Source organism: Arachis hypogaea, chromosome 11 (assembly GCF_003086295.3).
Source record: "Arachis hypogaea cultivar Tifrunner chromosome 11, arahy.Tifrunner.gnm2.J5K5, whole genome shotgun sequence".
In the NCBI taxonomy this organism is placed as follows: domain Eukaryota; kingdom Viridiplantae; phylum Streptophyta; class Magnoliopsida; order Fabales; family Fabaceae; genus Arachis; species Arachis hypogaea.
Genome location: NC_092046.1, coordinates 143,721,060 through 143,793,148, shown reverse-complemented (window position 1 = coordinate 143,793,148; position 72,089 = coordinate 143,721,060). Strand labels below are relative to the sequence as shown.

Here is a 72,089-nt window from a genome sequence, read left to right as displayed (position 1 = left end):
TTTGCCACCTGAAGTAGCTGCAGATCTGGATTCTTTGAGAAGTGTACCAACCTCATCCAATGCAAGATGATGTGCTGGCACTAATAATCTGAATGATAAATTTTGGAATCTAAATACTTTTTAACTGTTCACTGTCCTAATGACTTTTGAGATATTTAGTTGTAGTTTACAGACATCGATGCACTGAATTCAAATTACTATTATAATGATTCACTTTTGCATATATATTTTTGTTCTGTTTTGTGTGTTTTAGTTTGATTGACTGTTGGTTGTTTTAATAAATTAAAGCAACTTAGTGGAAGAACGTATAAGGAATAAAAGAATTGGCATATATTATTATAAATTCGGATTTAAAAAAAAAAGTATAACTCTACATTTGGCAATGGTTACAAATCTGCCGCTATATATTAACAGAATTTCTCAACAGATGCCATTTTGCAGCGGTTAACAACCGCTGCCATATCCAAGCAGTCCTATTTACGATTTTGTAGCGGATAGAACTGCCGCAAAACTATGCCGCTGCAAAATACCATTTAGCAGCGGTTATACCAGCGGTTACTATTAACCACTGCTAAAGGTTTAGCCGCACGCTATCTTCCAGCGGGTTATCAACCGCTGCCATCTGTTTGGAAACCGTTGCTAATCGACTGCATAACCGCTACTATTTGCCGAATGTGGTGTAGTGAATCAAGATGAATTTCGACATCTAATATCTATGATAAGTAGTTGTTTTTAGATATATTAAGAGCATTAAATTCGAGATGCGAGAGCTTTGACATAATGAAAATTTATTACATGAGTCTTTCTAAAATTTTTTGTTCTGTTTTGTGTGTTTTAGTTTGATTGACTGTTGGTTGTTTTAATAAATTGAAGCAACTTAGTGGAAGAACGTATAAGGAATAAAAGAATTGGCATATATTATTATAAATTCGGATTTAAAAAAAAAAAGTATAACTCTACATTTGGCAATGGTTACAAATCTGCCGCTATATATTAACAGAATTTCTCAACAGATGCCATTTTGCAGCGGTTAACAACCGCTGCCATATCCAAGCAGTCCTATTTACGATTTTGTAGCGGATAGAACTGCCGCAAAACTATGCCGCTGCAAAATACCATTTAGCAGCGGTTATACCAGCGGTTACTATTAACCACTGCTAAAGGTTTAGCCGCACGCTATCTTCCAGCAGGTTATCAACCGCTGCCATCTGTTTGGAAACCGTTGCTAATCGACTGCATAACCGCTACTATTTGCCGAATGTGGTGTAGTGAATCAAGATGAATTTCGACATCTAATATCTATGATAAGTAGTTGTTTTTAGATATATTAAGAGCATTAAATTCGAGATGCGAGAGCTTTGACATAATGAAAATTTATTACATGAGTCTTTCTAAAATTTTATCAGAGTCTCATGCTGATAACGTTTTGTAAAATAAATAAATACATAAGAAAGAAAAAATAAATATAAAATAAAGAAATATAAATAGAAGACTACAATACTAATATTAACCAATATAATAATCTCAATATAATGGAAGTAATTGATGTATATTTACTAATATATGTAGTAACATATATATAAAGAAGAGAGAAAGAGTGTTTTATATATTGATAGTGTAAATATAAAAGAGAGACAAAAAATTATTATTATTGATTGTGTGTGTACGTATGTAAAATTATGCTTCACCATTTATAAAGGTAAAATATTATCTTTTTCAACTCTTTTTAATATAATTTAATTTTGAGAATGTGAGCCGACAGAACTGCTCATAATAAATGGGCATTCACATCATCTTCTTTATCACAATAACCTGAATTTAATCAAGTTTATCATCTTAATTAACTAGAATCATAGAATATGAAAATCAAATAAAAAAATTAGAACAATGTAATTTTACACAACCTAATCAATTTGAAAATCATATGACCATCACTAATAAAACTAGCTTTAAGTGATGTTTTGGAACCAGATCTGCAACACATGTAATTTCCTCAATTAAGCAACTCAAGCTAGTTCTTTCCAAAAACATGAAGCAAAGCATAGGCAAAGGTGAATACTTCACAAAAGCTTCCACTAGAATTAACAAATGCCTCTTAACTCTTTTGTGTGTGTTTGAATTGTCATTTATTAAACTAGAATTTAAATAAAAATAATTTTGTAAGATTGATTTTGGATTAAAATAAATTTGTGTCAACATGATTTATGTTCGATAATTTTATACTAAACTTAATTTTGATAAAATGAATATTGTTTGGATAATATATTAATTAAAATTATTTTTAAATAGATAATAAGTTAATTACTAAAAAATATTATATTAAATTATAATGTTATTCTTTTAAATATATTTAATCTTTTTTTATACTTCTTTTAGTATATTTTCTATATAATATTTTTTATAGTACTTTATTTTAGTATGTTATAATTTTTTACTATTATAATAAAATTTAATATTTATTTATTAAATTAAAAATAACATATAAAATAACATATTTTAGTACTTTTTTTAAGTACTCTCAATAATCTTATTTTTGTTACTATTTTGAGTTCTAACTTTTTACCAGTAATGTTTTTATGATTATTTATAATTAATTTTTTATTTAATTTATCGTTTCTAATAAGAATAATAATACATATTATAAAAAATTAGAATAATAAACAGTACACTAAAATTACAATGATAAATTTTACAATATTAAATAAAAAAAATTCTATAATTTTTTTAGTACTCTTATTGTTCTTTAATTTAGTATTATTTTAGACCGTAAAACTTTATTACTTATGACTCTATTGTTATGTATAATCAATTTTTTATTTACTTTGTTCTTTTAAATAAGATCAATAATTTATATTATAATAAAATTATAATAAAAAAATAAAAAATCAAAATATAAAAAAATACTAAAAATAATAAAAAAAATTAAAATATTTGAAATGACTTGAAATAAGTATAAAAATTCTTATGAAGAAAACTATTAAAACTAATAATGACCAGCCAACATAAATGCACGTTAAGTGAATGTAGAAACTATAACTTCTTATTTTAAAATGCAAAATCATATTCTCAAAGAATTATGACTCAAATAACATCGTCTCTTCGTATTCATATAAGAAGTCACGAATAGATCAATGATAATTAATTATAATAAAAATACATAATAAGTACGTTAACTATAAATATCCTCCATTATTTTATAATAATCTCGAAAATTACCTCTAATTCATTAACTTTCTTGAACTTAGCAAAAGCATCAAGTGCAGCTTCACACGCATTCAATTACCAGGAAAGTAGATTCTGTGTACATAATTTACATTATCCAACATGGGGTGGCAACAAATATATGGCAAAAGAAGGATTTCTTTATTATACAAAAATTAGTGTCTAATATTATTAATTATATTCTCAATTAGGGTTGAAAGTGAGTCGAGTTGAGTTGAGTTAGACTAAGCTCAAATTTGGCTCACAAAAATTGAGTTTGGCTCATGACTCGATTCATTAACAATCGAGCCTATTTCTTAAGCTCAAACTCGACTCACCGAAAGCTCACGAGCTGATTCGAACTCACGAGTTGGTTCAAATAATAGAAATATAAATACATAATCTATAATTCTATATCAATATATTATAACTTATATTTTTTAAAAAATATTTAAAAATATCAACTTTATATATTATTATTTATCAATAAATTATAAATTTTTTATTTATGTCCTACATCAAAATTATATATAAAAAATAAATATATATATAATCGAGTCAGCTCACGAGCTAATGAGCTGAGCTTATCTAAGCTCAAACTTGGCTCATTTAATTTATGAGCTCAATTCCAAGTTCAAGCTTGGCTCACTAGCTCACGAGCTTAACTTATCGAGCTATTAACAAGTCGAGCTCGAGCTAGCTCATGAGCTGGCTTGACTCACTTCCATCCCTATTCTCAATACTAAAATTAATTAACACATTTTTTTATGTTTTTTTTTCTAAAATTTTACCTGATTTTCTATAAAAAAATATTAAATAAAATGTTAATAATATCAAAATATTATTATAGAACAAGATATTATTAACAATATTTAGGAATGGGAGATTTAATTTTTTTCCTTTGCTAACTACTTAAGAATCAATCGTCTATAAAAAAAATAGAATTAACTCTTTAAAACTAATCACAGTAATAATTTTTTAATAAACAATAAATATACAATAAAATAATACATTAAACTTACCTATAATATATATATAGGTATAGTCAAATTAATTTATTAAGGATAAAGATTACAAATATAGATAAAAAATAAGAATTAAAAGAATAACAATTTAATAAAAATAGATTTATAAAATTATAAATAAAAATAAAAATTACACAAGTTAAAAAATTATAAATAACAATATTCATCTTCAAATTTACCATCAAAAGCAAACCCTACACAAACCCTCTTCTCTCGATGAATGTTACCAGGTTTCTTCACAGCCGCTGGTTATCGGGTGGAAGTGAGGATAACCACCGTTAACATGGCGGCATTTTTGGTGAACAAGTTGTCTCTATATATTTTTTTCTTACATTTAATCCTAATGTATTTTGGTATTAGGTTGAATTTGTTTCGGTGAATACTGATATAGAGACAATAAAATAGAAACAATGAGAATTATTTGTTGTGTATTATATTTAGATATAATGTATAAGACACTAATGTAATATTCTATATTATATTTGGATATAAACATAGAAAAGACTAAAATAAGTATACTAAATGACTAAAATAGCTATATAATTTTAAATTTGGTGTATTAAATATAAACTAATTTAATAAAAAATTGAGAATACCTGAAAGTACATGAAATTACAAGAAGAATTAGTCTATAAATTAACAAAATAAAAATAAAATTAAAGTAATAAAAGTAAGAATAAATAACATAACCGTAAGTATGTACAAAAGGTTTAATCATCTCAAAATATTTATGATATAATTTATATCAATTTATAAAATAAAAATATAATTATTATTATTTAAATCAAATTAGATTAATTTATCAAAAAAATTTATATATAATAAAATTTAATAGTAAATTAGTATAACATGAGAAAAAAATTATCATTAGAGGAGTGTTAGGAAGTCAATAAAATTTATGATTTGTAATTATCAATTAGCCATCATTATTATTATTAAAAGTGTGAAATTTCATCAAATAGTATAAGCTTATTCACTTTTCTTTTTTGATAATTAAGTATTGATCAAATTTTAATAAAAGTGTTGACCTCTTAAATTTTTTTTTATTATAACTGTGCATTCATTTGGTTTTTATCTTTTTCACACTGTATTAATGATAATTAATTATAGTAGAGTACATAAAGAGTATATTAGCCACAACATTATTTTCAGTTTTCTATTTTTCATTTATTTAAAATTTTTAAAATGAAAATAATAATTTTTTTTTAAAAATATTTTATGGTTAATTTTATATACTTCTACTATAATTAATTTTATGTACTCTATGATAGGAGTGATCAAAACTGAACCAGACCAAACAAAATCAATAAACTGAACCAAAAAATCAAAAATTAAAAAATTAAATATTGTTTTTTCTTCGGTTCGGTTTTTGGTTCTAACATAAAAAAACTTGAACCAAACCGAACCGAACTGTTACTTTAATTTAAAGCCAAAAATATCTTAAATAAAACCTAACCCTAATAACGCAATGCCCTCACATTCTCACTCACACTCTCCTTCACTTCTGCGCCACATAGTTCCTGGACTAGAGTTGCTCTCCACTCTCCTCCTCACATAATCAGGCGGCCTCTCAACCATTGCAGTCACAGCCCATCTATTTTTTTCCTTTCATAGTTTATACTCGCCCTTTCCCTCTCTCGCAGTCGCAGCCTCCCCTTTCCTTCTTTCGCGGTTGAAGTTGCCGCTGTTCGTCGCACGTCGCTTGTCGCCCGTTCTCCTAGACCTCAGGTTTGTTTTTTTGTGTATTATATTTAGATATAATGTATAAAACATTAATGTAATATCCTGTATTATATATGAATAGACATAGAAAAGACTAAAATAATTATGTTAAATGGCTAAAATAGTTATATGATTCTAAATTTTGTGCATTAAATATAAACTAATTTAATAGAAAATGAGAGTACGTGAGAGAGTACATAGAATTATAAGAAGAATTAGTCTATAAACTAACAAAATAAAAATAACACTAAAGTAATAAAAGTAAGAATAAATAACATAACGTAACGTAAGTATTTACAAAAGGTTTAATCCTCTCAAAATATTTATGATATAATTTATATCGATTTAAAAACTAAAAATATAATTATTATTATTTAAATTAAATTAGATTAATTTATGAAAAAAATTTAGATATAATAAAATTTAAATTAAAAAATAAAATTTAATAGTAAATTAGTATTACATCAGAAAAAAATTATTATTAGAGGAGTGTTAGGAGGTCAATAAAATTTATGATTTATAATTATCAATTAGTTATCAATAGTATTTTTAATAATGTGAAATTTCATCAAATAGTGTAAGATTATCCATTTTTCTTTTACTAATTAAGTATTGATCAAATTTTAATAAAAGTCTTGACCTCCTAATTTTTTTCTCTTATAACTGTGCATTCATTTGGTTTTTATCTCTTTCACACTGTATTGATATAATTAATTATAGTAGAGTACATAAAGAGTACATTAGCCACAAAACATTATTTTCAATTTTCAATTTTTTATTTATTTAAAATTTTTAAAATAAAAAGAATTAATTTAAAAAATATATTTTATGGTTAATTTTATATACTCATGCTATAATTAATTTTATGTACTCAATGATAGGAGTGATCAAAATCGAATCAGACCAAACAAAACTGATGAACCGAACTAAAAAAATCAAAAACCAAAAAATTAAATGTTTGCTGTTTTTTCTTCGGTTCGGTTCGATTCTCTTAACATAATTTATATTATCCAATTTGGCATTAATTATATTCTCAATACTAAAATCAATTAACACATTTTTTTATGTTTTTGCTCTAAAATTTCACCTAATCTTCTATAAAAAATATTAAATAAAATATTAATAATATCAAAATATTATAATAGAACAAAATATTATTAAAAATATTTAAGAATGGAAAGATTTAATTTTTTCTTTTGGTAACTACTTAAGAATCAATCATCTATAAAAAAAATAGAATTAATTCTTTAAAACTAATCACAGTAATAATTTTTTAATAAACAATAAATATACAATAAAATAATACATTAAACTTATTACATATAATATATATAGGTATAGTCAAATTCATTTATTAAAGATAAAGATTAAAAATTATAGATAAAAAATAAGAATTAAAAGAATCACAATTTAATAAAAATAAATTTACAAAATTAAAAATAAAAAATAAAATTAAAAAATACACAAGTTACGAAATTATAAATAATAATATTCATCTTTAAAGTTACAATCAAAAGCTAATCTTACGCAAACCCTCTTCTCTCGATGAATGTTAGTAGGTTTCTTTATGTCACAGCCGCTGATGGTTATCGCGTGGAAGTGAGGATAACCAACGGATGTACTGTGCTGGATGTGAGGATACTGATAGCCTCTTTGAGGAAGATACCGCCGTTAACATGGCGGCATTTTTGGTGAACTAGTTACTTCCATATGTTTTTTCCTTATATTTAATCTTTATGTATTTTTGTATTAGGTTGCATTTGTTTTAATGAATATCGAGATAGAGACAATAGAATAGAAACACTGAGAATTATTCTTTGTGTATTATATTTAGATATAATGTATAAGAGATTAATGTAGTATCTTGTATTATATTTGGATAAATATAAAAAAGACCAAAATAATTATGCGAAATGACTAAAATAGTTATATGATTCTAAATTTTGTATATTAAATATAAATTAATTTAATAGAAAAAGAATGTAAGTGGGAGTACATAAAGTTACAAGAAAAATTAATTTATAAACTAATAAAGTAAAAATAGTATTAAAGTAACAAAATTAAGAATAAATATAGTAAATTAAGTATCTACAAAAGGTTTAATCCTCTCAAAATATTTATGATATAATTTAGATCGATTTATAAAATAAAATTATAATAATTATTATTTAAATCAAATTAGATTAATTTATCAAAAAAAGTTTAGATATAATAAAATTTAAATTAAAAAATAAAATTAATAGTAGATTAGTATAACATGAGAGAGAAAAATTATCAATAACTACTCTTATAATTGTGCATTCATATGGTTTTTATCTCTTTCACACTATATTATATTTTTCATATTTATACTGGTGATTTTTTTAACAACATTAAATAATGCTAATTGAAATACTAATTTTAGTTAAAAAAAATTATGTACGCTTTTGAGTACTATTTAAATTAAAATAATAATACCAATAGATAAATAAGGATTTAATTACTTTGTTGGTCTCTATAGTCTCACTAAATTAAAAATTAGGTCCTTATATTTTTTTTTATTTTAATTGGGTCCCTTCACTGTTTTAATTTTTTAATTAAGTCTTTCCTAGTGTAAAAAATATTAGAATGAACCGAATATTTTTTCGCAAATTAAAGATATTTATAATTAAAAACTTAATTAAATCTTTGACCGCATGTATTTTGATAAAAATATTATGTTAATTTTAACATTTTTAACATAAAAAGGACGTAATTACAAAATTAAAAGTAGTGTAGAGACCTAATTAAAAAAAATACAAATCTAATTAAAAATTTAATGAAACAACCAACAAAATAATTAAACCATAAATAAAATATCTTTCAATATATATTAATAAATAAAATATTTAATATATTTATATAAAAAAAATTAGCTCATGACTTTAACAACAAACCAATAGATCCCAAACATTCTGTCTAAATTAAATTAATTTGTGCCTTAAAATTAAAAAGAAAAATAGATAAACATAACATCTTAAATTAAAAAATCAATCCAAAAATTAGAATTGATCGTAAGAATATTTTTCATTGTACTGTAGAATTCTCTCAGATAAAAAACCCTTTTAAAAAATAAGCGTATGTAGCTTAAATTGACAAGCACACCGTATTATTTAGTAAAAGGCAAAAGAAAAGTTTGCTACGTGCTTAACATACGACTCCTTGTTTTTTTTGTTTTTTTATGTTTTTTTTTAAAGATATATCTTTTATTGCATAAATAAAATTTATCTAATATTTATCTAATGGGTAAAGGAGAGAAAGAAAACAATTAAGAGAGAAAGTTCCAAAGCGCTAGTAACTGCTGTTCATAGAGAATGTGGTTTGAGGAAATGATGTCGCCGGTATTCCTCCTCCAACAATATCGCCTGAAACAGAATTTTCCCAGGTTCCTGGCGTTGGTCCTCAAAGACTAAAGCGTTCCGCGCCAACCAAATCTGCCATAGAAGGTAAGCCACCTGAGTACTTCTAATTCTGAAATTGGGTTTGGATTTCTCAACTTCCATGAATTGACTCCACCAGTCCCAAGCTTTTAGGTTAGGGTCGCGGGGAATAGTGCTAGCTACTTGGTGAGCTGTTCCAAATTTGAAGAACTTTTGGGCAGAAGACAATGGCATGCATCGGTGTCTCCGTCGCCGATTGATAGCGGGGACAAAGGCTGCTAACTTGTAGTAATTTCTCGTTCAATTTTGCTTTAACTGCAATGCCTTCATGGGCTAATCTCCAAGCAAATAATTTGACCTTTGGTGTTACTCTCATTTTCCATAATGTTTTCCACATTTCTAAGTCTGCATATCGGAGATGGAGTGAATTCACTGGAGGGTGAAAGAATTGGTATGCTATACTATACCCAGATTTTACTGAATACTCCCCTGAGTTGTTATTGCACCATATAATCGAGTCTTCCTCTTCTGTGATAGGAATTTGTTGAATTTGCTGAGCTGTGTCTAGTGGGAAGGCTTCCATAAGGAGTTGGTGATTCCATTCTCCCTCGGCTGTGATTAGCTGTCTAACCCAGGCAAGTGATTCATCTCTGCATTCATTAACTGCAATGCGAAATGGTGGTTGGTCCCCAAACTATGGGTCTTCTCTGATTCTGACAGATCCCTGAATTAAAACTTTTCACTTAACTCCTTTCTCCAATATTTTCCTTCCTTCCAAAAGACTCTGCCAAGCCCAGGATGGTCGATTTTCTTGTTTGGCTTTTAGATAGGAACTGTATTTGAAGTACTCATTCTTGAAGATTTTGTAGAAAAGAGAATGTGGTTTAGTCATCAGCCTCCATCCTTGTTTAGCTAACATGGCTAGGTTAAATGCCTTTAGGTCTTTAAACTCCATACCCCGGAAATTCTTTTCTCTGGTCATAATGTCCCAACTGATCCATTACATCTTCTTTTCATTCTGTTTCTGTCCCCACCAAAATTGCATCATCATTCGGTGTAGTTCATCCAAGAGGGTATCTGGGAGTTTGAAAAAGCCCAGAGTATAAATTGGTATAGCTGAACCCACTGCTTTAATCAACACCTCCCTTCCACTAGCAGATAGAAATGATTTCTTCCAATGCGAGAGCTTCTTCGCCACCTTCTCTTTTATAAAAGCAAATGTTTCTTTTTTGGATCTGTGTACTATGGAGGGTAGCCCCAAATATTTATCCTGCGTCCCAATATTTGGGACTTCCAAAGATGCCGCTAGTTCAGTTCTGATGGGTAAAGGGGTGTTTTTGCTGAAAAACACAGCAGACTTGGAGAAATTAATTTGTTGTCCACTTAGTCTGCCATATAGTTGGAGAATTTGGGATAGATTAGAGTAGTTGTATTGGGTAGCTTTACAAAATAAGAGTGAATCGTCGGCAAATAGGAGATGATGAATAGTTGGACATCTACTGTTCAATCGCAGTCCTTGAAAGAGATTATTCTGTTCTCCTTTGTGGAGCAGATAGGATAGACCCTCTGCGCAGAAAAGAAATAAATATGGTGAGAGGGGGTCTCCTTGTCTGAGACCCCTACTTGGTTTGAAAAAATTAGTTGGTGTACCATCCACAATAACAGAATAGGATATAGTAGAGACACAAGCCTTCATCCATTCAATCCACTTTGAGCAAAAACCCAACTTCTTCATAATAAACCACACAAAACTCCATTCCACCCTGTTATATGCCTTACTCATATCAACCTTTATCGCCGTGTCGTTTCCCCCATGGGTTTTATTCTTTAGAAAATGCATGCATTCATGAGCCACAAGAATGTTGTCACTAATGAGTCTTCCCCGAATAAAAGCACTCTGATTGTCGCTTATTAACATACTCATAAAAGGTTGAAGTCGATGAACTAGAACTTTCGAGATAATTTTGTAGAAGACTGTGCTGAGACTGATTGGTCGAATTTGATTCATAGAAGTAGCTTGAGTCACTTTAGGTATCAAACAAATTTGGGTGTGGTTAAATCCCTTTAGAATGCTGCTGCCACTAAAAAAACTTCTCACAGCCTTGCATACATCCCCTTTAATCCTGCCCCAATAGAACTGATAAAATTTTGCGGTGAATCCGTCGTCTCTTGGGGCGGCTTCTACATTAATGGAAAATGTAGCCCTTTTAATTTCATCATCTGAGACTGGTTTAGTTAGACTCCTATTCATTTCAAAAGAAACTTTGACTCTAAGTTCGGTGAAAAATTGAGAGGGATCTTCTAGATTATTGCTTTCAAATAAATCAACAAAAAACCTCTGTGTCCTGTTGCCAATTGCCTCGGATGTGGTGCACCAATTCCCCTCTTCATCCTCTAATTTCCATATCTTGTTTCTTCTGTTTCTGGATTAGTTTTTTGAATGAAAAAACTTGGTATTTTGATCTCCCCATTTTAGCCAGCTCACTCTTGATTTTTCTTTTCAGTAGCATTCCTCACTATGTGGGCGGCAGCTAGTTCATCTTCTAATAATAGAATCTGTTCTTTGTCTGCTGTTGTTGGGTCTGTCTTGGCCACTGATAATAGTGCTTCAGCTCGTCTATCTTCTTTTTAGAGTTACTTGTTCCAGCTGATTGCCATTTAACCAGTTCATGTCTGTACTTCTTTAATTTTTGAAACAGTTGGTACATTGATGAACCTGGAAAAGAAGTCAGCCATGCCTCAGATACAATTTTATCAACCTCTGCCATTCCACACCATCTCTCTTGAAATCTGAAGTGCCTCTTGCCCTTATGTGTTGTCTGGTTAGTGCACACCAGGAGCGGTCTGTGGTCTGATCCTGTGTCTTCTAAGTGAGTAACATTGGCCCAAGGATACTCCTCTCTTAGTTTAGGAGATAGGAGTCATCGGTCTAGTCTTTCTCGAATAGCACTATCTTGGCAACTTCGGTTCCACCAGGTAAACTTATCACCATTAAAACTCATATCTATCAATTGTCCTCTGTTGATAAAGTCTTGGAAAGATTGGATTGATTGAGCTGATTTCTCCCTTCCTCCCTGTTTTTCTTGATTAGACAAAATTGCATTGAAATCACCAATTATTAAGTGCCGTTCTCCCTTATTCTTCATAAGATTTAGCAGCACCTCATATTGGTTATTGCGAATGTGATCAGAGCTGTGTAAATGTATTGCAAAGACTTCCCAAATCAGCTGTCTTTCTTGATCCTCTATGGAAAAAAGGATGAAAAACTCCTCAACTTTTACCACTTCCACCTTTACACCCTCTTTCCATGCAAGCGCTAGTCCACCAGCTGTTCCATTAGGATTCACAGTGAAGATTTCCTAATAACCACAATTTCTCAACTGCCTTTCAACATAAGAGGGTTGTTGTTTAGTTTCACACAAAAACAACATCTCTGGGGAATGAAAATTCTTAATCCCTTTAATGTTGTGAACTGTCAGGGGTTTCCCCAAACCCCGACAATTTCATATGAGCATCTTCATGGTCCTTGGGGTGCCGCTTTTGGGATGGCACCCTGTAGCCCTTCAGAAACCTCAATTGCATAACCAGTTCCTTCATGGTCTGTCTCTTTTTCTCTTTGCTCAGAGCTCCTTTTTGCTCCAATGATTGGTTCAATAGAATCCCTCACCTCCGTCCTTCTTGCTAGCTATTTGATTTTCTGTTTCTTCTTGCACCTTTCTAAATTATCATCATTGGTTCCCAGTTGAAAGCCTCATATTCCTCCTATTTTCAGCTCTCCCCCAATTCCTCCTAGGATCTGGTTAGCTTCAGTACCAGATAGTAGTGGTAGATTTTTCATGTTATGATTCTGCTTTGTGGTGTTATAGGAATTGTGTATGGATGGTGGATTTGTGTGTTCTTTTGGGGCTATGTTATTGTGAGAGAAATGAGTATATTTTGGGTTGGATAGTGATAGTTGAGAAAAACTCTTCAATAGGCTCACTGGTGTAGGCTTACTATCTAGGTGAATTGACCTGACTTCCTTTCTTCTATGATTAGGGTAGGCATTCTCCTTAGTTTCATCAATTCTCCAGCCAAGTTGATCTGCCCTTAACTCCTTATTCCATTTTTCTTCCACTTCTTGGTTTTTTCTGAAATCTCCAAATAATTAGCACAATTTCTAGTTTCATGTCCAATGTGTCCACAGAAGTCACAGTAAATCCCAATTTTCTCGTACTTCAGCATGATTTCAAACACATTTTTGTAAGGGCTTGATACCTTAATTGACTGTCGAAGAGTTCTGGTTACATCTAAGTTGACTCTCACTTTCATAATCCTATCCTCCTTCCCTCTCATCAAAAAGGAATCCACCTCCACTACCTCCCCCAATCTCTGCCCTATCCTCATAACTGCTGTTCTGGTTTTGTAAAATTCTGGCATTCCCCATATTTGAATCTATACTGGAATTCTTGTATAGTCCTCTTCTTCCATCTTCATATTAGGACTCCACCGTTTTAAATGTATCATAAATTGTCTGAACAACCATAGAGACCCCCTTTCCACCTGGATAACATCAGCTTCTTTATTAAAGAAAAATTGAAAAATATTCTCTCCGTGTGATTTAACTCGGAATCCCTCTGGATAATTCCAAATTGCAGTAAAAGCATCCTCCATTGTACCACTACTAAATCGCTTATCCGCTATTAATCTCCCTATCAAACTTTTTGCACAAGTTTCAATCCCTTCCCTCACATCTTCCACTTCAAGGTTCACGATCTCTTCCACTTCTTCTCCTAGAGAATTAGGATTTTGAGTTCCACGTACCTCCCTTGCTGCCATGTAGAATTTGTATAGAAGAAGATAGAAAAGTCAAAGGAAAGAAGATCCTCACAATGATTTGAGCTTATAACTTACTGATTGAAGAAAAATTTAAGAATCACAAAAAACCTTAGCAGAGTCACAAAACCCTACCAAAGCACAAAAAACCCTAGTAGAGCATTTTTAAAGAGTACATACTCTCAACTAAAAGAATTTTTTGTGTGTATAAGTTGAATCAGTTAAATACGACTCCATGTTTTATAATGTTAATAGCTGCTTCATTTTATAGTGCTTGGACTTACTTTCTCGTTGCTCGTAAAAATGTAGGCTCTGGCTAGTACTAAGTAAAGTACTGACATTTCGCTTTGGCACTAAAATACACATCTTAATGCGATACTTCTTCATTATCCTCGATACCCTTCCCATTTATTAGGGCTGCACATGGATCGGATAATATCCGCATATTCGCGGTAATTATCCGCATTTGATCCGATTTTTGTGGATATTATCCGATCCGCACTATGGTAGGATCGGATTGCGGATTTAGCAGTGATATCCGCATGTCCGATCCGCAAATCCGCATATCCGCACGTCTCATATAAATAGCATAGTTTAAGAAAGTAAACCCTAATGTGATATGAATTTTAGTGTGTTGTTTTATGAATTTTATGATATCTTGTTTTTAATTTTTTATGTTGTACTTCAACTTAGATAAATTAAACTTAAATCTTGTGTTATTATTTTTTTTTGTTATTCAAGAGAACTTTTATAGATAATATTTTAGGCGTAAATAGGCTCAAACAGGTGAAAAATGAATTTTATAGATATTTTTTTGTAAAATTAGCCAAATAGAATCTTAAAATAAATTTTTTAATTATGCGGATATACCTGATATCCGATCCGATCCGATCCGCAAGTATGCGGATCGGATCGGATCGGATCTGGCCTGGAAAAATGCGGATATCGTATCCGATCCGATTCGATGAGTACAGTGCGGATCGGATAGAATTTTAGGCTATATTCGATCCGATCTGATCCGTATACAACTCTACCATTTATAATGGCTTCTCTCACACCCTCAAATCCAGGTTTTAGATTTTTTACTTTTTAGTTAAGCTCCCAACCACAACATACATGGAACAAGATATCAATAACAACGATTAGTATACGTTGATACTTGAATTTAAAATAGCAGTGCCTATTCATTCATACGTAATAATAATATAACAACACTTTAGAATTGGCATATTATTCTTGACTGATAGGACTTTGAATCAGTTAAATAGAACAAATTGTAAAACAAGATATGTCAAGTATGTAATTTCTCACATATCGAGTACATTTATTGTATGTGTTTAAAATTTGTGTTTTATCTTATTTATAATATAAATAAAATATATTCGTAATTAAATTATTTATACTGTAAACGATATAAGTAAGAAGACAAAAAAAAATAAATTGAGTCTAAATTACCTACATTCATAAATAAAATATTTATTTAAAAATAAATCCTTATTAATGTTTAGTACACATAAATAAATAAAAGGAATAATATACATTATTTTTATCTATACTTTTTTCTTCTAATATCAAAATATATTAAATTATTAGAAAGTTAATATGTGAAAAATTTTGTTTAAGTGAAAAATAATAAGAGTAATAATTGAAAGTTTAAATTTATCATTTTATTTTCTTTCTAATACTTAAATAAGTAAAAAATTTAAATATATCTATTATTCTTTGAAAGCATCAAAAGATAAAATAATTAAATATTTTTATTTAAAAATGAGTAAAATGATAATTAGGTTCTTGAAGGTTTTAAATTTAGATTAATTAACTCCTAAAAAAATTAATTAAATCATTCACAAAATTAAACCGTGAACATATATTATGTCTTTTTTTATTGATATATTTTTTTAAGAGAATTATTAGTGTAAAATCAAAATTCTCATAAACTAATTAGTTAGGACTCCTAATCATTGTTTAAATAATAATAATAGCATGAAATTATTATGATAAAACTTTTAATAGCCCTCATTTTTAAAATTTCAAAAACTATATTAATTAGTAAAAAAAATAAAATCAAATTAAAAAAATACTAAATAATGATCAGAATTTATTATTTTTAGTCATCAATTAATTATCAATATTTAAAAAATAGAGTTTCTTTTGAGAGAGAAGATTGTTATTTTGTTACAAACTTGGCACGATCAGAGGAGGAGAAGAGGAACTGAGAACCTGCGTTTCATTTTTTTTTTGGGTCAAAATCAGTCCCAACAACCAATAAAGCCCAATGCCTGAAGTTGGACGAATGGAATCCATCCCGTTCGTTGTTTACATAATTGACTCGGCTCAGAGATCCTGTCTATGAGAGAAATGGATCCTCTTAATTTTTTTTAACACTTGAAAGAATAAAATATGATCTTTCACCTTTAATTCTATAAGTGAGACTAAAATTAAATAAGAGAGAGAGCAATGAAAAATGAAATTTTACACTGAACACCATCCAGTTTTTTTTCTAGTGGAGAGGATCCACTTTCCTCCATGAACGCCCACAAACTATTGACTTCCTGCATCAGCAGGATATAATATCTGTATGATAATTGATCTGTATCAAAGAGAGTCTCTTTTTGTATTGTAGTACGCCTCTTTTATTGAGTTTGTCTTTAGTAAGTTCAACTCTTTTGAACTTTTTTAATGTGCACACTAAATTATTCATAAAGAATTTGAATTTTTTAAAGTTTGAATTTTAATTTAGAAAGTAAAGTGTGATCTCTTTTTTTTTTTACCAAAAATAGAAAACTCGAACCCGCAACCTCTTAATTGAGTATGGAGAGACTATGCCATTTGAGCTATAACTCATTGGCGTAAAATGTGATCTCTTACTTTTGAATAATTTTTCTTTCATATTTATTTTTTGTCCCACCTATAAAATAAATGGTGAGAGATCACAATTTACTCTCTAAAATAAAATTCAAACTTTAGAGGATCCAAATCCATTTATAAATATGATCTATATGAGATTTTTTTGGTGACTAATCCATATGGGATTTAATAATAATAATAAGGGTAAAGTACTAAATTGGTCCCCTATATTTGGGCGTAATTCTGTTTTAGTCCTTAAGGTTTAAAGTGTTCTATTTGAATCCAAAAAAGTTTCATTTAGTATCAATTTAATCCCACAGTGAGGTCAAAGTTAAATAATTAACGGAATGTCCCACATAACAACAGTACAAGAACAAAATCGATAATTTGGAGAACAAGTACAAGCTCCAGAGGCACAAAATCAATCATTGATGCATCAATACATTTATTTATCATTCTCTTTAGCTTTATAGAAAATATTTTATTTATATTGTAAGAAAAATAATAAATAAATATATTGATGTATCCATGGTTGATTTTGTGCCTCTGGAGTCTGTATTGTTCTCCAAATTATCGATTTTGTTCTTGTACTGTTGTTATGTAGGACATTCCGTTAATTATTTAACTTTGACCTCATTGTGGGACTAAATTGATGCTAAATGAAACTTTTTTGGATTCAAATAGAACACTTTAAACCTTAAAAACCAAAACAGAATTACGCCCAAACATAAAGGATCAATTTAGTACTTTACCCTAATAATAATTATTTTATATTTATCCCATATATTTTTTAAATTGACGAGGGATCGGAGAACCCTAATTCCTTTATCTGTAATCTCATTGCCTCTCTATCCACTAAACCACCACAACCTACTCCGCACTTCTCTGGTCTCTGTCGTCGCCGTGCATTCCAGCACTTGCTGCCGGTCTTAGTCCCTCTCCCGGCGTCGTTCTCATCCTCTTTCTCTTTTCTCATCCTAGCACCTCGTTGTCTTATTCATTCTCAGTATCTCTCTTTTCTCTTCGCGTCGTTCGTTTCAGTCTCAGAGTGGTGGTGTGGGTCTCAGCGAGTTAGCATCGTCGTCAACGTCGTGGTGCTCCGTCTCCCCCTTCACCGCTCTACTTTCAGAGTTCTAATGGAGCCTCAGTCTGAGGTATGTTTTTGTATTATTTATGTATTTGTTCAGCTTTTTTTTTGTATGAATTTGCTTCATTGATTTCATTTAATTATTTTTTTATTCTGTTTATGTGTTTGTTTGAATCTTTTTTGGTTCTGTTTATGAGTGTTAAAATATTTTGAATTCTATTTTCATGGTTCTGTTTTCAAATTCTGTGTTTATGATTTTGTTTGTGATTTTCAAATTTTGTTTTTGTTCTGTTTTGTTTTGCTACTGCAGTTTGATTTTTTTTCTACTGTTTGTAAATTCAGTAGTTAGTATTATGATTCTGTTTGCAAATTCAATGGTCACTACTAATTTGTTGGTTAGTTTTGATTATTTGATTATGAATTCTAATTAAAGGATGCTAAATATGTTTGCAAAGGCCAGAGATTTGAAGGAGCACTCAGTAGCTACAGCGCACACTGAAGGCAAGAATAAAACCTTTTTGCTGCTAGAGTTTTTATTTTGGCATGTTGAACATAGTTTGAGAGGCAAGAAAAGATCCTTTATTGGTTGGTATAGCATAAGCCTATCACAAGCTGGAACCATTCAGAAGACTATAGAATAATGTGGATGCATGGCTATGATGTTTGATTTTTTTTTTAATCTTATGATGGTTTCTATTTGAATGCAGGTACGTGCCGGATGTGAATGTTGAGAGAGCCACGGATGTTCTTATGCACAAGAGATTGTTGCATTTGGCTTACGATCCTGTTAATAGGCTTGCAATTGAATTTATGCTTTGGTGGTGTTATTTAGTTTAGAATAAGGCATTGATATGAAACAGTTTGGCATATAGTCATTGTTTGACTATGCTATCTTCTTTTATAAGATTTGATGCTAGTATAGTTTGGATGAAGTATGATGTATCATTGATATTTTCTTTTTCGAATTATTTTTAAGTAGTTTTTTCATACATTAAGTTGTTACCATTGAATGAATCATTTATTTTAGACTTTTAGGTAATTATATTGCAAGTCTTCAACATTGCTTTATATTGAATCCTTCATGGAGCCTAACTGATTAAAAATTGATGAACAAACCTAACCATTCTTTTTATACTTACAATATACAATTTTGTATGATTTTTTTTTAATCTTACAATTTACACCATATCAAGAAAATTTTGGTTAATATTTTACCTATAATTCAGCCACCGAAACTTTATGCCCTGCTAAATCACCATTCAAATCAGTTATGCAATAATCAAAAGCTTTTCACATACAATTTCATGACAAGAAAGTTTTGTGTTTGTCAAAGATACGTCTAAATCATGACAAGAAAGTTTCATGTCTGTCAAAGATACGTCTAAACCAAAGCTATTAACCGCATGAAAACCTGAAGAATATAGCTCAAAGATTTGGAAGATGTCATTAATATATATGCATGCAAGTAATAATTCTTCATATATCAATCTCAAAGTTGCAAGAAATCCAATATGATTTTGACAAGGGAAAAGAGTAAGTTTCTTGGCCAAAGAAAAGAAAGGCATCCAAATTTATTGAATTCAACGTTACACATAATATCATAAACAACCAATTCAACATAATAAAAAATGAAAAATGGAACGGAAAAATCATCTAGGTTCACTAATAACAAAACTGAACTCTTTAACTCAAATAAAATGAAATTATTCAATAAAATAACAATGGAAACATTCTTTCATCCATTTTCTTAGTACATCAAAAGACTAGCAACCACCAATCTACACCAAGCTTCCACTTTGCAACTGGCTAGCTAATTGAATTTAGTTACAATTAAAATAAGTTACACAAACAACATACATAATCAATCCTCTAACTCGGTTAATGAAAGGAACAATCAATCCACCTCTGATAGGTATTAAATTAAATTTTTATTTATGAAAAAAAATAGTGACAACTACATTTCTTTTCAAGAATGACACAAGGATTATGTTCCCATTTATACATTATCATGTATGGCGGGTTCATCACTCCCTCGATTGGATTTTCCGTGATCAGATCCAAAAGTAGTTTGCCTGCTCAAGTTGGCTCGCTGCACTTACCGTATTAAGGCTTGAATTTGACATTAGGCTGTGTTTATTTTCAGAGACAAGATAGAACATGACACTGAGACAGAGACAATAGGACGGAGACACTAAAAATTATTGTTTGTGTATTGTGTTTGGATACGATGTACAAGACACTAATGTAATGTCCAGTATTATGTTTGGATACACTAGGACAAGACTAAAATATTATATGAAATGACTAAAATAACCATATGATTTCAAATTTTCTACATCAAGTACAAACTAATTTAATAGAGAATGAGAGTACGTAGGAGTACAAACGAAACTTGAAAAATATTTGAAAATAAAAAAATATATAATAGTATTTATATTAAAATAAAAATTACAAATATATTTATTTTATTTTTAAATTTATTATTAATATGTAGGAATACATATGGTTAAAATTAATAAAAAATAGATTTGAGTTTGATTAATAAAAAAATTTGTTTAGGTTAATAAATTAAATTATTTTAATTAAAAAATCAATTTTAAAAAAGAATCCGTTTTTACATGAAAAAAAATTAGTTTTTGCACATAAAAATTTATTTTTATTTAGAAAACCAATTTTTTTTATCTAAAAACTGATTTTTCTTTAAATTATATAAAATCAATTACAACTTATAAATTATTTTTTAGTATTTTAAAAGATCAATTTTACATTTAATAATATTTATCTTTTAAAAATTTCAAGACTAATTATAGGAAAAACAAAAAGGGATAATAGTGGAATAATAAAAAATATCTATGAACAAAAAGGAAAACAAAATTTATAAAAAAGTCCGTGTCCACTCTTTCAAATTATGTGTCTATCATTGTCCTTAGTAAAAGAGTGGACACAAAAATATAAAAAATTATCTCGAAGACAATGTGTTCGGTGTCCATGTTTCTGCTTCCAAACACATTTTAAATATGTACTGTCCATGTCTTTGTGTCCTATCTCCGAAAACAAACGCTACCTAGTGGTCGGAATTCAGGCTCCAGCTGTGCCAAAAGCTTATTAGTAGAATGAAACAAAAATATGCCAAAAGGTTTCATGACCATCTGCTCCCAATCTCCATTGGTGAATGAAAGTTCACTCTTGATTATGATGCCTCTATTGTCATCAGGACTTAACTTAGACTCACCAAGTTAGAAGTTTAATAGACCTAAACCATAAAAGTAAAAGCAAGCCAATAAGTCAAAATGAGAGAATCCTGAACTAAGCTTAATGCTCATGCATTTAGTTATTTTTCCTAGTTCTCTGAATAGTAAGAAGCATTTGGGACAAAATGGTAGATTGATATATTAAATGGTAAGAGGGGACATATTTCAAGAGTAGTGGACTTTCAAATTTCCATGGCAAGGCTCTAAGGAGTTGACCAAAATAGTTTTGCTGTCATATATTTTTGTTCCGATTTAACTATTGAAACAAGGCAGGTAGATAACCATAAAAATTTATAATTTATTCTAGCACAAAAGAAAAAAAATTATAAACTAAAGAGAGGAATGAAGAAGCTTATCTCGTTAATTTTTCAGCAAAACAATGAACCAAAAGACCTCCACATGATGGACTTTGGCTTCCTCAGTGGAGTCAAATTAAAACATCGATTGAAGTATTGATTTAAGTTAACATCATGTTAGTTAGCAACTACCTCCAGTTTTCGCTAAAATAATTATATATTTTAGTATGATGCTATATTGGAAGGACTATAATTTTGTTCATTAAGAAGTTTGAGCAAAATCACAATAAAGTAATTAACGTCTTCTACAAACAATAGAATCATAAAGAAAAAAACAACAAAATTGCAATCCATGAAGCCCCTTTAATATCCAAATAATCAGAAATTGAATGCAAGTACTATGTAAATTCTTATTTTAAACATTCTTCCAGTAATATAGCATGAAATTTTTAGAATTAAATCTTTGCACATACACAAAAAATTGTTATCGTACAATCTGCAATTGTGATTTTGTTGAATTTGCTTTTCATATTATAGTCATTACAGTCTTGAGTGTAGTTCTACTTAGATCTGACAAGTGATTTCTCAAAAATTGGCATTGTAAAAATTCTTACGAAATTCGAGGAGAAGCTCAGAACCACCAGCGGGGCGTCAATGACCATAGTAACACATGGTTATCCCCATCCGTGTCTTCTTGTCACCTAAACCATGTAATCTTGCTCTTTTCCTTCACCATTGTCCTCGACAACATCGATGTCATGGCCTTCTTGGCGCTAACCTTGGTAACGCCAGCATTCGGGATGATGTCGCTGACATTCGTCTAAGGAAGCATTTCTCAGATGAGCACATAGAGATAGAGTAGGGTTTCATTTTAGTCTGTCTTACCTAGATTAGCACACAAGAGGGTTTCGTTTTATTCTAAAGAAAAGGAGTGGTCTTTTTAGAATTTTGAAACATATCATATTTTTTTATTTAATTTTTAAAAATTTTAAATTAATATCATATCAACCGTTGAATTTTTTTAACATAATCCAATGATCTTAATTACACGGTGCATCAGATCAGATGTGCCCAAAATACCTAGGCTGATTTTAGACTGACCCCCATTTATTTAACATCTTTTCTCTTCGTTTCTTTGTTTTTTTCCAGAGAGTTCTCTTTCATTTGACGAGAGAATCACTCTGCTGCACTCCACTAACACACCAACCAAAATGCAAAGTGGGAAACACTCCCCCTTCCACCAACAATGCATTTACCTAGCTTCGCCCCTGGATCTACGACTAACGACTTTGTGCCAGTGCAGGGTTTGAAAACTGGATCCCAAACCAAAACCCTACGTCTAATTCGATTTTATCCATCTTCACTATTCTGCATTGCAACCATCCAATTTCAGATCCATAGAGCACAACCGACCAGCCAACCATGTCTCTCAATCTCCGCCAGAAGCAAACCGGTAATAATTTCAAATGAATGATTGCTCCATTTTCAATTCAATGCATTGTGTTTGATTGTTGGTTCATTGAATCGGCTTCAGAATGCATCGCGAGGATGCTGAACCTGAACCAGCCAATAAACGCGTCATCGACGACGGCGAACGAGGAGGTTTACAAGATCCTGATCTACGACAGGTTCTGCCAGAACATCCTCTCTCCATTGATCCACGTCAAGGACCTCCGCAAGCACGGCGTCACCCTCTACTTCCTCATCGACAAAGACCGCAACCCCGTCCACGACGTCCCCGCCGTCTATTTCGTCCAACCAACTCCAAACAACATCAACCGCATCCTCTCCGACGCATCCCGCTCCCTCTACCACTCCTTCCACCTCAATTTCTCAACCTCCATCCCCCGCCCCCTCCTTGAAAACCTCGCATCCGGCACCCTTGCCTCCGACTCCATCCAGCGGATCTCCAAGGTCCACGATCAGTACTTGGAATTCATCACTCTTGAGGACAATTTGTTTTCCTTGGCGGATAAGTCTTGTTTTGTTCAGCTTAATGATCCTTCTGCTGGGGACAGGGAGATTGAGGGGATTGTGGAGAAGGTTGTTAATGGGCTTTTCTGTGTTCTCGCCACTTTGGCTGTTGTGCCAATTATTAGGTGCCCTAGGGGTGGACCAGCTGAGATGGTTGCATCTGCATTGGATCAGAGGCTAAGGGATCATTTGTTGTCCAAGAACAATTTGTTTAGTGAGGCTGGGAATTTTGTTAACTCGTTTCAGAGGCCAGTGTTGTGTATCTTTGATAGGAACTTTGAGTTGGCGGTGGCGATTCAGCATGATTTTAGGTACCGGCCACTGGTTCATGATGTGCTTGGGTTGAGGTTGAATAGATTGAATGTCCAGGGGGAGAAGGGTGGGATGAGGTCTTATGAGTTGGATAGTTCTGACCCCTTTTGGGCTGCAAATGGGTCACTGGAGTTTCCAGCTGTTGCGGAGGAGATTGAGACTCAGCTGAATAAGTATAAGAAGGACGTGGATGAGGTGAACAAGAGGACTGGTGGGACACATGGTGCCGAGTTCGATGGGACAGACTTGATTGGTAACACAAAGCATTTGATGAACGCAGTGAACTCGCTGCCTGAGCTGACAGAGAGGAAGCAGGTTATTGATAAGCATACCAACATTGCCACCACATTGTTGAGTGAGATTAAACAGAGAGCGCTCAATAATTATGTGAAGACAGAGAATGCAATGATGAGAGGGACCCTTGAATGGAAAGACCTTCTTGGCGTGCTTAAGGGACCGGGCACCCAGATGGATAAGCTTCGTTTTGCCATCCTGTATCTTATTTCCTCTGAAACCATTAATCAATCAGAAGTGGACACTGTGGAGGCAGCACTACGAGAGTCAGAGGTTGATACTGCTGCTTTTCAGTATGTGAAAAAGATCAAGGCATTAAACGCTTCCTTTGCATCGGCAAACTCTGCCAGCAGAAGTAACATTGTTGACTGGGCCGAGAAGCTATATGGACAGTCAATTAGTGCAGTCACAGCTGGTGTTAAAAATCTGTTATCTGGTGACAAGCAGCTTGCATTGGCAAGGGCAGTTGAAGCCTTGATTGAAGGAAGGCCAAATCCCGAAATAGATTCATATCTTATATTTGATCCACGTGCTCCAAAGTCTGGTTCAGGAACAAGTAGCAGCCATTTGAAGGGACCCTTTAAGGAAGCAATTGTATTCATGATCGGTGGAGGTAATTATGTTGAATATTGCAGTTTGCAAGAGCTTTCACAACAACAGCAGCCTCCTAAGCACATTATATACGGGGCAACAGAACTCCTGACTGGAGTGGACTTTGTAGAGCAGCTTACAGTGTTGGGACAAAAGATGGGTTTGGGTAACGTTGCTTCTACCTCCTCAGCCCAGTAGTTCAGACATGGCCGTATTCACATTTCGGTTTGCCCATTTATTCTTTGGTACATAAACATTGTAGTAAGATAGGGAAATTCAATATGCTTTTGATGATCAATGTCTAGAAAGGATAAAGAGTTTTGTGCCTATATATTGCCTCTTAGATTATAAATCAAGGGAGCTGCTGATCTCTTATAGTTTCCTGTAGTGCAGCCATTTAAGCTTTTGTTCATTGTATTAAAAGCTTTTCATTTAAAAGCATGATGTCTTGCCTATAACATAATCCTCAATGCTTTCATTTCTCTGGTCATTGAATATTATTGATGTACGACTATTATGGGTTTTTGCAATTTGAATCCCATCATTCTTTTCTTATTGGTTTTTATTTGAAGCATGCACACACACAAACATGCCCCCCCCCCCCCCCCAAAAAAAAAAAAAAAAACAACTGCGAATCAACATGGAGGAAAGTGTTCTAATATTGAGCAGGGTTGGCCAAGACGTAACCCTCAATAGCCTTGAAGAGAGCTTCACCCTTGGCCTTACCCTTCTTCATGTCTTCCTCCTCTGGCTTAGCATCTCCTTTCGAGTGGAACTTCACACTCAGCTTCCCAATGGATCCTCCGTTGGGTCCTTCAACCAGCTTTGTCTCAAATGTTATCTTCTCCGCCGTGGGAGGCAGCGCCACTCCTCCAACCACGCTGTAGTTGTATGCATAATTAGCCTCATCTATTGCCTCCACTTTGTGCAAGATAAACTTGGTTTCTCCATCTGCATATATATCATTATTATTACAATTCACAACACATAATTATTATCACATATATAGTATGTCTACTGAATTCGGTAGTTACTGACCCTCAACAATGGTGAGTTTCTTGATGGTTCCAGGACCACCGTTTCCCTCGACGATTTCAACACTCTTGACGTCATCAATAATCTTAGGGGTGAGGGAGTCAGCATCCTTCATAGCATTGTAAAGCTTGGCAGGGGGCAGGGTGGAGGTGATTTCATCCTCGAATGTGAAGACGGCCATGATTGTGAATTAAGAAGCTAAGGGAAGGAATGAGAAGTAAATGGTAATAAGTGAGGTTAGCTTTGTAGTATGTGGTTGATGAAGAGAGGAGTGGCTTGTATTTATAGACATATAATGGGATCATGGGGAATGAGGACGGGATGGTGTATATGTGAAGGTGCTGACTCATTGCTACGACCGCCATGTTGGGTCGTCTTTTATTTTCATTTTTCTATCCTCTTTTAATTTTCTGCTAATTATTATTCTTGGAGACTAATTTAAAGAAGCATTGAAATTCAAAGAAGGCGTTCTGTTCCGTTAATATTGAATGTTTACGCATACTTGATGAAATAAATTATAGTGAAGATGCAGAATGCAGTTGCATGTGAAGTCGATCAAAATTTATAGACGCCACGCCCTTCTAGAACGGAACTCCATTTTTCATATTGTGTATCATTTTCTTCTACGCATCACACGCACTTTCTTTTTGAAGTTTAAAGCATGCCCATGAGTACTTTTTCGTTTTTATATTAGATTAACAATAGTGTTTTTTTGAACTTTAGACGGCATAAATAATAGATATGAACGATTTATGGCTTTCGTTATAATCATTTGTTCCTAAATAATTAATGAAATTCTTTTTCCTAGTCATAGGCAGGCTAAAATTTTTTATTATAAACAAATTTTTTGTGCAATTCAATAATATTAGTTTTGTATGTTTTTTTTAGGAGAATAAGTAATTGGACCTTTCCATTACTTTGCATGGAATTTTAAAAAAATTTTAAATATAAAACTAGAGGATCTGATTTTTTTTGTTATAATTTTATTTTAATTTTTAAAATCTACAGTTTACAAATTGAATTTTTCGATTTATATACTTCCAATTTTTTTTTACTTTTAAATACAAAGCAGAAGATTCGAGTATAAAAATGAGAGGATTCAATTTTTGTACTGAAAAATTGAATGGTCTAATCTCTGTATTTTTCAAAAATCAAATGATCTAATTTTTATTTTTTAAATTAAATCATCTCACATTTTAAAAAAATATTACGGAAGGGGGGCTGCTATGGTGCGGAAGGATAGATTCCTCAGCAGGTACTTATAGTGCGTGTCCCAATGTGGTGGAAACATGCGTCCACCTAAAATATTTATTGCTTCAACGTCTGTTGCGATTGCAGGTAGCCATTACAGATGTGGATCCCACCACTCAGAATAGCAGGTCAAAATTGAAGTGGTTAACAGGTAAGTTAAGCAAGATTAATAACTTAAGGAAGTGGAAAATAAATATAATGTAATATAATAATTTTTTTGGTTTTTATATCCAGGTTTTAGTTTGCTGGAAAAATTGAGTGGGCCTGGGGCGTGCAGATACAAAGGAGCAAAAGGCTCCAGGTTTTTGAAACCCAAAAAAACAAAAAGGAGAACATAACCTGTCCAACACCCCTCAACACCCGTCATCTGTGAAGTTCCTCCCCCTTCTCCCCTGTCCGTCCGATGCAAACCAAATTGGCACCATACCAAAACCCTAGCCTTAGCTTTCTGCGCATTGATCGTGTTCCCCGGTCGTCCGTCAATAATGTAGGTTCCTGCCGTGCTCCAAGTGTTGAACCACTGTTGGGTCATCGATCGCAGCTGCTTGGATGAACTTGGTGTTCGTCGTCTCCGTCTTTGCAGCAGAGGTTCAGGAACCGCCGATTCTTTGCCGTTCAGGTTCGCTTATGCTATCAGCGTGCGTCTTCGTTCCCGATCTCCGCCCTCCTCTCCTCGCTTGGCGTTAACCAAGAAGCGTTCACCTGCCATTCACCCTTCGATTTTTAGTTCGCGTTCCTCTGGAAGCCACATCGGTCTGCAGTAAACATCTCGGACCAGACCTCGCGCTCTACCTGGCCGGCGAACTGATCTTATGTTATATAATCTTAAAAAAAATTATATTGTTATTTACTAAAATAATTGATTCTTTTTATTCATACATATTTAATTATATTCATGATAATAATCATGACTAATAAAAAATATACTTAATTTAAATAAAAGTGACTTTAACATTAAAATAATTAATAACAGAAATTATTACACATATTGATACAACATTTTTTTTATTTTTTCTATTTATTTATTCCACTGGAATATATATAATGTAGTTTAATTAAATATATTGATCCAACATATATCAAATAAATCTCAAATAATTAATTTAACGTATGAAAATGACAACTGCTATAACATTAATAAGAAAATTATTCATAATTTTATTCTCCACTTTTTTAAGTTATTAAGATATTAAATCATCATTTTAATTTTATTGTTTATTGAAGTCGAAAAATAATATATTGCATTTTTTTCTGTATAATATTAAAAACAACTATTTTAATCATTCATTTTTTAAAATCTCATTTCACTATTTGAGTTTTAGGATAGTGTATTCAACTATCATCCCTTATTTTTTTAATATTTTTTATTAAAAAGAGACAAAAAAAAAGTTTAAAAGGCCCATCTACATAACAAATCTCTTTGGTTAGCCTAGCTTTACCAAACAAAATAGGTTTAACAGCCCGTCCCATCACTTTGGTTAGCCCAGCTTTACCAAACAAAAAAAGTTTAAAAGCCCGTCCCATCACTTTGGTTAGCTCAGCTTTACCAAACCTTTTTTCATATAAAATATTCTTAATTACAACAACTAAATTATCTTTAACTGCATTAATTATCACCTCTAAGCCATTTGTTAAACACCGACAACTTGCACAGATACTGTCAACTGAAGGGCCCACGATAACTTTTGTTACATCATCTTTGGACACGCGTTTCAGCGACATGCATCATCAGCAGCTGCGGATGGATCTTCACTCAGCACAGGAGAATTTTCCATTATTTATTTATGGTGTTTTTAATTTTTTATACCTCATATTTAACCAAAATATAATGACCGATCATGTTTTATTCTATTTAAATATTTCTATATCAATACAGCAGGATTTTCTTATGTTTTCTCTCTTATATCTCTTATATGATGCTCATTCCCTTCTCTTCTAAAAAAAATGGTAGTTTTTGCTGTTTTAAATCTTTTTTCATTTAATATTATCAGATTGTGCTATATTGTCCTATTTTAAATTTCGTTTCAAAAATATCTTTATAAAAATCTCTTTATATAAATAGAATAAAACCCTACCAGTAAAATATTTAATCAAATTCAATCAAATTGTTATTAAGGATTTTAAATTTATACGCGCTCGCTTCTTCTTCTTCTTAATGTTTCAAATTCACATGCGCACGTTCTTCCTCATTCCTCCTCTTCCTCTTCTTTCTCATTTTTTGTTATCTTTCTTTTTAATTATCGTTATCACCACTATCACCACCACCTCCGTTTCCTGCTCCTCTTCTTCTTCCTTCTTTTTTTATTTAAATTTTTTCTTCTTTTTTTTCTTCCCTTCTTCCATCATCATCATCTTTTTATACGTATCATAGTTATCTTTATTGTTGAATTTTGTCATATTGATAATGTTATTTGATTCAAAATTAATTTAAATGTGTTTTTGTTTGTAATTCAGTCTTATTTGTGTGCTTGTTTTTTAACTTTGTGTGTCGCAATAATTTCAGTGCATTTATGAGATAATTGAAGTGCATTTAGTCTCATCACTTGAATTTGGTAATTAGATCATCAAATATAATTGTAATAATTCTGGTGTCATTTAAGGCATATTGATAACGTTATCCGATTCAAAATTGATTTTAAATGTGTTTTTTGTTCATAATTTAGTCTTATTTGTGTTTCGAACTAAATTTTTGTGTTGTAATCATTAAGTAATTTCGGTAGATAAGAACCAACAACATCAACCGCAAAATCATATATCAAAGTAATCACAACAAAACACACAACACCGAAAATAATTATTATATGAGAAGCAATACTTCTAAAAGAAGAAGTAAGAGTAACAGAAAAAGAAAGAAAAAAAGAAGAATAAAAAGAAGGGAAAAAATGCAGCATTAATGAAGATATTTTTGTATTTTTGTAGCAAAATTTTAGTGTCAAAACTAAAAAAGTTATACGTTATTGCTAAAAAACTTCGGTGTTATTTTTACGATGAATTCTATACAATTCAAAACTTTTCTCCCTCTTCTTCCTCATTTTTTCTTTTTCATCTTCTTGTTCTTATTTTATTTTCTTAAATTTTTTTTATTTCACTCTTTTAAGGGGAATAAAACAAAAAAAAATTAAACAAAAAATAATAAATAACTGCAATAACACATGAGAAAGAGAAGGAGAAGAAAAAACAAAATTTTGGGTGTTATTTTTCGATAAATTCTTTACACTTCAAAACTCTTCTCCTCCTTCTTCATATTCTCATAATTCTTGTTTCACCCTCTTAACAGGAACTTGTGTCACTGTTAAAAAATTTTGGTGTTAAAATTGAGAAACTTCTATGTCTCGCTTAAAAATTCTTGGTGTTATATTTCTAATAAATTTTGTATAACTCAAAATTCCTCATCTTCTTCTTTATCGTCGTGATCTTCTTCTTTTCTTATTCATTTTTTTCTTCTTGTTTTGCCTTCTCATCATTCATTTTATTTTATCCTCTTACCAGGAGTAAAAATAAAAATGTTCAAATAAAAAGAAATACATAATATGTATAAAAAAACGAGGATGAAAATGAAACAAGTAAATAAAAACACAAAAGAAAAGAAAAAAAAAAGAAAAATGCAAAGATACAGAAAAGTCGGAGCATGACACACTCTTTTTAATAAAATTAATTTTTCTTGAATTTGAACTAATTTGATTAGACTTGATTGCTAAAAAGAATTGAATATGTAGCAAGACTCATACAAATAATAGTATGAAAACATAGACTTTTCCATCATGACTTTGCAGATTTTTGTTCAAATAAATAAATTAAATATTTTATTTACTTAAATGGGTAAGTTGAGATATATTTATATTGTATTATTTATTACGTTTACACATCTACAAAATAATTATACAAGTATCTTATTTATATTATAAATAAGTTATGTCAATTTTTTTGTTATACATGGATACAAATGAGATATGCGAAAAGCTTTTAATTGATTATATCTCGAATAACAATAAAACGAAGTTTAATCTTGTATACGAAGTTTAATCTTCTCACAATATTTACAGTATAATTTGGATCGATTTATAAAATAAAAAATATAATTTATTATTTAGATTGAATTAGATTAATTTATCAAAAAAAAATAGATATAATAAAATTAAAATTAAAAGGTAAAATGTAATGGTAAATTAGTATGATACGAGAAAAAAATTGTCAATAACTAATTCTCCTTCGCATTACACTTTATTTTTCATATTTATACTGTTTAACTTTTTTTAACAAGATTAAAGTGGTAATTTTTTTAACAAAATTAAATAATACTAATTGGAATACTAATTTTAGTTTAAAAAAAATTGGTGTATTCTTGAGTACTAATTAAATTAAAATAGTAATACCAATAGATAAATAAAATACCTTCCAATATATATTAATAAATAAAATATTTTATTTATATAAAAAAATCAGCCATTACCAAGACCCCAGACATTCTCTTTAAATTAAATTAATTTGTACCTTTTAATTACAAAGAGGAATAGATAAACTTTACAAAAAAAATATCTAACTACAAATTAGAATTAAAAAAAAAAACGTGATTAACAAAATTCATCAAAAAAATATTTTATACTATATTACAGAGCCCTCTTAGATAGAGAACCCTTTCCAAAATTAAACGTATGCCGCTTAATGTGACAAGCACACGGTATTCTTTAGTAAAAGGCGAAAGAATAGTTCGCTATGTGCTTATAACACGACTCCATCTTTTACCATGCTAATAGCTGCTTCATTTTATATTGTTTGGACTTGCTTCCTCGTTGCTCCTTAAACGATGTGGCTCTAATACTGACATTTCACTTTGGCGCCAAAATACACATGCTAATGCAATCCTGCTTTACTATCCTCAATACCTTTCCCATTTACAATGGCCTCTCTCTCACACCCTCAAATCCATGTTTTAGATTTAGTACAATAATTTTTTTTTTCAAAAAAATCTTGAATTTGATTTTTCTAATTAAGCTCCCAACCACAACATACATGGAACAAGATATCAATAACAATGATTAGTATATGTTGATACTTGAATTTAAAATAGCAATGCCTATTCATTCATACATAATAATAATGTAACAACACTTTAGATTTGACATATTATTCTGGACATAGAGTTTTGAATCAGTTAAATAGAACAACAAATTATAAAACAAGATATGTTAAGCATGTAATTTCTCTCGTATCAAATACATTCTTTTTATTTGTTTAAAATTTGTGTCTTATCTTATTTACACTATAAACGAAATATATTTATAATTAAATAAAAAGACACAAAGAAAATAAATTGGGTTATCTAAATTCATAAATAAAATATTTAAAATATTTATTTAAAAATAAATCCTTATTAATGTTTAGTGCACATAAATAAATAAAAGAAATAATATACATTATTTTTATCTATACTTTTTTCATCTAATATCAAAATATATTAAATTATTAGAAAGTTGATATGTGAAAAATTGTGTTTAAGTGAAAAATAATAGGAGAGTAATAATTGAAAGTTTGAATTTATTATTTTATTTTCTTTCTAATACTTAAATAAGTAAAAAATTTAAATATATGTATTATTTTTTGAAAGCATCAAAAGATAAAAGAATTAAACATTTTTATTTAGAAATGAATAAAATGATAATTAGGTTTTTGAAGGGTTTAAAGTTAGATTAATTAACTCTTAAAAAAAAATAAAAATATCAATTAAATCATTCATAATAATAAATAGTAGACATATTATATCTTTTTTATTGATATATTTTTTTAGAAAATTATTAGTCTAAGATTAAAATTCTCATGAACTAATTAGTTAGGACTCCTAATCATTGTTTAAATAAATGAGGAATGCTAGGGGTCAGTAATTTTTATGATTTGTAGCCATCAAATAATTATCAATGATGGTTTTAATGGTATGAGATTGGTGTGAAATTTCATCCAATGGCTCACTTTTCTTTGCTGGTTATATGCTGGGCAAAATTTAACAAAGTTATTGGTCCTCTAGATTTTTCCTAAATGATAATAGCATGAAATTATTATGATAAAACTTTTAATAGCCCTCATTTTTAAAATTCCAAAAACTATATTAATTATTAAGAAAAATAGTAAAATTAAATTAGAAGAATGGTAATTATCAATAAACTATTAATTTTTAAAAGTAAGAAATAAAATACGTTGTTGAATTACTAAACTAAAGAAACTAAACTAAAGAAATTGAGTTAACTACTAAGTAATAACCAACCATAATAAATTTGATGGCCTCCTAACATTTTTTTTCCTTGAAAATAACCAAATTTGAAGGGTAAAATATGTGTAGAAGAGGAAATGAAGAAAAAGAATAATTTGGTGAAAATTTGGAAAATAGAAAAGTAACCAGTTATCCATATCAGCAGCATATGAATTGTGAAAAAGAGTGGACAAACAACAATACACGTAGCTTAGCTTAGCTTAGCTTATCTGTGTGTGAGTGAGAAAAACAGGAAGAAGAAGAAGAAACATGGCTATTTCTGTGGGTCACCAATTCCCACTCTCTTCTTCGCGCTTCTCCAAACCATCATTCTCTTTCACTCAGAAGCGAAGCTCCCTCACCATCGTCAACTCAGTGGCACTATCCAATGCGCAGAGCAAGGAGAGGCTGAAGCTGAAGGAACTCTTCAATGAAGCCTATGACAGGTGCCGCAATGCTCCCATGGAAGGCGTTTCCTTCACCCTCGAAGACTTCACCGCCGCTCTCGACAAGTATGACTTCGATGCCGAAGTTGGCACCAAAGTCAAAGGCACTGTGTTTGCCACAGATGCTAATGGAGCACTCGTTGATATCACAGCGAAATCTTCTGCATACTTGCCACTACAAGAGGCTTCCATACACAAGATCAAGAATGTGGAAGAAGCAGGGATTGTGGTTGGATTGAGAGACGAGTTTTTGATAATTGGTGAGAATGAAGCTGATGATAGTTTGATCTTGAGCTTGAGGTCTATGCAGCATGATCTTGCTTGGGAACGATGCAGACAACTCCAAGCTGAAGATGTTATTGTCAAGGGTAAGGTGGGTTACTCATGTTCTTCCTCTGCTTCAACTCTCATCTGAAACCAATTAATTGGCTCAATTCTGATTTGGGTTTTCATGGCAGATTGTTGGTGCAAACAAAGGTGGAGTGGTGGCTGAGGTGGAAGGCCTTAGAGGCTTCGTTCCATTCTCACAGATATCAACTGTTAGTTACCTCTAAAACTTTATTTATATCAAAATTGAGATTGGAGTTAAGTCTCAGAGTAATTTTGAGATTAGCCGGATACACTAAAATAGTCTTTGATATTCTAATTGTACTAACTACGTTTGTGAGATTGGCAAAAGTGTATTGCATTAGTCTTTCGACCTTTTTTTGTCGGGTGACTATCATCATCAGATGATTAGAGACTAATGCAATGCACTTTTGCTAAGATCTCAGGGACGCGACCAATTTCAGAAACCACTTTAGGACTTAATTCTTGAGATTGAGACCGAATGTAAATATTTGTTATCATTATTGTGTTTAGAAATCAAGTGGAGAGGAGCTTGTTGATAAGGATATTCCTCTCAAGTTTGTGGAGGTGGATGAGGAACAACAAAGACTTGTTCTGAGTAACCGAAAGGCCATGGCGGATACCCAATCACAGCTTGGAATTGGATCTGTAGTGACAGGATCTGTTCAAAGCCTAAAGCCATACGGCGCCTTCGTCGACATTGGTGGAATCAATGGCCTCCTTCATGTGAGTCAGATCAGCCATGACAGAGTAGTTGATATCTCAACTGTTCTTCAACCTGGTGACACTCTCAAGGTATGTGCTTGGATTTGAACTTTGAACTTTGAAGGCAGTGTGTTGTGTGCACTTGATTGAATCTCTTGTTTGCCTGTTAGGTGATGATCTTGAGTCATGATAGGGAGAGAGGAAGAGTAAGTCTTTCCACCAAGAAGCTGGAACCTACACCTGGTGATATGATCCGTAATCCAAAGCTTGTCTTTGAGAAGGTATTTTGAGACTTTGAACAATATCAATGGGTTCCATTAGGGTCATGTTTATGATGGATGAATGTTTTGTCCTAGGCTGAGGAGATGGCTCAGACATTCAGACAGAGAATAGCTCAAGCCGAAGCTATGGCTCGTGCTGACATGCTTAGGTTCCAGCCTGAGGTACTTTAAATTGAGATCATAATACAATTTCAATTCTTGTATGAAGGACCCTAGTGAGTAGTGACCTCTTTGCTCTTTAAATTGATAGGGTGGATTAACTCTTGGGAGTGATGGGATATTGGGACCAATTACTTCAGACTTGCCTGAGGAGGGACTGGATTTGAGTGAGGTGCCTCTTGCTGAAGAATCATGAATTCATCATTTTTAATTGTCACCTATTTTCTTCCCGTTTCTTTGCACACATTGTTGTATTATTGTTTTCATCCATCAAATATATTGTAAGTTAAGCATGTCGTAGTACAACTATCAATGTGCTATCATCAACTATAACTTTTTAGTTTTTATAGCAAAATTACTTCAGATCCTTCTGTCATTTGAATACAATAAACTATTAAGCTTCACAATATATAAATTCTTTTGTGCCACTTGAGAAAGCCAATGATATACTTCACCTTTGCAGTTGAAACGGTGAAATTCCCACTGCATGCAGGTCACTGAGGAAAGGTGCATCTCAATTAAAAGTGAGTGGATAATGACAAGCTTTGAACAGTGTAAGAATTTTTAATCTTGTTAATTTACTAATGGACACACTAAGTCATACTACATATAAAAAAAACACACTACATATAAAACACGCAATAAAAAAAAAGTATGAGAGTGAGATAGATTTGTTAACCGTTTATTGACCAGAGAATTACTGATCACCTCAACTCTCTTACTCAGATTGCATTTTAGTTTTAGTAACTAAAATTCCTAGTATTCAAATTTTGGCTATTTTAACTAATTTAAAAATGATCATTCTACGAGCTTACTCCTTAACATGCCACATTTGCCTCCAAGTTAACGGAGCAAACATGCCATTGACGTCCGGTTACTTTCAACAGACGATGCCAGACTTCCATGGATAGAAAATCAGTTTCCTACTTCCACAGATAGCATTTGCAAATTCATAAATACAAATGGTTGTCTTTCCTTTTTGTGTGCGTACAAATCTTTTCATTTTTTCGTCAAAATGTTCCAGCAACTCTCTTTCCAATTGAACACTGTGAAGTGTGTTCTATTTTAATTAATTAATGATCAGAGAATAGAACAAATCAATTATGATTAAAAACATAATTGAATTGATTTTACAGTTTCCAATGACACTTTATATATGTACATTCAGAGAGAATACATTGATGAGCAATATCATGTAGGAATATATATACAATATACAATAATAATAATAATAATAATAATAATAATAATAATAATAATTTTATTCTTAGTTGTCTGCCATCTGATTATTTTGTCGTCTCCCATGCCGCTCTAACAGTGTGTCCATAAGCCATTCCTCTTTCCTCCAACAGCATCCAGCTAAATTTTCCGATTTACATTGCCCCCTTTAACTTAAATCAAAACCAGCATCGGCATTTATGGCATAAAGCAATTTGGTTTCCAATTGCTCCTTACTGCACCATTAATTATAAAATGGGTACATTTGTTAGCAAGCAATGACACATTCAAAGAACTCAACAGAGGCACCGTTTTCTCAATCTAAGAAAACTAGCTTAGGACAAACCTTTGATACGGTGGAAGCTTTAGCAGATTCATACAAGTAGCTGACGTTGGTAATCGGTCAAGAGCTTCCTCCGATGCAGTACCAGCAGCCCTATAAGAACAGCAGGCATTAGACAATTCCACTTGGCCTCATTAATTACTCTTCTAACATAAAAATAAATTGTGGTTAGAGAAAACAATTTTGGATCATATTTTCGATATTTTACAAAATTAATGTTACAGATAGATCGTCGATATCAGAAATTCAGAATATAATTTCTGTAGTATCATTCACCTTTGTATGCAAAACAAAGGTTCAAGATATCGGAAACCCAGCAATGGTCCACGAGAGCAACCTGTCACAAACCTATAGAAAGGTTAAGTTTGTTATCCATGCTGAACTCAGTAATAAAAAGGGCTATTAAATCATATATCTATGTTTATCTTACTTCAGAAATTTCTTCCTGTTTTCCAATGAAAAGCCTTTGAGAATCTCCCAAAACATCTCAATCACATAATGATCCTATCAGAAGAACTCACTTGTTAGAATTTAGAAGTGCCTACTTCAAAGATCAATGTGACGTGTGTGTGTTGGCCACCGATACCTTCTTTCAGTCTTTCTTTTTCCCCACTATTGATTAATATCATGGATTTGACCCTAGTTCTTATGTATATCTAATGATAAGAAGCCAGAAAGACTTCAAAAAAAAAAGTCTCAAACTGATTTTTTAGCATGATTATAATATCATTTGAGTGTTTCTGCTAAGGATTTACTGACTAAAAACCACATAGGCGCCAAAGAGCTTACACTGTGATAGCCTCCTGCATAGTTGGTATGCTGCCGCAGATCATCGACATCCAAGCTCTCCAGTGAACCTGATATCAAAAGCTGTGGAAAACAATAATCTCAAGCAAGTTAGGTAAAATATCACAAAACAACAAATATTCATTTTATTTTCATTCTCTTTTGAAACTAACTTGACGTTTATGCCAAAGCAATGAAAATGGCACCATCCAGTTTGATCAAATATCAACACAATGGAAGAGCAAGTATTGGAAACAAAGATTATTACGGAAAAAAGAGAACCACAAAGCTTTCAAAACACAGAAGTGGACAGGCTTATAACACAACCTGAAGTTCATGTTCATTAAACATGTCAATCCAATCCTTCTGAATAAGTTGTTGAAATCCCTTCAAGAAATGAGAACTTTGTTGACGTATCTGAAAGCATACTTATTTTTATTATACAATGGAAAAAGGAATTGATTTTGCAGTACAAGATGCAATCCGAGTTACTTCACCTGAAAATTCAAGCGGTGATTTGCTACAAGATGAATAAAAGTAATGACATTGTCATTAGTAACACGCAGATTCCTTCCCCCCGGGAGCAGTTCCTCCTCTGTTTGCTCACCATATTCATTGTTTACTATCACAAAGTATAATTCCAAGTCTGATATGTCACCATCATAATGCTGTCGAACAAAATAAGATCATGAGGGCAAAGATTGAGACATTACAAAAACAGAAGAATGTCCAACATGGAAACTAACCACCTTTACAATTGTGTCGTGCTCAACTAAACCCAAAGTCCACGTGAGAACATTATTTAATTGCAATGTAAAAATGCTCTACAATTTCAATTCACTTCAAAAGTGCAATGTTGTAGATGCAAATATGCTAAAGACAAAAAGAACAGACCTATTTCAATTGCATGAAATCTTACCCAATCTCCAACAAAATTGCAGAGATAAATTAACAACAAACATGGGGGAAACAAAGGTTATACATTTTTCTTATCTATTGGATGCATATGCTAAAAAGAATTAAGATTTTCCAAAGAACTGAGACAGATGGAAGCCAAAGAAGTGGCATTACCTTGAGAAAAATAAGATGGCGATATAATTCTGGGTCCAAGGAAGGCAAGTCATTCAAATAGTTGTACCTGATGTAATGGGAATTAGAAGAATAATAAGAAGGCAAGAACTATAGCAACTTATAATAGCATGGTGATGCCAGCTTTTCTTGTAACATTTAATAGGACTTCTGCAAATTCAGAGTCAAACCACTTGCTAAAGTAGTAAATCAACAAACACCAACTTCATAATTTGTCTTCATATTTTCACCTAGCAAATCTAGACAAATAACTGCTTTATCTATGAAAACCTCTTCAATACGATAAAGGGTATTGGGCAGAATGCAGTATATTACTAAGTATTTAATACACTAAAACCAATCCATTAAAAACTTGGAGCTGAATTTTGTAATTATTTTCACATCTTGTAAGCCATAAGATTTACTTCTATTAACTAGGAACTGCATGTGGTTAATTAATTCCTAGAAATAGTATTTCTACCATCTACACATTTAAAAAATTGTTAAATATTTTCATTTATGCTTTGTGAATCTCACAATAGCAAATGCAGATACAAGCATATATTCTAATGTAAGGAAATCCACGATTCGAACATTGAAAAAGTTCAATTTAAATGAATAAACTACCTAAAGCAGAGCAAAAGACTCCTTGAGTCTTACTTTTGTTTAAGTTTGCTCAAGAAGAATGTAGCAAATGGTATATCAACCAGAATTCCTTCAAACATGGCCTGCAATATAATGGTAACGGTGAACTACAGTTCCAATTAAGCAGTATAGGAAAAGGATGCGGACCAATTCAAACTAAGTGATAAAAGATAGAATAGCATGCAGTGTTAGATTACTAGATTCAGTCATTTCAATGTAAAGGTCCACTTTACTCAAGAGCAAAAAGGCAGGAGAACACACCTTTGCAAGAAGAGTGCCAAGAAAGTGAAAAAATTGGAAATGTTGTTCATGTATCATTCCTGATCCAGGATTAGGATAAAGCAGGTGATCTGCTGTTTCCTGGATGCATTGACATACAGCAAGTCAAGAATCAATAATCCATAATGTCCACACCACAAATATAAAGAAAACAAAGGGAGCAGAATTGAAGAAACTTCAATCAGTTCCCCCACAAAATTGGAACCATATTTTTCACTTGCTACAGTAATCTTAAATTTGGTAACAATGGATTCTATGTCAAAATAACCAAAAAGAAGAGCATAATGTTTATATGACCTTGAACAATCCATACTGCACATCAAAGGCAGCACGTGTGATGTTCTCCATAAAATCTTTGAATATTCCACCCCCATCGATTCCCGCCTCTTCAACTCCAAATTCATTGACAAAAGTCACACGAATCTGTAAAGCAGAATAACAAACAGTCACTCTTATACAAGGACTTAATGGTTCTCTCAAAGAAGGGATGGCAATCATTCATAAATTCGGTACTAGGTCTTAGACAAAGATTTTACCAGTCCTCGAAGATTATCTTCGGACAACTGACTCATTTGATTATAAGCATCTTCTAAAATGCGATCTCGTTTTATTCTGAACCGGTTTCGAGTAAATCCAGCCTGAGAACCATGTCTTTGCCTAACTGCAGCTAGTTGAGACTGTTGAAACAGTAACTACATTATAGTCTCGTAAATTGTAATGAAATCCAACATATAATGATATGCAGAAACTTACGAAAACTATTCCATTGTTGTCTATTTAAATAAAACAATCATACAGAGGTAACCATTATCAAAATAAAAGCCAAGCAGAGTAGATTCTTACAGAGAATATTTTAACCCTGCTCGTAAATGGTATCAAGAAAGGGGCCTGCTTCAAAATTTCATTTGCTCGTGTGTTTTCTGTTACAGCCTGTGGGAAAAGGATTATACAACTAGCAACCTAAGCTTTTGTTCATATAACCTTAAAAATCAATGATAATGAAAATACCTGGGAGATAAAAAAGTCATTCACCCCATCAGCATGAAAATCACTGGGGGATGTAAACTGCCGCCTGTTGTTCCAATCTTGCAGCTTAGGGAGGTAAATCAAAACACAAGTGAGAAAAAAGTCATTCTATTGTAAGGTTACTCATAGCAAATGCACATGGATTTCTCTTCCAGGAGCAAATATCAAAGATCCCATAACGTGGATTATAAGACTAAGGAAAACCCAAATAATTTTTTTTAAAAAAATCAAAAAAGTAATTAGAGATGAAAGAGTGGGAGTAGAAGATATCCAGTCTAACTGTTTATTAGTGATAGACACTCGCTGAAATTCTCAGCGGAATAGAGCAATAAGCTATAAACACCACCCTAGCTTAAAGCAAAACCCTAAGAAACACCATTTGCCACATAAATGATCTAAGAATATAATTTTCCCAGAATAATAGTTAAAAAGAAAAAGGAGGGGAAAAAAAAAGATATGCAACCTATGGATTATCTCTACCTGTGAAAGAAGCTCAGAAACCACAATGCTAACCCTCTGTTGAATAGCTTCAACAGACTGCCTCTTACTAGCTGAACTGGCTGAAGCAGATTTCAGCAAATTAGGATTTGTGGTATGATTTACCCACAGCAGCTGCCATAAAGCCTGCACAAACCGAAAATTAACATAAAAAAGTTGTAACTGCAAATACATTTGTAATTGGAATTTTAGCAGAAACCATGGGCAGCTTTAGACTATATTCTTGGCTTAAGAGTTAAGACCACCAGTTTACAAAAGGTACGACATATTGGTCCCATATATATAATGAAAATTTAATACACCTTATCAGGTGCCGACTCTGTATCTGTTAACAAACCTTTTTTCCCTAAGGAGTTCAATCATAAAATTCTCAATCTTTCCTACAAAGATAATAATCTTACCTGTCTCAATATAATGATAAGGCTTCTGATATCCTTCAGTGACAGTGGCCTCTCCTGCTCATAAAATTCCTCATTATCGACTATCATAAGCATGTGCCTGGTAAAAAAAAACTGCTTAAGTATACACTTAAATAGTTAAAATCAGTTAGCTCAGTGTAAAATATCAAACATTTTAAGAGGGGAAAAAACGAGACAACAATGAGCAAGAGAAGACAGTCTGTGAACCCATACAAGCATTTATTGAAGAAGACCATGGTAAAAATGTCTTACTTGTAGACAGGACAGAATACAGCCAGTGGTAACAGCCAACCAGGTGCATCACCTGAGAGGTATGATAACCACTCAGACAAAGATGACCATTTCTTATTTTCATGGCACCGCTTCATAAAATTCCAAAGCATAGGAACAAGTTCAGTTCTGTAAGCAAGCACAGTCATAATCCGTTCCATGGGAAGTTTGTTGAAGGTAACATACAAAAACCCACAAGCTGCACCAACAGCTGCCACCTCTCTATCATCTGGTCCATACTCTAAAGCATTGACAGATGAAATCTCTCTAAATAGTATATTTGTCTGCATATGTCAAAAGATAGTTATGGATCAATTTTAAATAGAATACAAAGAAAATTGGAAATCAAACAATTGACATGCTAAATACAAACGTCATTTGCAACATGGTATACCAGATGTAGAAGGAAGCGAGGGTTTATGGCATTATAAATCTGCTGTTCCAGTTTCTTATCTAAAGCTACTTCCACAGCTGCTTCATCTTCAATCATATCATCATCAAGAATCATTGAACCTGATGCAAACAACACCAAATCAAGAGTAGTATTGAACACTAAGGACAGCCATCTCAATTTCGTAAGACTATAATAAGTTTAAAAACCATAGATTTTACAATGATATTCTTTTATGTAATTAATTGATCCAGAGAATGAAAGCTTCAAATGAAAGAAAAATTGAGGATACAATAAGAAGGCATACTTTCTCTATTATCAGATGTTCTCACAGAAGGAAGTGCCTCCATTAGAAAGGTAGTAACAGCAGCAAGATCTACGGCCTGAGTGAAAACAATAATAAGGAAGTTAAGACGAAGGTTCAAACTTCAACTCCATGGCTGAAAAAAAGAAGTCACTTTCAATGTCAAATATTGTGTCATTTGATCCATGTAGCCGACCCCATCTAGTAGGATAAGGCTTTGTTGTTGTTTTTGCTGCTGCTGTTGTTAATGTCAAATGTAAAGAATAATGCTGTAGAACTCTATTAATTAATATAAAGTCTAAATTCAATCCAGTGGCACATTTTACACATTCTAGATATTAAACTTCTTCGCCCAAAAGAAGGAAAGAAATATATTGACAATTAATCCTTTTCCATTAAAATCAACGTCAAATTTGAAGTCGCTATTTGTATACTCTTTAACTTCGAATATATCATTACATCCTTTGTAAATAAATTCAATATCAAAGTTCCTTCTGAATCAAATGTATATCCATCAAGACAACAACTTTTTTCACCAAGTAAGGTGAGATATATCAGAGAAATTAAATAGTGAAAGATAATAACATATGAAATACTGCAGCTATAAACACTTTACCATATCAAATGAACACGCAGGCTGAGATAAAGCAACTCCAGAAGTTTCTAATATATTTCCAAGCATACATGCATAGCTAGGAACTTCATTTGACATATCTTTTGGTAGCAAATTGATTAGATTTTGCCCAAATGTTGCCATATGATGAATATAATGTTGACTCATGCCCTCTGCTGCAAAAACCTGAGTACGAAGAACAACAAAATTAGATGTGAACAAATAAAGATTAAAGCAGCAGATCAGGAAAATGGCAAAAACACAAGGGGTCACTCCAGGGAATAGGAGACATCACGAAGACACTAACAACCCGGGAAGGGGGGGGGGGGTTGGAGCCAAAAAGGAGTGTTAAAATAAGTCACTCTTAATCATCTCAAGCATTTATTGAACCATTTACCCTGAAGAGTTTGATCCTTTGGCTTTTCAAGATTTTTATCATCGAGGTTTCTAGTACTATGTTACTTCGTAGATTCTATCTATATTGGTAATAAAACATTTCCTGCTTACAGTTTTTATCCTTAACATTTATGAAACAGATAGACATCCTCATAGACTTTCTTTTTGGATAAAAGGAATCAGTGGTAAGAAGGTGGGTTAGTGCAATCCTTCGTGACTCGTACCGTAATACATCTCTCAAAATATTGATCATCACGCAACCGCAAGAAATGGAAATATGCAACACGTACCTGTCTTAAGTTTGGGAAGAGATGCCACAAGAATGGAATGGTAATGATCTGTGATGCAAAGCTATATCTTGGATTGATATCTGAACAAATACATGGTTTCTGACCAATGTGACAAATTACAACCATAAGAAGACGCTCCAACGATGATCCTTTTCCAATGGGAAAATAATTTTCTGCATTATCCTGCAGCAGATCACTAGATACTTTAAGCATTTATATGACAAATGATATAATATGGAAAAGGAATAAGATCTAAATGACACTTAGTCAAAGTCATCTGTAAACAGGATGGGATGAACTCTTTCCCCCAGTAGGGTAGGAAATCACTATCAACATGTTGGGGAATAGGGTTTAAAAATTGAGAGAACCATCCAGTTTGATGTCATTCATCTTAGGGTTTAAAAAACTTTCATCATATAATGCATCTGCAGAAACCTAACAAGCAGCAATTTGGGACCTAGCTCACTCCCATATTTCTGAAACACCTCACAATCTGACAAATCATAAAATAACTGGACTTTGAAAGATGTTACCTTTCCTGTAAGGATAATCTCTCTGAGTAGCCCTAATGCATTGTTTTGAAAGAGATATCCTACTATCTTGCAGCTCCATGGCAATTTGGGATCAATTAACAATACTATAACTTCCAATAAAGGCACAGCCGACGCATCCAATTCCTCCGGACTCAATAAAAGCTGATCCTTCAACTGATTTCTATTCCGCAAAAAAAAAACTACATAAGAGAGCTAGTAAAGAAACCCAAAACCTAAGTAGCAAAGTATAAGGACTTCTAAAAGTTATAATGAGATTTAAAAGATTCAAAACCCAATAATGGAATATGCTTCAAAAATATCCATGATGAGTACAAACTTCTCTCTAAGAAGGCCGTGAAATAAATGCATATCAGTGGCATCAAAATTATATCAAAGAGAACAACAACAATTAGCTAGATTCAAAAGAGCCAAAGGCCCAGAAAATAATGGATATAGACCATGGAACTAACCTATTCTGATGTAGTGCACAAATACAAGAATATACAAGTTGCTTCACTCGGTAATTCACCAAACCACCCGTGGATGAGTAATCCACACCAGCAAAAAGTTTGACAACATCCCCTGCAGCAAACATATTAGTTCTCTAATAGAAGAACAGAAGCAAGTATCTACAGTATTATAATATACTCACAATATTGTTTCAAACATAATTTGGGTTTCCGATAAATAGAGTTTATAAACAAAAGGAAGATAACAAACAATTGGGGGAAGAGACACACAAAATAAAAAATAAAAAATGACATTGAAAACTGCCACTTTAGCATATTCAGCAGAATTTGAATTCTGTGAAATTCATTCCTATTTTTCCCTTTTAATGATAAAAGGAATTCAAAAAGGACATATTCATGCACATCCAGAATGTCACTTGGAAAGATGTACAGCTTAACCAGACACAAAACAATAACCATTTAGTAAGTTGGTTACAGCACAAATCCCTTCGTTGTTGGATTAAATGAACAGATGTAAAACAAGTATACATTCCACTCCATAAATTCTTTCCAAACACCTAAAGATACTTTCAGAGTCGTGTAAAAGCAATGGCAAAAGGAACGTTAATCAACATTTACCATCTTCGTGAACGAACTGCTGAAGCAATCGGCATATCTGCACAAGAACTAAAAAATCATCTATATTGTCTGCCTTAAAGAAATAAAGGAACTGGCGAAGGAAATCAGAGTTGACACAGAAAGAATTCCTGAATCCACAGAAAACCATATTAACAACTCGGGGTTACAAAATGGCACAATGTTCAAGTAAGATGATGCCAAAACAAAACTAATCACTAAGCAAAATTCAGGGACGAAAATCAAATTTCACCTGTCTACATTCTGGCAGTACTTGCCATAGGTCTTGTAGAACTGCTCTCGCAACCTAGACTTTTCAAGTCTGACATCTTTTCTCCCTCTGAAGCATTTCTGCAGCTAGAATACGTCAACCATTTGCCACAACACACATAAAACGAAGCTGATTTTTTTTCCACTACAACTAAATTGAGCTAAACTACGCCAAACCAGAAACTCTAACTAACTCCGCAACAAATCCACTACTATATGATGATGAATTGAGCAAGTTCGAGTACGACAAGTAAATGCAATGAGTAATGCAAAACCTGAATTTTGAGCGCAGCAGAGTTCTGTTGACGGTGCCAGAGGCGGCGGTTGCGTTCGACGCGAGTCTGTTCTAGAAGGTTCTTCCTGTCCCTTTCCTTGGAGCTGCGACCGCCCAAATCGACGCGCTTCCGCGTAGAAGGATCGCCGCTGAAGAACATTTTGTCGGTTGCTAATTTAGAAGTGGAGCGATTCAGGCCCTAGCTTCCATAGAAGAAAGAAGATCGAAGGACGCAAAGTGAGAGCTGAGGTGGCTTCAGGTGAAAGAAAAGAAAAGTGGTGCCCTAGATTACACTGAATGAATCCCAAAAACTCGGAAGCTACTTCTTCTTTAGAGCGGCAGAGAAGAAGAAGAGAAGGAAAGAGAAAGCAGGTTTATAAGAAACTGGATTCCCAACTCTCAAGTTTATTAAAATGCAACATTAAATATATGAGAGAAATGCTTATTATTAAAATTTTAATTTTATTTATATACTAAAATCAACTATTATATATTTTATTTTTATTTAATTTAAAATTTATCCAAAAAATGTATTATTAAATATATAATATTTTGTTTTTAAAAAAAATTAATTTTATAATATTTAAATTTTGTCTAATTTATTTTTTATAATAAATTTTAATTTTTTTTAAAAATTATTTATATTTATATTTTTTAAATTAAATATTAATTTTAAATATTTTTAGTAAATAGACACTACTTTTTAAGTATGTAGTATTCACTTTTAAAAATAATAAAAACAAAAAATGTTTTTAATACTTAAAAAAAATTTAAAAATTTAGTTAAATGTGAGATAAGTTTTGTCTGTTAAATAAATATTTTTTTAATAAATAAAAAAATAAGTATTTTTTTTAAAAACCAATACAAACTCATTTTTAATGTTACTATATATACAAACAAGATTCAAACTTTAATATTTAATTAAGTAAACAAGTGAATTAATCACTTTATCAACAAAAGTTAGTCAACCAAAAAATTATTAACGTCCCAAACTATTGAAGGGAGTATAACGAAAGTGGATTCTCTTAATTTTCTTTTAATTATTTGATGAAGTGTAATCTCTTGTTTTATACTTTTTACGTGAGACTAGAGAAATCATATTTTACCAAATACTTGAGAATTTGAGATCCATCTCCCAGTAAAACTATTATTTGAGTAAACAATGGGCCTAATCATTTAGGTATTATAATGGGGCAAAATTAAATCCAAAAGTTGAAAAGTATTAAGTTTGGACTTTCACGTCTTTTTGGGTCTGAGGAAGCTCTTAATTTTATATTTTTGTACTTGGCGGATACAAGTTTTAATTTAACCCGCAATTTTGCTTTCTTTTTTTTTTCATGACAATTTTGCATTTATCTTAGGCATATGCAAAATAGGCCCAGAAATGTACTTGAGTACATAAAACAATCTTCATGGGCCTTGGAAGCCCAATTCCGAACTAATTATGTGGATGGTGGGCTCTCCAAACATACGACCAAAAAAGAATTTTAGGAGTAAACTACCAAAGAAATTCAACCACTAAATAACAAGTTTACAAACCCCCCAAAAAAAAAAGTCGGCCGAACAAAGAAGAGAAATTCAAGTATTGAACGACCAAAACATAGAACATTCCAATTCGATTTCAAACATTCATCACTTGGTAACCGTCGAAATTGTCAAAGACACATTCAACGTTTTGATACGATTTGTCAATATAACAAGTGGGTATCAGGGTATGTAATAGGTTGACAGATGAGAAAGCTATTAAACAAATAAGGGTCAACTACATAAAAAGTCAAAGGTATATTATTAGGTGTTACTGCAAAATAACAACACTTGCAAATTAATTAAACCTTTGATTGAGTGCTTCATTCTAATACGATGAGCAAGACAACAACAACAACAACAACATTAACAGAAAATTGTAGTTTATAACTACAGTGCTTACCCAGCTGACTCACCAAACAATGCATGCATAATGTTTTTTTTGTTCGTTGACATCTTAATTTTGAGTTTATTATCCTTGTTTTTAATTTAATTTCCTACCTTTTTTGGGTAGGCAAAATTTTGCTTTTGACTTGTCTAACCTTGTTGAGTTGTTAATTAGAAGAAAGCTTTGACAAAAATTTGAATCAGAGAAATCAAAATAAATAATAAATAAAAATTGGCAGGTTAGATACCATCATAATCTAACCTACAAAAATGAAATCATTGCATATAACTTCCTCCACAATCACCAAAATGTGAACTCCTTCATATATAAAAACATCTAGGTTAGTAACATTAATTATTTATTTATAATCAACACGATGAAACATATGCATTCTTATTCTACTTTGACCGATAACTTTTATAGGATAATATAAATTATCTTAACCTAAGAATAATTATACTCCCCTGTTGAAAACTACACTAAGCAAGCGCACGAATGGTAACATAAATATATAAATATATATATAAAGTTGTGGTAACACACCAAGACATATATATTGATGGCTTCAACATTTTTAACGCATGCATTTTGCCCTCTTGTCCTTAAAATAATAACGAAACAAATTAAAGAAGACAAACATTATCGCTTGCAAAACAAATAATTCAAAAGTGAAGACTTTTTTTAACTCATATATCATAATAATGTCGCCTGCATTAAACCAATAATTAATTATTATATTCAAAGACTTTGTAACTTGTAAGTAGCTAGAGAAGAAAAAAGAATAAAATAAATAATTAAATGTAAATGGTTCTTTTCAAACTAGTTGCATGGTGATTTATTAGTTTTATTTTTAGTTAGAATTAACATAGGGAAGCGCTGCCAAAGGCAAATTTGATTTGACTTAAAGGAATAATTATGTTGGGCTTTAACCAAATCACATGCAACATGTTTAGAGCCTAATGTTTCTATTATATAAAAAGTAGTAATTATTATTAAGTTTATTAATAAGCTTGGCTTGGCTTCCTATAAAATGATATAACCAATAATGGTGGTGAACAAAGAGCCTTTTGGCTTTTCCTTTTATTTCCATTTTGGATAAAACACAAAAGATTTGAAATCCTAAGCTAGGTTTATTGACTTTTGGCATAATGTGATTTAACTAGGTTCTACGTTCCCTATTGCAAACTATTTAATTAAATTAATATTTATTATTTAGTGCATATTATCTCTTCGGTAATATTAAAAAAATAAAAAAAAGTCAGAATTTATTTTATTTAATATTTATTAATTATTACAATAATTAAAATTTATTTTATATAATAATTAATAAATACTAAATAAAATAAATTCTAATTATTTTTTACTAATTTATTTTGGTTATCAAACATTTCTATCACCAATTAGCATATAAGAGAGTTTGACACTTTATTAATTTTTTGCACAAGTTCCGCGTATTTTGCTTCTGCTTTTCGTAGCAAGCATGCAAAAAAAAAAAAAAAAGCCAAAAACTGAAAACTCTCAATGCAATAATTGTACGAAAATGGAATGGTGGTAGTAATGCATATTTTCATCAGTTTAATTAAGCCCGGCGAATAACACACAAGTACATGCTTTCAAGAGTTGATTAAGATGACACTAATTTAATTAATAAGCAACTGTATTTTATTGGGATGTGTGTTACATTAACAACCTACTTCAATTTCAATATACTAGTGCATATCAATCGTTTTTTTTAATGAGGTTTATCTATTATGTGCCTTGAAGATATAGGTTAAAATTATAAATTAAAAAGATTTTTTTTTTTATTGAAAATATAAAAAATTTAAATTTTTAATATATTTATTTATCTATTAAATAAAAACAATTTAAAATCTTTTACTAATAATAAATTTATCATATACTCTAAGGATATATATTAGTTAAATTCTTTTAAATATAGTCTAAATAATAATAGGTGGTGTTATTAAAATTGAGATTAATAAATAAGTCTAACTCACCCTTCGCTCTATGAAAAATATTGGGCACCATTGAATTGAATTTGACGACAACAGTGTTGGAAATTATTTATTATTTTGTTCGACGCTAATTTAATTATGAACGGATTTTTTATTTGTTTTTAATGAATTTGTCGATACTAAGTTTTTGAATACTGTCAAATTATTCTGACAGTAACTTTAGTGCCATATTATGTGTTTTGGCATCCAACTATTGTCGGATTTGTCCGCCAATAAATCTTACGGAAGGTTTTTTTTCACAATTAAACTACAACTAGTAGTCAAATTAAAATTCTTGTTAACGAAATTAGGGTTGAAATTTAAAATTCCCAGAAATCAACTAATAATTTTATTAAATATCAATTCTCCGAATATAATAAAATGTCACAAAAGTACAATAGAGTGAAATAGACATAAAATAAATTAAATCCCTAAATCATACAGATCCAAAAAATCGTCATCGACATCGTCTTTCCCTGCTGAGGCGGCGGAGTAGGTGCTAATGTTGGTGCCCTACTAGTAATGCCACTGCCTCTAGCGCACATCTGCTCGTTGTAACATCCATCTGCTCTCGCAAACGCTCTAGCCACTCCAGCTTCTTCGTCATTTGTGAGTTGATGGCTGCGGTGTCTCCCATGCGTGCAAGAAACTCATTGTGCCTCTCCTCAGACTGCTGAGCTTGTTAGTAAAGCTCCTATGTGAGCTTCTACACCTCCTCCCTCAAGTCGACAACTTCTTCGGGATCGGTAGGACTAGTGGTAGAGTCAGACGCAGATGAAGCCACCAATGCTGAGGTGCGGAGGCCACTAGCGAAGAACGATCCCAACTCGAAGACGCGATTCTTGTGGAGCTCAGAGGCGGTCTCGCGCCAAACTCTATCAGGATCTACCACTTATGTATTGGGGTTGGGGTCATCGTTCCCACTAGGCAGCTGAGATTATTGGGTCGCGACCACCAATCTCTGCATGTAGTCCTCCTGTGTAACACACGTTGTGATTAGCATAACAGTTAATTGACTTTAAACTAATAAATTTTAAACTTAGAATTAATTGAAACTCACATAATGAGCCGCAAACCGCTCATTAGCAAATCTCTCCTTGTTGGCTTTTTATGCATGGATATACTTGAAAGTCTCTGCCAGTGTCGCTTCAAGATCCAACAACTTAGACTACACATATTGAAATCAACCAATAAAATAAATAAAAAAATAACTAATTCAAGTAATAATTAACAAACATTAGCAAACTACTTACCAGCCCGCTCTTCATCTTCATGAAGGTTGCCAACCCACCTGTATACTTCGATGACCTTGGCAAAGTCCTGTTAGTGACATTCGTCGGACGGCGACGCTTGAACCCCTCATTAGTTCTAAAATGGGTCTCCAATTCCTTCTTGATAAATGAACAGATCCAGATCGTTAGGTGTGTGGTCACACCCCTGACGAATGTCGCTCATTTGCTGAAGTCGTTTAGCTGCCCGATGGTCGTACATCTTCCTGATCCTGAGATCATGTTCCGTATCCCATATAAATTTTATCTGCACAAAGTGATTCAACAACATTGGGTTCTTACCGTCCACTTCTAAAATCATCGTTCTTTGGTCTCAGCAGGGATCTTCGTGTAGTTCGGCCATCGGTGGTCGTACATTGACTTAACACCTCGTAGATTTTCTGTGTACATGCGTTGTTGTTTGGTGCAAACCTATCAATGAAAAATCTTAAGATTAACAAACACATAAAAACACATCAACTTTATCCGAATAACAGACATTAAAATAGCAATAACTCATACATGCATGCCATCAGGCCAAATCAACATCCATATGACGGGTGGTGGTAGAGGGGCATCCTGCTGGGACGCATTATTAGACGAATCACTCATCGTGGACTTTGTCATTGGATCTGTAGGGGGCGTAGCAAAAGGATGCATGTAGTTCGAGTTCGGGACCATGATGAACTGCTGGTCCGTTGGACCTGCCTGTGATGTCACAGGGGTCGACGGGATAGTCGGGGTAGAAGGCGATGACTAAGCAGTCCCTGGAGATTTGGTGAAAACCCTGCCTCTAGCACGACCATAAGACCCACTTGATCTACCTCCGCTACCTGTCATCATGTCTGCAAAGAGAATATATTATTAACACTAATTAGCATAAATACTATACAAATAATCCTTCAACATTTACATTATTTCAAAACAAATTTGATATAACTTTATTTAAAATTAGACATATATCTACATTTATGATTCCTACAAATTCAACCAACTTCAATCTACAGCATCACTCAAAACTCAATTAAATCACAACAATTAAACTCAATTAAACAATAAACCTTTATGATTCAATCCAAAATAATAATTCTTAATCTCATGAAGGTTGATATAATATGTAAGCTAGAAGACCAAAATTGTATACTGATAAATAAGCCTTGTACTAGTGCCTTATACCTAATAAATAAGCCTTGTACTAGTGTGTGTTGTTTTGCAAGTTTAAAATCATATACAAATAAAATTATAAACTCAAGTTTCATTTCAGACATTCTAGAACTTTTATATCTTTCATGTGTGTGTTTTGCAAGTTTAAAATCATATACAAATAAAATTATAAGCACAAGTTCCATTTCTGACATTCTAGAACTTTTAAATCGAGAATAATTAGTTTTATTCACTTTCATAATTAGTCAATAAATTAATATAATCAAGTGAATAAGATGTGATATGTATAAATCCAATGCAAAAGCAATATAAAACTTTAAGTACGAAGTTGATTGAGTGAGTATGTAGGATTGTACTATGAATTAATACAACTTAGCAATTTAATCTACAGAAATGTGTCTAACAAGTTATTACTTAAATTTGTAATGACCTATATCACATGAAAACACATTATTATGACTAGGTAACCTTAAAAGTAGGTGTATACTGTTTATAAAACACAATTGGATTGTTATAAGATTAGATTTGTGAAAATAAAAAATTCAACTATTTATTTTTAATGGTCAATTAGAAATTATAATTAAAAAAAGTTTCATTTTAATTTCATAATTTATAGATCAAACAACAAAAATAATTTATCAAAAACACACACAATAGCAAATAATGAATATACTAGTATTATAACCAAATTCACATGTTCATATCTCGAATTTTATACTAATTTTTTTTTAATATAACTATTTTTATTTGACACCATTATATAAAAACCCATCAATTTTTTCAAATAACTAAAGTCGTATTCCTAAAGCAAACAATTTTTGTTCTTATATTAAATTTATAATTAGTATAAATACAATGAAATAATATTTCTTATTATCATATTATTACTAATAATATTGAATGATTGATTGAATTGTTATAAAATTCTAAAGTAACAAAATTCAAATCCTAAATCTAATTTCACATTAATCAATTTTCAATCCTAAACTTGATTTCACAATAACATAATTTAAACTTTAAACCCCAAATTCATATGAAGTTGTTTAATTTGTTTTTAAAACATATATTAAACCCAATTATACAGCAACATCTAAACATTAATGGTAGAAATGGTCAACTTACTTGAAATGGAGGAGGTAGCCAGTGATACGGTGTAGTACATCTCGTCACAGTAGTGAAGTGGTGCAGATTCTTCATGGGACAGAGATGCGGCTTGAGCAACTATCTCATCGCGAAAAAGGTATAGTGCAAGGAGAGGAGGAAGGCGGCGGCGGTGCTGATGGAGCGGCAGGGAGATCGAGGAGAGTGGTAGAGAGAGGGGGGGAGAGATTTTGAAATGAAGGGGAAGAGGGTTTGTGGTTCGAATTTAGGATACAATTACCGTCGAATTTAACGGTGGATAACTCCAATGGTGATAACTCCGACGGTAACGCAATGCGAATCACTAAAACGCAACATTCCACTAAATGTGTCTGTCCTCGAATTTTTTCGACAGTAAATTTGACGTTGAAATTAGCGCCTATTTTCTTTGTTTTTCTTCTAAATATTACCGACGAATTTACCGTCGAAAGTGATAATCCGTGGGTAATTATTTGACATAACGAATCTCACACCAGAATCGTTGATAAATCTGTCGATAAAACTGACGTTAAATCTGATGGTACTCAGCGTATTTTTTATAGTGCTCTTTTAACATTTGTATATCAGTGATTTAATAATATTAATCATACAAGTTTTGATATATTTTAGCATTGAAATTGAATAGATATAATTCAATCCAAAATATTAATTCGTAAAAGAATATTTTATCCTTATAAATTATCTAATTAAATGTTATATTTTTGAGAGATGTAAGCTTATAATAGTAGTGTATATAATAATAACATAAATTCTGCTTATGTACTTTAAAAAATAACAAAATAATTCAATTAAATAAAATAATAAAAATTAGCGGTGGAGTAGGTGCTGATATCGGTGCCATACCAGCAGCGTCACTGTCTCTACTACACATCTGCTCGTTGTACACCTCCATCTACTCTCGCATACGCTTTAGCTGCTCCAGCTTCTCCGTCATCTACAGGTTGATGGCTGTGGTGTCTCCCATGCGTGCAAGAAACACATTGTACCTCTGGTCAGACTACTGAGCTTGTTGGTGATGAAGCTCCTATGTAAGCTTCTGCACCTCCTCCTTCAAGTCAACAACTTCTTCGAGATCGGCAGGGCTTGTGGCAGAATCAGACGCATATGAAACCGCCAATACTGAGGTGTGGAGGCCGTTGGCGAAGAACGATCTCAACCCAAAGACGTGATTCTTGTGGTGATCAGAGGCGGTTTCGTGCCAAACCATATCAGGATCTACCACTGAAGTATTGGAGTTGGGGTCTTCATTCCCACTAGGCGGCTGAGTATTGTGTCGCGATCTCCAATCTCTGCGTGTAGTCCTCCTATGTAACACACGTTGTGATTAGGATAACAGTTAATTGACTTTAAAACGAATGATTTCAAACTTAGAATTAATTGAAACTCACATAATGAGCTGCAGACAGTTCATTAGCAAATCTCTCCTTGTTGACCTTCAACGTATGTGTATACTTCAAAATTTCCGCCAGTGTCGTCTCACAATCCAACGACTTAGACAACACATATTGAAATCAATCAATAAAATAAATCAAGAAATAACTAATTCAAGTAATAATTAACAAACATTAGCAAACTAATTACCAACTTTCTCTTCATCTTCATGAAGGTTGCCGACCCATCCGTATACTTCGACGACCTCGGCGAAACCCTGTTAGCGACGTTCATCAACACTTGAACCCCTCATTAGTTCTAAAATGGGCCTCCAGTTCCTTCTTGATAGATGGACGGATCCAGATCGTTAAGTGGTTGCGCCCCTGACGGACGTTGCTCATCATCTACTGAAGTCATTTAGTTGCCCAGTGGTCGTAGATCTTCCTGATCATGAGATCATGTTCCGTATCCCATATAAATTTAAACTGCACAAAGTGATTCAACAACATTAGTTAGTTGAAAAAATTACAGTTCAAATACAATTAATTCAACAATATTAGGTTCTTACCGCCCACTTCTAAAACCATTACTCTCTGGTCTCAGTAGGGATCTTCGTGCAGTTTGGCCATGGGTGGTCGTACATTGACTTAATCACCTCGGAGATCTCCTGTGTACAAGTATTGTTGTTTAGTGCAAACCTATCAACAAAAAAATTTAAAATTAACAAATACATAAAAACACATAAACCTTATTTGTATAAAAGATATTAAAATAGTAATAACTCATGCCTTCATGTCATCAGGTCAAATTCTCATCCGTATGACGGGCGGTGGTGGAGGAATATCCTGCTGGGATGCATTAGACGAATCACCCACCGCGGACTTTGTCGGTAGATCTATAAGAGACGTAGTAGAAAGAGGCACATAGTTCGTGTTTGGGACCATGATGAACTACAGGTCTATTGGACCCGCTTGTGACGTCACAGGGGTCGACAAGGTAGGGGTGGCAAAATGGGTTGAACCCGTCATGCCGACCCATCGAACCCGTTAAAAATGTAGCTCAGGCTAGATTTTGGAACCCGCCAAATTAAAAGAATCCGCCAAACCCGCACCGCCAAATTTGTGGGTTTTGGCGAGGCGGGGCGGGACAGCCCGCCGGGCCAAGAATTTTTATTTTTTCTTTTTTTATTAAATAAAAGAGTGATTACTACTACAAAATTAATAATTATATAATTTTCAAACATTTTTTTCATTTTTTTTATTTTTCTTTTAGTTATTAACTTTATTTATTTTATTTAACAATTTTGTATATATGCTTAAATTATGTGACTTATTTTTTTAAATAAAAATGGTTATAATGATAAATATTATTTTGAACAATTTTATTGAAGTTAAAAGTTAAAAAAAAGGTAGTAAAAAAATTTATATTATAATTTGACTATTTTTATTTGTATTTAATTTTTTAATTATTATTTTTTATTAATTTTAATGAATTTTATTTTTCAAAAAAAATAAAAGAGTCAATCGGACTAACCCGCCGACCCACTAATTCGCCATAAAGCGGGATGAGCTAGCATTTTGAACCCACTTTAGTTGGCAGGGGGGTTGGCTCGCCCCGTTTATGGTGCGGACCTAGGTGGAGCGAGCGGGTTGGGGCGAGTTGGCCCGCTTTGTCACCCCTATGACAGGGTAGTCGAGGTAGAGTGTGATGACTGAGCAGTCCCTAGGGATTCGGTAGAAACCTTCCCTCTACCACGACCACGAGACCCACTCAATCTACCTCTGCTACCTGTCGTTATGTCTATAAAGAGAATATATTATTAACACTAATCAGCATATATACTACACAAATCCTTCAGCATTTACATTATTTCAAAAAAAAATGACATAACATCTCCTAAAACTGGATATATATTCATTTTTACAGTTTTCACAAATTCAATCAACCTCAATCCAAAACATCACTCAAAATTCAATTAAATTCACAACAATTAAAGTCAATTAAATAAGGAACCTTCATGATTCAAATTCAAAGTAATAATCCTTAATCTTATAAATGTTGGAGATATAATATGTAAGTTAGAAGACCAAAATCTTATACCTTAGAGTGATAAATAAGTCGTGAACATGACTAATTTAAAATATAAAGCATCCATGTTGATGCATGATTAAATACATAATAAATATGATACCAGTAGGGATCTTCGTGCAGTTTGGCCATTGGTGGTCGTACATTGACTTAATCATCTCGGAGATCTCATGTGTACATGTATTGTTGTTTGGTGCAAACCTATCAACAAAAATTTAAAATTAACAAATACACAAAAACACATAAACCTTATCTGTATAAAAGATATTAAAATAGTAATAACTCACGCCTTCATGTCATCAGGTCAAATCCTCATCCGTATGACTGGTGGTGGTGGAGGGACCTCCTGTTGGGACGTATTAGACGAATCACCCACCGTGGACTTTGTCGTTGGATCTATAAGAGATGTAGCAGAAAGAGGCACATAGTTCGTGTTTGGGACCATGATGAACTACTGGTCTATTGGACCCGCCTGTGACGTCACAGGGGTCGACAGGGTAGGGGTGGCAAAACGGGTTGAACCCGTCAGGCCGACCCATCGAACCCGTTAAAAATGTAGCTCAAGCTAGATTTTGGAACCCGCCAAATTAAAAGAATCCGCCAAACCCGCACCGCCAAATTTGTGGGTTTTGGCGAGGCGAGGCGGGCCAGCCCGTCGGGCCAAGGATTTTTATTTTTTCTTTTTTTATTAAATAAAAGAGTGATTACTACTACAAAATTAATAATTATATAATTTTCAAACATTTTTTTTATTTTTTTATTTATTCTTCTTTTAGTTATTAACTTTATTCATTTTATTTTACAATTTTGTATATATGCTTAAATTATGTGACTTATTTTTTTAAATAAAGATGGTTCTAATGATAAATATTATTTTGAAAAATTTTATTGAAGTTAAAAGTTAAAAAAAAGATAGTAAAAAATTTATAATATAAATTGACTATTTTTTATTTGTATTTAATTTTTTAATTATGATTTTTTATTAATTTTAATGAATTTTATTTTTCAAAAAAAAATAAAAGAGCCAAACGGACTAACCCGCCGGCCCGCCAATCCGCCATAAAGCGAGATGAGCTAGCATTTTGAACCCACTTTAGTTGGCAGCGCGGGCTGGCTCGCCCTGTTTATGGTGCGGACCTAGGTGGGGCGGGCGGGTTGGGGCGAGTTGGCCCGCTTTGCCACCCCTATGACAGGGTAGTCGAGGTAGAGTGTGATGACTGAGCAGTCCCTAGGAATTCAGTAGAAACCCTCCCTCTACCACGACCACTAGACCCACTCAATCTACCTCTGCTACCTGTCGTTATGTCTGCAAAGAGAATATATTATTAACACTAATCAGCATATATACTACATAAATCCTTTAGCATTTACATTATTTTTAAAAAAATTTGACATAACATCTCCTAAAACTAGATATATATTCATTTTTACAGTTTTCACAAATTCAATCAATCTCAATCCAGAACATCATTCAAAACTCAATTAGATTCACAACAATTAAACTCAATTAAATAAAGAACCTTCATGATTCAAATTCAAAGTAATAATCCTTAATCTTATAAATGTTGGAGATATAATATGTAAGTTAGAAGACCAAAATCTTATACCTTAGAGTGATAAATAAGTGGTGAACATGACTAATTTAAAATAAAAAGCATCCATGTTGATGCATGATTAAATACATAATAAATATGATACCAATATATATATATATATATATATATATATATATATATATATATATTGCAAATTTAAAATCATATACAAATAAAATTATAAACACAAGTTCCATTTCAGACATTTTAGAACTTTTAAATTAAGGATAATTAGTTTTGCTTACTTTCACAATTAGTAAAAAAATTAACATAATCAAACACAATAAAATGTAATATGTATAATCCAATCCAATGCAAAAATAATATGCAAAATTTTAAGTACGAATTTGATTGAGTGAGTAGAATTGTGCCATAGACTAACGCAATTTAGCAATTCAATATGCTAAAAATGTGCTTAATAACTTATTACTTAAACTTGTAATGACCTATATCAAATGGAAACACATTATTATGACTAGGTAGCCTTAGAAGTAGGCGTACGCTTTTTATAAAACACAATTGGATTGTTATAAGATTAAATTTATAAAAAATGAAAATTCAACTATTTATTTTTAATGGCCAACTAAAAATTATAGATTAAAAAAAGTTTCATTTTAATTTCATAATTTATAGATTAAACAACAAAAATAATTTATCAAAAACACACACAACAGCAAATAATGAATATATTAGTATTAGAACTAAATTTTCATGTTTATATCTCGAGTTTTATACTAATTTTTTTTTAATATAAGTATTTTTATTTGACACCCTTACATAAAAATCCATCAATTTTTTCAAACAATTAAAGTTATATTCCTAGAGCAAACCATTTTTGTCCTTATAATAAATTTATAATTAGTATAAATATAATGAAATAACATTTTTTATTATCATATTATTACCAATAATATTGAATAATTAATTGAGTTGTTACAAAATTCTAAAATAACAAAATCCAAACTCTAAATTCATTTTTAAAGTGATCAATTCCAAACCCTAAATCCAATTTCACAATAACATAATTTAAACTCTAAATCCAAAATTCACATAAATTTGTTCAATATGCTTTTAAAAGTGGTAGAAATGACTAACTTAGTTAAAGTGGAAGAAGTGGCCGGTGGTGTAGCAAACTCCTCATCGCAATGGCGAGGCGGTGCAGATTTTTCACGGGACAGAGGCGCGGTTGAGCAACTCTCTCGTCGCGAAGAAGGAATAGTGCAAGGAGAGGAGGGAGGCGGCGGCGGCAGCAGTGCTGACGGAGTGGCGGGGAGAGGAGAGGGATAGAGAGAGAGTGGGAGAAGAAAGGGTAGAGAGAGAGAGAGGAGATTTTGAAATGAAGGAGAAGAGGGTTTGCGGTTTGAATTTAGGGGACGATTACCATCGAATTTAACGGCGGATAACTCCGACGGTAACATGGTTCGGATCGCCAAAACGCAATATTCCACTAAACGTGTCTACCGTCAGATTTTTTTCGACAGTAAATCCGACGCTAAAATTGGCGTCTATTTTCCTTTTTTTTTCCCTCAAAATATTATCGACGAATTTGCCATTGAAAGTGGTAATCCGCGGCTAATTTTTTACATGAGAATCTCACACCAAAACCATTGATAAATCTGTCGATAAAACTGACACTAATGTGCAACGCTCAATCCGACGGTACTTAACGTATTTTTTGACGTGCTTTTTTAACATTTGTATATCAGTGGTTTAATGATATTAAATCATACAAGTTTTAATATATTTTAGCATTGAAATTGAATAGATATAATTCAATCCAAAACATTAATTCGTAAAAAAATATTTTGCCCTTATAAATTATGAATTAAATGTTATATTTTTGAGAGATGTAAGCTTATAATAGTAGTGTATATAATAATAATAACCTAAATTCCACTTATGTACTTTAAAAAATAACAAAATAATTCAATTAAAGAAAATTATATCATTGTTAATTATATATTGACGGTTTGAGAAAACCCAAAAAAATCAGGTCTTTAGTAAACATTTTATTCTAATCAATTATTCATGCAATTTAAGATGGAAAGTGAAGGTATCAGTAACCTAGGTGTGAATTCTTGAAGATGATTATAGAAGCATGAGAGAGTGAGAGAGTTCGAGAGTGAGGAATCAAAGAGAGAGAGAGGAGAAGTTCTGTTCTTGAGTTGAAGAAAAAAAGGGAAAGTAAAGTTGGCTACAGTAACAGAATGGTAAGGCTTATAAAGGAAAGAAAGGGGGGTAGTGTGAAGAGTGTTAGCTGGCTCTAACTAACTAGTTTCTAGAGAGTTCCAGCTTAACAGCTAACTAACAATGACTAACTAACAACAACAACTTGTACACCAGCTTGTGCTTACTCAGTTGGCTCAAGTCCAAGTATAATGTCAATACATCTATCATTATCTCTAGTTTCTGTTTCCCTTTGTGTTTGAGCTGCTTTAGTGATCTGTTCTTGGACTGCTTCAGTAACACTTAGTTTCTCTTTGAAGTGCAGGAAGGCTTCGGATGGAATTGCCTTTGTGAGAATATCAGCTACTTGTACTGCTCCTGGGATGTGGCTCACCCTTATGCGTTTGTTGTTGACATGATCCCTCACAAAATGGAGATCAATATCAAAGTGCTTGGACTTTGAATGCAGAATGGGGTTTGCAGCGAGCAAGACTGCACTCTGATTGTTACAGTATAGCATAGGAGGCTCATTGGGGGAGAATTGAAGCTCACACAGCAGGTTGTTCACCCAAATTAACTCAGCTACTAGGTCTGCCATGCTCCTGTACTCTGCTTCTGTACTAGATCTGGCAAATACAGTCTGCTTTCTTGAGGCCCAAGATACCAAGTTTGACCCCAAGAACATACAATAGCCACTGGTGGATTTCCTATCATCAGGATCCCCAGCCCAGTCCGAATCACTGTAGGCAGTGATTGCCATAGAGTTCTCTTTCTTCAAATTCAACCCAAAATTTGCTGTTTCACTCAAGTATCTCAGCACTCTTTTTACCATTCTCCAATGACATTCTAATGGAGCTTGAACAAACTGTGCCAGTTTGTGTACACTGAAGGATATTTCAGGTCTTGTTATAGTCAGGTATTGCAAGCTGCCGATTAGAGACCTGTAAAGGGCTGGATCATGAAAGTGTGCACCTCCAAAGGCTGATAACTTGACTGTTGAGGGTAATGGAGTGTGGCAGGAAGTGCATCCTACCATCTTTGCCTTTCTTAGTAACTCGTTGATGTATTTTTTGTTGGGTGAGAATCAGTCCACCACTGCTTGTTCTTGTCACCTGAATGCCAAGAAAGTAATGTAGGCTTCCCATATCTTTTAGAGCAAACATGTTGTTTAGCTCTTTGATGACTTGACTTACTGCACTTTCAGACTCACCAGTGACTATAATATCATCTACATAGACTAATACAAATATTTTTCTTCCTTGACTGCTGCTTTGGAACACAGAAACATCAGATTTTGTGGGGTGAAGCCAATACCTTTCAGACCTGAAGCTAGCTTGCTGTACCATTCTCTTGGTGCTTGTTTTAGGCCATAGAGGGCCTTTGTCAGCCTGCACACTAATGAAGAATCTCCCTGTTCATACTCTTGTGGCTGCTTCATGTATACTTCTTCTGTTAAGTCCCCATATAGAAAAGCATTATTAACATCAAGCTGTCTTATTGTCCATGAATTTGCCAAGGCAATAGTCAGAATTATTCTGATAGAAGTAGGTTTTACCACAGAACTGTAAGTCTCTGTAAAGTCAAAACCCGGTCTTTGGGAATAGCCTTGAGCGACCAGCCTTGCCTTGTATTTTTGCAAGGAACCATCAGAGTTATATTTTACTCTAAACACCCATCTGCTACCTATTGCCTCTCTGTTTGGTGGCAACTGCACTAGCCTCCATGTGTTGTTTTTAATCAATGCATCATATTCCAAGTCCATTGCTGTTTTCCATTCTGGCATGCCAAGGGCTTGTTTCACACTTCTAGGCTCTAGGCTGGCTTGAAATGCTCTTGGTCTCACAATTCCTGCCTTGCTTCGAGTGATCATTGGATGAGTGTTTGTAGCTGGTGGGACTTCTTGGCAGGGCTCAGAAATTGGTAGGACTATCTCTATATCACTGATTGGGATGGGGGTAGGTACTGAGGAGGGTGCTATATGTCTTTGAGAGTTTCTTGCTGTGGAAGGAAGTGTTGAGGGTGGGATTGGCTGAGCTGCTCTGGCTGAGGCTGACTGAACTGTTTGTTGTATTGAGGTTGCAATTGAGTTTGAGGCTTGGGTTGAGTGACTTGTTGAAGTGAAGTTTGGTTGAGAGGGGTGGATTGGCTGCATTCTTTGAGGTGAGTCTGTAGTAGCTTGTGTTGCTACTGTGTCTGTTAAGGTTGGAAGCATAAGGATAGTAGGTGGCTGTGATAGTTGATTAGTTGAAGGAGGTAGGGATTGACTTCTTTCTTTGAGACTCTCAAAGGGAAACTTGTCTTCAACAAAGACTACATTTCGGGTGATGATTATTTTTCCATCTTGGGTGAGGCATTTGTATCCCTTGTGAGCTGTGCTGTAGCCAATGAATGTACAGGGTGAGGATCTGAACTCCAGTTTATGTCTGTTATAGGGTCGTTGATGAGGGAAACAAAGGCAACCGAAGACTCTGAGATCTTCATATGTTGGTGCTTTGCCAAAGAGCTTTTCTGTGGGGGACACTCCTTCTAAAACTGGTGTAGGCAGCAGATTGATCAACCTTGCAGCAGTACTAAAAGCTTCACCCCAGAATTTTGTTGGCATGGAGGCACCAGCCAAGAGTGTTAGCCCCATTTCCACTATATGCCTGTGCTTCCTTTCTGCTGATCCATTTTGCTGATGAACGTGAGGGCAGGAGAACCTGTGCTGCACTCCTTTCTCTCTTAAGAATTTAGACAAACTAATATACTCAGCTGCATTATCAGATTGTAACATTTTTAACTTTGTATTTAGTTGCAATTCAATCATTTGTTGGAAGTTACAAAACACTGATTTAAGTTGAGCTCTAGATTTAATAAGGTAAAGCCAAGTAAACTTTGAAAAAGCATCAATAAAGATCACAAAGTACCAGTTTTTACTGCTATCTGGCAGGGGTGCAGGTCCCCAAATATCTGAATAGACAAGATCTAATGGTGATGTATACACTATTTGTGAGGGTAAGAATGGCAATTAATGTGACTTTCCAATACAACAAGCTTCACAAATTTCTTTATTAGGCACAAAAGAGAATTTACAAGACTTAAGTACTTTTGACACTACACTTGGATTTGCATGACCTAATCTTGCATGCCAAATCAGAAATTTATTTGACTGTGTTAGTGAAGAGATGTAGACTGAGGGTGTGTGTGCAGTAGTGATGTCCCCAAACTTATACAAGCCTCTATCAACACTCCCTTGAAGGAGGAGTTCTTTACTTTCCTGTGATTTAATACAGCATTTATCAGCATGGAATTCAAAGAAAACACTGTTATCACAACAGAATTGATATACGCTCATCAGATTTTTTGTGATTTTTGGTACATGAAGCAGTTTTGTTAGAAGCAGCAATTTAGAACTCAAATCAGTGTTAAAGCACATTTTTCCAACATGATGAATATGTAAACCTGAACCATCTCCTATGACAACTTGCTCATTCCCTGTGTATTCTGCCTTCTCCACCAGGTTCTGTACATCATGAGTGACATGATGTGTAGCTCCTGAATCCGGGTACCAGTTTGGATCTTGCACAGTTGAAGGAGTTGTTATCACATTGCTATAGTTTGTCTTTGGCTGAGTGATCTGATTATTGTTATTGTAGGTATCTTCATACTGTTCTTTGTCATATCTGTACCAGCAGAATTTGGCTGTGTGTCCTATTTTATCACAGACCTGACATTGTGGCCTGCCATCTCCTTGCATTGTTCTTCTGCCTCCTCGAGACATTCTTCCTGTTCTGCCACGAGAGTTACCTCTAAAATTTTCTCTACCTCCAAAGTTCTGAGAATAGGACTGAGCTTGTGTGTACTGTGAGTGTTGAGCTATGTTTACTTGCATAAGGGTTTCAGATTTTCTAAACCTTGCTAACATGCTCTCATGAGCTAGTAACAGTGCTTCCAACTCTCCTACTGTTATGCTAGTGGATATTGCTAACACAGAGGTCATGACATTTCCATATTCTTCAGTCAAACCATGTAAGATTGCATTAACATGATCACTCTCCTTTATTGGTTCACCAACAGAGGCTAACGCATCAATAGTACTCTTTATCGACAGAACATACTCAGTGACTGACGTACCTATCTGGATCGTGCTCAACTTGTTCTTCAGCTGCATCACTTTGGCCTTGATCTGAGATGCAAAGTGATCTTCCAGCCTTTTCCAGATCTGGTGTGTGAGAGTGCATCCAACCATTCTTGTGGTGAAGGGATTCGACATTGAGGCCAGTAACCAAGACTTCAAAAGAGCATCTTGCCGCTTCTATTTTTGGAACTCTGGATTCGCTGAACCATTCGGAAGAAGCGCCTGAGGAACGTTTTCTCCAGTGAGATGATTCAACATGTCATTGCCTTCTATGGTTGACTCTGCTTGATCTTTCCACTGTAGGTAGTTGTTTTCATCTAGCTTCATAGATATGGGAGTTGCAACGAAGCTTAGCGCCATGATTCTCGAGCAGTCTTCAATCAGAGACTCACTTGATTGCTTGCGGAAGCTGTGGCACTGTAAGCTCTGATACCATGAAGGTATCAGTAACCTAGGTGTGAATTCTTGAAGATGATTATAGAAGCATGAGAGAGTGAGAGAGATCGAGAGTGAGGAATCAAAGAGAGAGAGAGGAGTAGTTCTGTTCTTGAGTCGAAGAACAAAATGGAAAGTAAAGTTGGCTACAGTAACAGAATGGTAAGGCTTATAAAGGAAAGAAAGGGGGGGGGGTAGTGTGAAGAGTGTGAGCTGGCTCTAACTAACTAGTTTCTAGAGAGTTCCAGCTTAACAGCTAACTAACAATGACTAACTAACAACAACAACTTGTACACCAGCTTGTGCTTACTCAGCTGGCTCAAGTCCAAGCATAATGTCAATACATCTATCAGAAAGAATATAATTGTAATTATTTTAGCATTTAAACTCTTAAAACTGCAAGTAAAGCAAGTTGGTTCCGATGCATTTTTCGAGTTTTGTTATAAAAATTTTCTTTATAAAAAATCAAACGAGCGACTCTTAAATATTTATATATTAAAAAAAGAGTTCAATTAGAAAGTCAATTTTTTTCCAATCAATATCAACTAATTTTTTAAAAGAATTTTTTATCTTGCATGATAAATCCTAAATGTTAAAATTTCTCTAATTTTTATTTTAAATTTTAAATTCTAAATCCTCTAAAAATTAAATTTTTATTGTTAAAAAAGATTAGTTAATAACTAGCTAAAAATTAATTTCTATACTTATTATTATTAAAAAAAAATCTGGTTTGAATATTAAGTGTCTAAACTTTAAATTCTTCATGTAAAGTAGTAGTGGGTTTTCTGGAACAATATAAGGATTGGTTTGAAGGTTATAACTTGACAAGTAAATTTGATTTGTTTGATATACGTGTACACAACTAGATTATATGATGATGTTGATATTTAAAAAAAAAAAAAAAACATTTTTTTTCTTTCTTATTATCAATTTTCAAAAAACAAAAAAAGGCTAATCTTTTCTCTTCAAGTATATATATATATATATATATATATATATATATATATATATATATATATATATATATATATATAACTTTCATTGTGAGTTGACCATGATAAAGTTTGATCACTCTCTGAAATACAAATGTAACATAACAATTGAACAAATAATGAAACTTAATATTTCCGAAACAAGCATTGTAGTAGTAGAAGTAACATCTTACAAAGGGACAAATAGAATGCAGCCAAAATAATTTAAAAAAAAAGTTTGATAGTGAAATTAAAACCCTATCATATCATAACTATAATTTTATGATAAAAAGTTTAGTAGAATTTCTACATAGAGCCAAGAAAAGAGAGAAGCAAAAGATAGTGTCCCGTCATTTCTTAATGGGGGAAAAGATTAGCATTATAAGAAAGCAAATGAAACAGTGAATTGAATAAATCAATATCCATAAGTAGAAATCTAGAAAAGCAAGGTAGCTAGTAGTTTCAAAAGACATCAAGTCCTTTTTACTAACGTGGACTTCATTCATTCAATAAGTGCCATTGAATCTAGACTATTGGCTACCTATAATAATAACTTATCTTTCTTCAAATATATTTGCAAATATTTGAAGACTGATACATCACTTTCTCAAGCTTTCTTTCTCTTATCACAACTTGTTGTGTTACTTCTTTCATATCCATCTCGTCGTTATCTTCAACCTTTTCTTTCTCATCTTTATTATTCATTGCATTTTGAATTCTCCGTTTTTCCAAAATTTGGCCAATAATCAAGATTATTCCTTTTATAGTGGTAAGAAAGGGAAATATATTAATTGAAACACTAGGGGAAAAAAATGATAGAGGACAAAGAAAATTAAATTAAATGTTAGTTGTCATTTATTTGCTCGTAATAATAGAGAAAATATTAACCAACTTGAGTTAGTTGAATGATTAGTTTATTCATTTTGAGAATAATTTTAAATTATATATTATATATATTATTATATGTGCAATAATTCAGATATATATTCTTTAAAAAATACAAATTTATGTTAGATTAATCATTGTTGGTTTTAGAAAATACTGTAAAAAATAAAAACACAAACAGAGAAAATGTTTAAGAATATTCAATTAAATTTTGTTAATAAATACATTCTAATTAAGTTTGTATGTATAGTATATATATATAACATATTTTCTATTATCGTTTTATGAACTGAATTTAAGAATGTATATGTAACATATTTTTTTCTATTATAGTAATTATAGAGCTCAAAAAAATCGATGCCGACATTATTGGTGCTTTATTCAAGAGACGAACCCAGCACCAAATGAAGTGGGGAGAAGAGAGGAGGAGGGAAATATATATACCACCAGAAGTGCATTATTATTATTCAATATCTTATTATAAGTATTATAAAAAAAAAAATTAAGTGGATCTTATTCAATCTGAAAAATCAACTAAAAAAGTAATATAATAATTATTTAATATTTTTAAAAACTATATATGAAGCTTTATAATTAGTGCATTTAGTGAAAAGGTGGATATTAGATCAAGAACGCTCATCACCATGATTTTTTTTTTAATTATTGTTATATTATTTTGTTTTTACAAATTTAAATTTTTTGGAGAAGCGAATTCATAACCTAATATCATCAGTTTGTTAGATTTGTTTTATCTATAACATCTAAAATTGAATTGGTGAGTGTTGGTAAGTTTATATTGCATGCATGCTCAAGAGGATACCTTAATTAGCTTTTATATTCCTTTATTAATTAATTATATCATGTTAATAATAAAGCATCAATAATATTAAAAAATAATTAAAATTCAGCCAAAACAATTTAAAATTAATTTATTAATCGTTAAAATAATTATATCATTTTAGATATAATAAATATATAATTATAAATATTATATTTTACAAAATAATTCTAAATATGGTCTCTATATCATTGTCATAACTGGCAACATTTTGTGTGGTTTAAAAGTGAGACTACCGCTACACAGTAACTCGACTTTTGACATTAAAGACAACAAAAAAACAAAATATATATTTATTTAATTAATTAAGTGAGATCCACTAGGAAATGCCCACTTCATTGTTCATTCAATTCATTCTAAAAAGTTATATAGTTATTATTATATATATCACTTTCAATTTTTTTTTCTCTATCTACTACTTTAATTTATATACAGATAAATGTCATAACATCTAAAACAGAGTGACACTATTTCTAGATATATAGGTCCATTTAGATGATGGCTTTTTGAGCATATATAGATAGTGGGAGAATTTAGGGTTTTGTGATGACTTGGCTTTGCATAAGATCCAAGTAATTAAAATCATACATATATCTTTATTTGATAGTTACTACAGCTTGGGGTCAATTTTCCAGATGAGAACGGAACCGTATATTTATGGACGCTTAATTATATATATATGAAATCATAATCAACATACATTGTATTTCTGATATTTTTTCTCGATATCATCTTTTATCTTAACCTCAGAAACTTTGCACCGATTACTCTTTTGTATTCGTGTCATTATTTGGACCAATCTCAACTAGACATCATCCATGCAAAACGATACGAATATTTGTTTTACAAATATAATTATTCATATATTTATTTTTATCAATTTAAATATTATAAAATAAAACATTCGCGATAAAAAAAATAATGCTTCAAACATTAAAAATAAAATTAGAATTTAGTTTATTTTAAAGTTTTATGTTGAAAAACAATTCTGCGTGATGAAGAATGTAAAATACATAACTTTTCATATCTCACTATTATTTATCAATTTAAATTTTTAAATAAATAATTTAGTAATAGTTACATTTAAGATGTTCATCACGTGTATAAACAATCTAATTGTCTAATCAAAACTGATCCGGCCTGATTATATCGATTTTGTAATCGGATAATAAGATATAATAGGACTAGATTTAATTAAATTCAACCTTAATTAGTACAAGTATTAATTTAAAATAAAATAAACTATAACAATATATCGAAAATGGTTGGTAACCAAAGAAAATTAGCCAAAAACAGTTATAACTTACCTTATTTAGCATTCATTAATTGTTGCGACAATTAATAAATGTTAAATAAAATAAGTTCTAGCTGTTTTTTTTATCTCTCTAGCATTACCCATAATGTATATACAACTTTAAGAATATAAAGTGTCTCAAATTATGATATTCATTTTAAACATAAAATTAATGATGTATCGCTATTGTTTTTTTACAATTAAATATTTATAAAAAAATATTTTATTATTTTTTTTAATTTTATTTTCAATCGAATACCTAAATATTCTAATATAATCGTTGTAACTCGAATTTAATCAATTTAAATTAGTTCAAATTCGTTTAAAAAAAAATTAAAATTCAAATCAACTCGAATCAATTAAATTTTATTGAAAACTTTTCATTCTATCCCAAATTTTAATCAATCCAACTCATCACAAACACTCCTAATTATGTTTAATTTGCTGTTACGAAGAAGAAACCATATATATCCAAATGTAATGATCGATCCATATATTTTCAAAAACCAACTTTTCAATGATAACCATATATATGTTTGATTCATATAATTCTGTATGAAAGGTCACCAACCCAAAAGTGGGGTTTTACTAAAACGATACCAAGTTGCAAATGGTCCCCTACATGAACCCTATGTAAAATAGAGACATGTGTCGCGCCGTCACGGGATGGCGGGGCACGTGGCATGCATCTTCATAAACCGAATCTGATTTCCTCCCACGGCCACCAGTCACCACCATCCACGGTGTGAACTCTGACTTGGAAAAAGGTAAGTAGATAATGGCACCCCCTCTAATTTTGAGGCATCTTCATTCAACAATCAAATCCGTGTAGGTTATGAGAAGTGGACATGCAATCTTAGTTAAATTAACCAAGACATACAAAACTCATGAGTTGATACACTGCCATGTATATATCTTATGATCTAAAGATAAGATTTAGATAATCATTATACAAGTTTGAACAACTTTTTGTATTAGAGTTCGTTATAATATCGATTGTTTAGTAGTTTTCTTAAGAATCGGACAATTTTCGTTTATCATCTTCTAAAAACAGTATTGACTTAATTACTTTTTTTTTGTTATCATGATATTCTTCAGCCCGACAGCCCACGGGTTAAAAATTTATTCGTTGCGGATTGAGCTCTATTTAAGGATTTATTATTGGCTAATAAATTATTACATACACAAAGTAGAATATGAACCCTAATACTTATTTAAATAAACGAACGAGCTGATCACTCGACCAACTCAAGTTGGTTATTAACTTAATTACTTTGATCATCATCTTTATAAGTATGATTCATTTCGGTCCACATTTTAAAATTCTTGATATATAAATTGTACCGGATCGGAGTTAATGATCATATTGGTTATTATTAGAGCATCTTCCATGTTACCTTTTATTTCAATTTTATTTTAGATTCAACAAAAAATATCAGCATTGGTAGGATTATATATTATAAATAATAATTTAAAATTAAATGTATATTTTGTCTCAATTCAATTAAAATTAAAAAAAACCTGAACAAAAATAGTTATATAAAATGACAAATTTTATTTTAGATTCAACAAAAAATATCAGCATTTGTAAGATTATATATTATAAAAATGATTTAAAATTAAATGTATATTTTGTCTTAATTCAATTAGAATTAAAAAATAGTTATATAAAATGACAAATTTTGATTGGTTTTCTAATAAAATAATACGATTTTTTTAGTTACAAAGAGATTTGTCTTATTTCATCAATTATTTTTAATATAAATTTTAATTTTAAATTGATCTAATTCTTGTAGGTGTCAGAAATGATCTCAAGAATACCCTATTGAAGTTGCTATTTTATATCATGCATGAATCAATTAAAATGTTAAAACCATACTAAATGCATGCTAATACACTATTGAATATTATTATAGACCATGAAAATTTATATGACGCTAATAAAAGAAAAATATTAAAAGACCAATAAAATTTATTATTTTTGGTCAACCATTAATTAATCAGTATTGTTTAAAAATATATTATTATATTACTAAAATAAAAAAATTAGACTGATAATTAAAAATACTGAACAAAAACACTCTTGAGGTTTTTTCTAACTAGAATATATGGCTATTATTTATGATTGTTTAATTTGAAGTATGTGATATTATGATGGTGGTGGAGTACTCTAGTGAATTTTAAAATTGAGTATAGTGGGTGCAATGGAACATACAGGAGGGAGGTGTTTGTAAATAATAGAGGAGGCACTAACAAATATTTTATGTTAAGAATGGTGCAAATGTAGAGTTTGAAACCAACATAGTTACGTATACTTTATAAAAACAAGAAAAGACTGGGGAACACAGATTCACGCCTAGGTTTATAATATTGCTTCTTAACCTTATTAATTATTTAGTTCCAAACCCCAAGCGTGCGCTTAAAGGACGACAAGACATTAACACAACAACAATGGTGCCCGTCCTTTTCTTCTTCATTCTATGCTTTGGCGGCTTCTTCATTTTAATTTAATTCATCTTAATTAGCTTCATCTAATTAATCACAATATTTATTAATTCACCTTTAATTTATACTCCAACTCCAAAAAAGCACTCATCATCATGTGCTTTAATTTAAGTCTACATACATTTCGTAATGTATGTTGTTTAATTAACGAAAGAGTAGTACAATTAAGACGCAAATTGTTAAAGCATGTTGCACATCACACATATATATATAAATATTCAGAATGCAAACAAAAGTGGGAAAAAACCTGTTCACTGGAACATTCAGAACATGTTTAACGTGGGATATGAGTTCTATCAAGATATAATGAATCGTATGTTCCTTATTCAGGATAAATGTTTTTGAGTTTTGAAAAAAAT

The 72,089-nt window shown here is 32.2% G+C and overlaps 4 protein-coding genes, 2 long non-coding RNA genes and 2 other non-coding genes across 8 annotated transcripts; 4 read left to right on the top strand and 4 right to left on the bottom strand.

The window, feature by feature from the left end:
- The first annotated feature begins 5,696 nt into the window (after nucleotides 1-5,696).
- LOC140176432 (uncharacterized) lies at nucleotides 5,697-7,862 on the top strand. The gene is made up of 2 exons (XR_011867965.1): nucleotides 5,697-5,954; nucleotides 7,508-7,862. It is a non-coding gene; the product is annotated as an uncharacterized lncRNA (long non-coding RNA).
- Nucleotides 7,863-9,008: 1,146 nt separating this feature from the next.
- Nucleotides 9,009-9,126, bottom strand: LOC112724897 (U5 spliceosomal RNA). Its single transcript, XR_003164037.1, has one exon. It is a non-coding gene; the product is annotated as a U5 spliceosomal RNA (small nuclear RNA).
- A 13,444-nt stretch (nucleotides 9,127-22,570) lies between these two features.
- LOC112723209 (SEC1 family transport protein SLY1) lies at nucleotides 22,571-25,343 on the top strand. Its single transcript, XM_025774473.2, has 2 exons — nucleotides 22,571-23,095; nucleotides 23,177-25,343. The coding sequence occupies exons 1-2, from the start codon at nucleotides 23,065-23,067 to the stop codon at nucleotides 25,009-25,011; spliced, it is 1,866 nt and encodes a 621-aa protein (XP_025630258.1). The 5' UTR covers nucleotides 22,571-23,064; the 3' UTR covers nucleotides 25,012-25,343.
- LOC112723210 (pathogenesis-related protein 2-like) lies at nucleotides 25,269-26,324 on the bottom strand. The gene is made up of 2 exons (XM_025774474.2): nucleotides 25,852-26,324; nucleotides 25,269-25,764 (listed from the first exon to the last, which is right to left on the bottom strand). Exons 1-2 carry the CDS (start codon nucleotides 26,027-26,029, stop codon nucleotides 25,469-25,471), a joined length of 474 nt encoding a protein of 157 aa, XP_025630259.1. The 5' UTR covers nucleotides 26,030-26,324; the 3' UTR covers nucleotides 25,269-25,468.
- Nucleotides 26,325-31,712: 5,388 nt separating this feature from the next.
- Nucleotides 31,713-31,831, bottom strand: LOC112724781 (U5 spliceosomal RNA). The gene has a single exon (XR_003163927.1). It is a non-coding gene; the product is annotated as a U5 spliceosomal RNA (small nuclear RNA).
- Nucleotides 31,832-33,394: 1,563 nt separating this feature from the next.
- Nucleotides 33,395-35,707, top strand: LOC112723208 (small ribosomal subunit protein bS1c). The gene is made up of 6 exons (XM_025774472.2): nucleotides 33,395-34,159; nucleotides 34,245-34,325; nucleotides 34,648-34,929; nucleotides 35,010-35,120; nucleotides 35,196-35,282; nucleotides 35,371-35,707. Exons 1-6 carry the CDS (start codon nucleotides 33,611-33,613, stop codon nucleotides 35,473-35,475), a joined length of 1,215 nt encoding a protein of 404 aa, XP_025630257.1. The 5' UTR covers nucleotides 33,395-33,610; the 3' UTR covers nucleotides 35,476-35,707.
- A 33-nt stretch (nucleotides 35,708-35,740) lies between these two features.
- Nucleotides 35,741-36,420, top strand: LOC140176431 (uncharacterized). The gene is made up of 2 exons (XR_011867964.1): nucleotides 35,741-35,833; nucleotides 36,167-36,420. It is a non-coding gene; the product is annotated as an uncharacterized lncRNA (long non-coding RNA).
- LOC112723207 (E3 ubiquitin-protein ligase UPL6) lies at nucleotides 36,384-46,388 on the bottom strand. The gene is made up of 26 exons (XM_025774471.3): nucleotides 45,989-46,388; nucleotides 45,697-45,794; nucleotides 45,447-45,574; nucleotides 44,829-44,940; nucleotides 44,359-44,539; nucleotides 43,826-44,008; nucleotides 43,143-43,325; nucleotides 42,530-42,605; nucleotides 42,226-42,344; nucleotides 41,814-42,115; nucleotides 41,544-41,640; nucleotides 41,125-41,268; nucleotides 40,627-40,710; nucleotides 40,462-40,548; nucleotides 40,155-40,295; nucleotides 39,916-40,041; nucleotides 39,601-39,699; nucleotides 39,355-39,422; nucleotides 38,698-38,764; nucleotides 38,124-38,294; nucleotides 37,954-38,043; nucleotides 37,630-37,710; nucleotides 37,271-37,344; nucleotides 37,117-37,188; nucleotides 36,844-36,933; nucleotides 36,384-36,733 (listed from the first exon to the last, which is right to left on the bottom strand). Exons 1-26 carry the CDS (start codon nucleotides 46,145-46,147, stop codon nucleotides 36,667-36,669), a joined length of 3,099 nt encoding a protein of 1,032 aa, XP_025630256.1. The 5' UTR covers nucleotides 46,148-46,388; the 3' UTR covers nucleotides 36,384-36,666.
- Nucleotides 46,389-72,089: the final 25,701 nt, after the last annotated feature.

Excerpts from the sequence above, each read along its gene's own strand:
- LOC112723207 (XM_025774471.3), bottom strand. The coding sequence starts at position 46,147 with ATGTTCTTCAGCGGCGATCCTTCTACGCGGAAGCGCGTCGATTTGGGC. Across the intron at positions 45,575-45,696 it reads TACTGCCAGAATGTAGACAG|GAATTCTTTCTGTGTCAACT; the intron begins GTGAAATTTGAT and ends CTGTGGATTCAG. Across the intron at positions 43,326-43,825 it reads TCTTCCCAAACTTAAGACAG|GTTTTTGCAGCAGAGGGCAT; the intron begins GTACGTGTTGCA and ends CTTCGTACTCAG.
- LOC112723208 (XM_025774472.2), top strand. The coding sequence starts at position 33,611 with ATGGCTATTTCTGTGGGTCACCAATTCCCACTCTCTTCTTCGCGCTTC. Across the intron at positions 34,326-34,647 it reads CATTCTCACAGATATCAACT|AAATCAAGTGGAGAGGAGCT; the intron begins GTTAGTTACCTC and ends TATTGTGTTTAG. Across the intron at positions 35,121-35,195 it reads CAAAGCTTGTCTTTGAGAAG|GCTGAGGAGATGGCTCAGAC; the intron begins GTATTTTGAGAC and ends GTTTTGTCCTAG.
- LOC112723210 (XM_025774474.2), bottom strand. The coding sequence starts at position 26,029 with ATGGCCGTCTTCACATTCGAGGATGAAATCACCTCCACCCTGCCCCCT. Across the intron at positions 25,765-25,851 it reads GAAACTCACCATTGTTGAGG|ATGGAGAAACCAAGTTTATC; the intron begins GTCAGTAACTAC and ends ATATATATGCAG.
- LOC112723209 (XM_025774473.2), top strand. The coding sequence starts at position 23,065 with ATGTCTCTCAATCTCCGCCAGAAGCAAACCG. Across the intron at positions 23,096-23,176 it reads TCTCCGCCAGAAGCAAACCG|AATGCATCGCGAGGATGCTG; the intron begins GTAATAATTTCA and ends AATCGGCTTCAG.